Consider the following 72089-nt stretch of genomic DNA (forward strand, 5'->3'; position numbering starts at 1 on the left):
CATGGGGACAGAAAATCCCGAGCTATTTTTCGCATTTGGATTGTGGTGGTCCAAAAGCTCAGAATGCGTTTTATGTCCGGTAACAAAAGATGTGCTATTACCAAGACAGCTTTTGATAAAGAAGGGTACCAGTCATCGTCCAATTAAAAAAATATATATACAGCCATCGTGGCCAACCCAAAGTGACAAGAACGGAATATTTGCTATTTGCTGAATATTAGCGGCCACAAGTTGCCCTCACGCCCGTTGTGCTTTCAGGAGGACATGCTCCGCGCCTACCGGTGGGAAGCACTAGAACCGACCACGACATAATAAATCTGTTACAAATTATATGCCGTCGTGCTCCCTGGTAGTTTTTTCTATTTCGACAGCCAAACCACTGAAATTCCCCAACACAGTAACTAAAATAGTGGACATCCCATTAGAGGCCGTCCATATGAAGCTTACTGCATCCATGTTTAAGAAGCCGTAAATGAAAGCACAGTGTCGAATGACGGAAACACAATCTTTCGTGCACGTCCCTGAGTTTCGCACTTCTGTGAGACGGCGAGCCCATTTCTACAGGCTCAGGAGAAACAGGTTTACCGTAAAAATAACAACTTTAGTATGTTACAATAGACGAAGCAAAAAAAAAAAACGAAAAAGCAACAAGATCGTGATCAATGTAGAGCGAAGCCTTTCGTGGCCTCATTTATTTGCACGAAAGACAGTGGCTCAATTTCTACTATTGAGAAACTCTGTCTCGTGGTCCTTTTTCGCAGTTACCTTTAGTTGTGAAACTTTCTTCGTTGCATAGATACGAGGATCGCCTACACAATAAACCAGGGCCGAGTTCCCAAAGCTTTCGTCAGTGCTCCTCATTAACATTGGCCATTCTCCTTCATTCGCTAGTAATATTTCCAACGTCAATATTGGCTGAAATATTTGCTTATGAAAAATTCTACGTAACACCTTTTTATGAATGTGGGCCGGGAACGGCAGAGAAAGGAGTGAGAGGGAGGAAATATAATCGGAAAACGGGGGGGGAGCGTAGCATGCAGCCCACCAACTCGCCCGGACAAATGGCGTGCGCTCGCTTGCTTGCGTGTATTTGTTCAATCCGCGTCACATGATCGCGAGGTATCCGAAGGTAAGGAATGTAAAATTATGCAGGTCGCACGCACTGCGGCAATCGCTGTAAGCGAAGGTTTATGTGCTGGTTGCTTTGATTGACGACAATTAGCGGTGATGTTGACGGCGAGAGCTTTTCTTCAACATTTAGTCTAACACGAGAGTGATGAGTTGATGTTCAAGGTTACCACGCGTGCACCACTGCTGTTTGTCTGCGTAGTGCGCAGAACACACAGGGAGAGGTGTTTGCTTGAGGCGCTGTTGCGAGCCACATTTCACAACCTCTGAGAGGGTTGAGCATTGTCATTGCTTCACATGGCACATCGCATCGTCAGAAGTTTTACACTTGCTTTGGATTATAGAGCTGTACGTGCCAAAACCCCAATCAGATTATGAGGCACGCCATATTGGAGGACTCCGCATTATTTTTGACGCCGTGATGGTCTTTAACGTGTCGCAAAATCGGAGTGCACGTGCGTTTCCTATTTAGCCCTCGTCGAAATGAGGCTGCCGCGGTCGTGATCAAATCCGGTACATCCAGCAATGCCATAGCTGTAAAGGTACCGCGGCGGGCGCAGAAGTATTGATTTGACGTGCGACCGCTTCCGTAGTGCCGCCTGGACTCCGCGGTGTGATTTTATTAATGCGGCTCTGCTTCTGCAGCCCTCAGTAGTTTGTCCGCTCGAAACATTTGCATGGTGTTTATTTTTCAGATATAGCAGAAACGCACTGTACCGTACCTTGAACTTAGGCTTATGCAGTTTCCCCGCAACCGCTGTCGAATAGTAGTAGGGTTTCCTTGCCTTCTCACGTCACATTCCCCCCCCCCCCCCCTCTTGCCCTTTTATGGGAACTGCCTTTTCTCCTCCCTCCTCTCTACAGTTCTATCTACGTCCCCTCTGGACTCGCACGTTAGTAGAAAGGGAAGGGCTACAGTTTCTGCAATGCTCTTGAGGATGGTCACGGATAATTACAGCTGTTTACTATTTGTTTGTGGTTTTTATGTTGCCATGCCAAAAGTGTTCTGTTTTTTCTATTTTGTACTCCGGGGAACTGGGAACAAGGCAAGCTGATTTGTCAGCTTTTATTCCCGCACTCGCTCACTTCATGAGTGAAATAAAGATTATTATTATATAATTATTATATACGCCAAGAGGCTGTTGTGGCGATACCCAGGGAGCTCCAGATGGTATTGTGCACGTTCGACGCGGTGGGATCCAAACGAGTTCCTCGAGTCGCCTTTCCTCTCTGACTCGCTTCTGTCAGGTATGCACATACTGTGAACCAACCTCCGACGCGGTGTGCCAGACAGCAGCAGCAGCGGTACCACTGGGTCAGTCGAAGGAAGAGGCAAAGAAAGCTTCACTTTAATAATCTGTCACGACACGGAGTAGCAGAATGATATTGGCTGTGGCGCCATCGACGACAGCATGACGGCACAAACGTGAGCGTTCCCGAATGCGTGAATATTCTGGTTGGGAAGGAAAAAACAATCACAGAGGAGTTTTTCAACTCGTCTAGCTGTTCACCTTCCTAGAGCTTTCTCTGGGCCTGTTCTGGCGAGACAATGGGATGATTATGCCTGCTACAGACGCAACAAAAGTAATGTGCGTTGAAGGCATCGTTATCCTAAATGCAAAATGCCATACCCACGAAAGCCTACCGGCGTGTGCATGCGAGGTGCTCCGCAGTTAAGCTTGCCACTTGCGCTAACGTGCGGCCACACCGAAAAATTATGATGATGATGATGATGATGATGATATGTGGCGTTTAATGGCGCAAGGGCCAGGTATGGCCAAAGAGCGCCATGACAAACGGTAATTTTAACGATGTATTGTGAATGGCGTGGACACTCAATTCATCATGGTAGATGTGACACGGCTGTAAGAGGGCCTAAAGAGTGTCGCTGTAAATGGCGTAAAATTATAGGTACTAAAATAATACCATTGATTAGCTAGGGACGTGGGCAATGCTATTGTGGTTTAGTAAAAACATACGAGAACGAAACAACAGTGACACTAGAGCTTCGAGAGGGCCCTCGAATACAAGGCCTGTTAATTACGTGATAAAATTACCTGGGCAAAATATTTTGAGGGTGTCGGTTTCGGCGAAGAAATGTAAGATTATATGCAAATTAGAAAGCGGCTCATCGCTAAGAAAGAATGCAGGGTGAAGAGGAATATTTTCGCGATAGGCAAAAGGGAAATACTTTTTCCTCTCTGTTTCTATTGCAGGGCACTGAATAAGAACATGTAGAACAGTCAGACTATTGCCGCACATACTACAAGTCGGAGGATCGCCGCCAGTCGAGAGGTAAGTGTGCGTACCGCATGTGTGTCCTTTTCTTAATCGGCAAAGGAGTACTCCCTTGTACCGTGCTGTGTCCTCACTTATCCAGTTCCCTAGTTTTGATTTTATCATGTGTAGCTTATTCAACGTTTGTGTATCTCCTTGCCAATGACTCCTCAGTTTAGGACGCAGAAAAGACTTTAGGTCTGTGGCAGGGATGCGCATTACCATCTGTATCGCTAAAACTCACTGACGTAGCGTTTTCGTCGGAAGAAAAACAGAAGAGTGTGCGCTGTGCGCCGCGAACGACAGAATGCCAGCCTAAAAAAAAGAAGTGAACGCTATGAGTGGGGCGAATCGGTTTGGGTGCTCTTGCACCGCCCGTGCCGACCGGGAAGACCGATCAGGATCAGCCGACTAGCTCACGCGGTCAAATGTAGCTAGAAACAGCCGCCTCTTTTCTGCTTCGCTGACCACAGCAGCAGTGATTTCTGCGGAGAGCGAATTTGTCACCTTATTAGGCTGAGAAAAAGACTCCCTCAAGCTCGCAGGTGTGGCCCTGAGAGCTCTGGCGCGTTCTCCCACAAGCGGCCTTCCGCGATCGGTGTTGCGCTAGACTGGAAGAGAGCGGAAAGGACACGGCGCGGCCTTTCAGTTTTAGCACAGAACCGTGCCTGATCCGTGCAAAAGGGCAGGAAAGGTATCGACTTATTTGATGGAATGTTGTCATCGCGGATACGAAAGTTGATGAAAAAATTTGTAGACTATCAAACACGAACCACTTTATTTATAATGCAACCGACCAAGCTTCTGCATTGAAGCTAATTGCAATTAGCTTTCAATGGGCTTCCTCGGTCATTCTCTGCTCACGTTTTAGCCTGCTACATGAAGCAAAACTATCGAAGCAACACTTTTGCAGACAAAGTAGTGCCTCGCGCGCAAACCGTGAAATCTTCGTGCCCCTGACGCTTCAATAAACATCAGTTGCATTGATTACAGACCACCGTCAACGTCTCGCTCACTCGTCGTCGTGTCGTTGGCGCTCTGTGAGTCCTGGACGAAGTCTCTGAGGCGCGCTTCAATCGTCGTTCCTGTGTTCACCCGCGAACTGGCATGGCCGATCGTGTGGGTGATGGCTGTGGGAGGATGGCCGCCGTACACTCCGGCGGAAGTCGAGCGGAGGAGCGGTTGCGGCTGCCTACTCCTCCCGACCACGACGATAAACAGGAAAGAGAACAGCAAGAAGCATACTGCTACGACTATGACGACGACGTTTTGGTAGTTGGTGCCACGACCCCTTAATCCTTTGCCAGCAAACGCCTTGTCGGTTGACTCTGCCGTAGGCCCGAAAGCACAGCTGACACTCTTTGCAGTGTAGTAGATGGTTGACAACCACGTCTGCGGAGCCTGCGGCGGGCCACTGGCTGCTTTACTAGGAAGCAGTGGTTCTCCATTCGGCGTGACCATCACGGCGTTGTCTTCTTCTTTGTCTTCTCCTTGAACCCTGTCACATCTGAATTTCGTTGTCAAACTAACATCATTTTACTTGATACGTTTGAACTAGAAGCGAACCAAGAGGGAACTTCCATTTAGTTGATGAAAAAAAAGGTTATTATTATTATTATTATATTGTTATTATTATCATCATCATTATGATTATGATTATTATTATTATTATTATCATTATTATTATTGTTATAGTTTTCATAATATTTCGAACCCACACGTAACAAACTTGCTGAACGGAGTGTATGGTGCTTCAAACTTCTCAATTTCTATTCTAACTGCATCAAGAACAAGCACAGATTAGTCTAAGATAGTTTGTATGCTACCTGGGACATGTTACACGCCTTTGATGAATTGCTCTAGAGATAGAACGCGCCAGAGAGAAATACTGTGGCGCCAACTACAAACTCGCACTTTCTTACCCCGCGCAGTTTGCACTTATTCATTCCCGCCACATACCTGACACCCAAGTATCCCCAATAAATGTTGTAATAATCAAAAGAGTTTTTTATTAATCATTAGCACTGCCTACTGGACAAAGAAGGAATGCTGAGACACATATCATTTACGTGAATTTCACACGCCGTTGATAAAGACGGTGCAGAAGGTGTTACTGAAGTCTGCAGGTTTTCCAGATCAAAAAAGCACGCAAAACAATTTGAAGCGAGGTGAACATGCAGCAACATATTCATTCTCTCTCTATATATATGATATCCATACAATTAGAAATAATTGTTAGTTGGCTACCGTCTTGGCTACCGGTAGTTCGCTGCCTGTGTGTGTGTATATATAATATATATATGAATGTATATGTATATAAATATTTTGATTGCGCATGGTGTTCAGAGAGAAAATTTAAAAATCAATGTTGTAGTATAAAGTAAGGATAAGGTAGCCGCCCGCTGCTCTTGCTCCTTGCTCCTAATGCGCTTCTCCTCCTGTGGTCCGGATGCCGAAAATAAATTGTAAGTATGAATTAAAACCATGCACGTCGGCGCCAAAGGTGATGCAGTAAGCTTGTAGCTACAATAAAATATTAGGTGAAAAGTTATAGGAATCTAAAAAGAAACGTCAAATGATGTGGTTAGCAGAACTCCCGTAATCACATTTTATAGAGGGATGGGTGTAGGCTCCGCCATCATCTGCCGCCCCTCCCAGAGATCAACGGAAGGGACTCGGACCCCGATGCCCCCGTAGTCTGCGCCTATGGGAAGAGGTAAGGCAAGCACTGTTCTGGAAAATCAAAATAAGAAAGTCACTGCAGTATCAACACTCTAGGTTTCACTTTAGGACGTCTGCAGTGCCAAACAGCTTGGTTATGTGGCTTGATAATATTATTGTACAGTGAAAATAATTTGAATAGCGGTTCAGCAAGAAAAATAGCAAATCGTTTGAGCGGATTTCATATAACTCATGGTTTGGTTTGCGAATTTGGCGGTCCCAGAGCCCAGTCCATGCAAGATCGAGATAGGAAGGAGCTACTTTGTTTTTGTTCATATGCTGCCCGACGCAATTTTTACGTGCTCATTGGGCATTTTTGTAGTTCTTCGGCGTAATTATTTATTTGGGACTGCTATTTACATGAACTTATGACATAATCGACTAGAACATTCAGATCCTGTGCATCATTCATTGATGAAAAAACTGCAGCAGAAACGATTACACGTTAACTGCTTGCGGTATTGCGTTAGTATTGAATACACACACACACACACACACACACACATATATATATATATATATATATATATATATATATATATATATATATATATATATATATATATATATATATATATATAGCCATACAACGTTTTGCCACCGTCGAACCGAGTTATGTATGAGGCGTCTACTGAAGCGGCACTGATTTTTCGCACTTCCCTATGAATACTGCGCCATCTAGCGCCGCCGCTGCGAAGCCTGCTCGTGGCCCCCGAAATGCATGGCGCATCGGGTCTTGCGAACACTGCGAAACGCGTCGTGCGGCAAGCCAACTATTATTTCGCGCCTTTTTCTGGACGCGCTGCGCCACCTAGTGGCATTGTCCAGAAGTCCGGTGACTGCGAGCGCTGAAAATTGTTGCCGCACTTGCCGCACACTCAGTGCAACATGCTCTGTGACCCAAGTAGGCGAGAAATTGATTGAATAAAGGCACATACCCAGTACCTTCGCGCCGCACCTGGCTGAAGCGTTTGAATGAAAGTTCATTCAAAAGCGGCTAATGCCCAATGCATTTATGGTGCATCCTGCTAAAGCGTCTGCTTGCTGTCCTTCAAAAACCTTTGTGAATTGAGTTCAATTCCGCTCAGCATCACAGAAACATAAGCTTTTAAGCGTCGCACTATGAAGTAGCAGTAAAAAAACTGAAATTGTTGTTGATAATTTGCATTGGTCTTCTAAATTAACTATGATAAAAAATACAGCCGCATTCACAAAGACTTAGTAGGTTTTTTCGCATTGTCCATTTTTGGAACATTGGCGTTTCAGATATGAAAAGCACACATTCTGTCTGGAACAACTTTAATTGACTGGTAAATGGCGATTGCTTACTCATGTTAACAGAACAATAATTATTAGCGTCATACAAGGCCTTTGAAAAGTATAAATGTTTATCACAATGCTTTCGAAAATTTCTTTTTTCATCCTACTTGCTGTAGGTCAGTGAACACTTCACATGCCCTGGTATGCTGCAAATCATTTCGTGTGCAGGTGCTTTTTGCACTGCTGACCCTGGTTCGTCCCGTTTTTCTTGCACCCCGCACACCTCCCCTGAGTTGCTGAGATGATGTAGTGGCCATCAGTTTTCCTATCCTCCCGTCTCGTATGATCCCGAGGTCCAGGCCGTACAGTGATTCTCTGCTTGAGGTGCAGCAAGGCCATGAGGACGTCCCGCCGAAATGCTATGTGCTTCATGGCAGCATCAGTTCCTTTGTGAAGCACGCAGTGAAGGAGCCATCCTGCTACCACAGCCATGTTCAGACCATCGCTGAAAAGGTTTCACCACCATTTTTTGCATCGAAGTCTTGGGCGATAACTTCCGAGGAGGCGGTCGAGAACATCTACTCCCCGCATGCCTTCATTGTATTTTTTGATCAAATATGGTTGTGGAATGTCTAGCTTTTTGTTTGCGCGTCGGGAGAAGCGTTTTGCAGTTCCAAGAGGCTCATGGCCAAGGTGGTTTGAAGAAACTGTGACGACTGCTTTGTCGTTCCACCTGCATGTGTAGACCGCCCGTCACAGCTGTAGTGGAAAGAACCTCTTTCCTCTCTTCCGACGTCTTTCAAGCTCTTCAGTGGACAATAACCGGTTCTTGTATTTCGTACAGTCACCGTCGCTCGAATCCGCTGGTCAGCCAGTTTCGTCAGGAGACCTAGCGAAGTGAAAAAATTGTCAAAGTAGACTTCGTGCTGTTCAGGGGCGGGCAGGACAGATGCCATATTGCTAACAACCCTCAGCCCAAGAGGTGCATTCTCGTCCTTCTCTTTTCTCCCACAATATATGTCCATTGCATAGGGGTACCTATTCGAAGAGCACATCATCCATATCTTACACCAAATCGAATAGGTTTACCGCGAATGAACATTTTGCACGAGCTGTGGCCATAATAGGGCACCATTGACTCGTCGATGCTGAGGCTTTCGTGGAACACTCCAAGCTGGCGCAAACATTTGGAGATTTAGTCGTAAAACGGCTGAATCTTGCCCATCTTCTCGCCTGCTTTCAACTGAGTGTTCTCCACTACATGAAGAAACCTTTTCAGCTGCCGGAACCTATTGTGGGCCATCCCTGTCGCGACTAAAGGCACGCGAAGGTCTTCTGCGGAGCTCCAATACGAGTCCACAGATGGAACGGAGTGATATCCGCTCAAAAGTAAGAGACCGAAAAACTTACCTTTGTCCGCTCCTGTGACGTCTACCTTCTCCCCCTTTTGGAGTGCGTACCTTTCAGTCAGTTCTGCCAGTGAACGAAGATATTCTCGAGAAATAATTTTGCTGAACAGCATAACTGCGTTCATGTCCGCTAGCTAAGGAAACGCCTCTAGCAACAATGGAGGGTTGTCTCTAGGTAGTGTTGACAAACGTAGCACGGTCACCCCCTACTGCGCTAAGGGAGTGCTTTGTGATTTTTGTTATTCCAGCCTTGTTTGAAGACTTGCGACCTTTTCCAGCAGTCGACTGCCTCCGCGTTGGTTTCTTTCGTCGTTGCTCAGGACTCGAACATGCAGTAGGTGAATCAACGTCTTCATCGCAGCACCGCATAACTTCAACGTGCCCGCAAACATAATCGGTAAGAACTTCAGGAAAGTCACTTTCGTTCACCTGTTCCTCGTCAGTAATATTGCCATCTTCGTCAGGCGGCAATTGACATATAGACGCACCTTCACGTTCGTCATCGGGAAGGCCGAAGAAAAGGTCAATTGCAGCCTCCAGCGTGAGGAAGCGTTGTGCCATGGCCTACAACGAGAGTTATTGCGTTGAGAAGTATAGTACTACAATATAAAGCTAGCCGCGAAGTCGTTTTCTATTTATATTCACAAGGATTGATGCGGCTATTCACTGCGGTTGAATGCTGCTCCTTACACGTGCCACGCAAAAACGCAACGTCAAAATAATGCCCAGGAAAAATAGTGTGCAAGGTTGTGCCAAAGGACACCTAGAGGGTGCCAAACGCATGCATGTTGCTTTTGACACCGTAAAACGTCAATGTTCCAAAAAAGGAACATTCTCACAAAACACTAAAAAAGTGAAAACTAGAGTCTTTTTATTATTTATTTTTTCGCCCAGTAATACCTCACTATATGCCAATATTTTAGTTCTGCTTTGCTCATTGCAACATTACATTTTCCTGCGAAATAACTCAACAAACGTATGGCCCTGAAGGAACGCAAAATATGCCTGTTTACGAGCATTTATCCAAAGGTTCTAAATAGGTTGATTATAAAAATTAAGATTACTATGCTTTCTACAAGTATCAGTGAGTATGCGAAAAGAAAAAGAAGTTGCGATAGATGGGCAAGAAAATAAAAAGAAAATCAGGTTTCGTATGTACCACTTCTGGAACATTTGCAAGTAAAAGGATAAGGGATCTTTTTAGTCATTGTAAAGCGGCAACTTCCCAATTGCACCTAGCTAGTTGCCCAAGCTGGTGTCAAAAACGTTCGTTGAATAGCAGCACAGACCGAGGGGCGTGGCCACATACCCAGTGTTCCAAGCCGGCGTCAAAGGGTATTTTCGAACATAGTGCCGCATCTAGAGTGATCCATGTCAGCGTGAAAGAGGTTCCTTGAAGGGCGGCACGTATGTGCACAATGGCTCGTAATTGGTGATCCAAGTTGGCTCAATAATTGTCTTCAAACCCTGCTGCCTCATCACAGCAGCCCCATGAGTTGACCATTCGACCATGGACTACCCAGCGAGCAAGGTATGCGAGAAAATTGTTAGATAATAATAATATTTGGGGTTTTACGTGCCAAAACCACTTTCTGATTATGAGGCACGCCGTAGTGGAGGACTCCGGAAATTTTGACCACCTGGGGTTCTTTAACGTGCACCTAAATCTAAGCACACGGGTGTTTTCGCATTTCGCCCCCATCGAAATGCGGCCGCCGTGGCCGGGATTCGATCCCGCGACCTCGTGCTCAGCAGCCCAACACCATAGCCACTGAGCAACCACGGCGGGTAAAATTGTTAGATACAAACGTACATTGGTAAAAGCATAGCTGGATAGATGGCCAGATAGATAGAAAGATAGATAGCCCCCGCAAAGTGCGTGAATTACCGTAAGAATGCTAACGCAATTTGTTTTTAATTATGGGGTTTTACGTGCCAAAACCACTTTCTGATTAGGAGGCACGCCGTAGTGGAGGACTCCGGAAATTTCGACCACCTGGGGTTCTTTAACGAGCACCTAAATCTAAGCACGCGGGTGTTTTCGCATTTCGCCCCCATCGAAATGCGGCCGCCGTGGCCGGGATTCGATCCCGCGACCTCGTGCTCAGCAGCCCAAGACAATAGCCACTGAGCAACCACGGCGGGTACTAATGCAATAACAAAGAATACTTGGAATTTGGAACTCATGTTTACAACCTGTCTTCCGACTCTCCTGATGCCATCTTTGTCACGGCATTGTCGTAACACCGTTGTCATGCATTATTTGTCATACTGTCAATGTTACGACCTCTTAGTCATTTCGTCGTCGTCATTGAAGCATTGTCATCTGAATCTCGTCATGCAGTCGCTGTCACATTTTCTAAACCGTACCAGTGGCCCTATGTCATGAATCACGCCCATCATCCATACCGTACCTGCTTTGTCGTTGATACAGGTTCTTCACCCGAATGTCGCCTGGTGTCGTCCTCGCGTCATCGCGTCCTCGCGTCACCGCAGTCATACAGGCGACACGTATTCGTTGTTATCCCATTGGTGTGAAGCAGTCGTTTCATAATCGTCATTAAAGCTTCGCCTTCTGAATCTCGTCAAGCAGCCTTCGTCACGCTTTGTGCGCCGACCCTGTGACCTAAGTTGCCTAATATCGTTGACCACAAGGTCGTGATGCCGTCGTGGTCGTTACACCAACATGTGACAAATAAATGTATTTCACTTCGGTTTAAAATAATTACGCGTGATATGGACTGCGCTTGAGATGTGTAGCTGGCAGCATACGGTTGTCATTTATCTTTTTTCTAAAATAATAGTGTTTTGCGTGAAGACTGCTAGTACGTAAATTAAAAGTGCGCAAAGAAAAAATACACAGACAACACGGATTGCCGCATGTACTTGTGGTGTCCAGTTTCATCTCTGTACTTTCTCAGCGTTTTTAATTTTAATATGGGCAGTGAACCAACTCGCCCATCGGTAAGCCTTTTTAATCTACTATACTGACCCATTATTCGTGCTGCAGTAACCACGCTACATCAGCAGTTTATCGGGATAAGAATGTCCTGGTGGCATGTTATAGGCCATTGGAAAATGGTCTTGGTGCATTCTTATAGTTTAATCCCCTTATGAATGCTCCACCAGCGTAATCGGCCCCCAAACGTTGCCCGTCTATCGCCGACTTGCGGCTGGCCGACAGAATCGAAAACCAATGTTTTCCCGTCGTTTTGCCTAAGCTTCGGTCTTCGGCGAATGGTGCTTCAAGACACGAGCAATCAAGTACTACAAGTGCAATAGTTGCCTTCACCTGGCCAATCGAAGTCATTATACACGAGTGTACGTTCACCCGGTCACCGTCTTCAGTGCGCAGAATAGCACGCGCCCCATTCCCCGTCATGCTTGTCGAGTTCTATGTGTCCTAAAGGCCATCAGTCATAGTGTACGTTCACCCGGTCACCGTCTTCAGTGCGCAGAATAGCACGCGCCCCATTCCCCGTCATGCTTGTCGAGTGCCATGTCTCCTAAAGGCCATCAGTCATCCGCACTCCAGAAAATGCGCAAATCGCGCATGCTTGATAGGAGCCTGTCTGTGTGTATAATTCACTATTGCAGAGTGAGAGCCGACGGGGATTCTTATCACAAAAAAGGTAACGTTAACGTTCCAGATGTAGTCGTCGTGGATAAAATTATATAGTTTGTTTCTTTAATGAGCAGCAAGTGACCGGACCACTATGGAGCACGAGCGAGCGTGCGATTCACGCTATCAACATGGATGCTTTGCTCCGGAGGGTCTTCGCTCGCGCTAGTAATAGTACGGGGAAAGACGGAGCAGTGCGCCTGTTTCCTGTGCGAAATATTCAGAGATTTCTTTCTCTTGAAACTACTAAAATTCTTGACACTGATCGATGGCTCAGTATTGAAACTGTTATGGAGGTACGGTGCACAGGTGACGTAGTTTTTAAGTTACTTTACGTTGCTTCAGTTTCGAGTGAGTTTTGTGCGCCGAACGAGAGGAAATTGAATAAATAGGCGTATCTCTGTACTTTGAACTGGCCACACATATCAAGACACCGATCACTATGCCTTCATTGCGCAACTCTAGGTTGGACATCCCTTTTATGAACCGAGCGGCATATACATTTAATGGCACATGAGCGCTTTAGAATGTCTTTGGTATGTGATATAAGATACTGCCGTCTGGAAATTAAAGAAATAAATAAAAATAAAATTCGCTTGTGTTCGGTGATGTATCGTTTTGAGTGTTGCTAATGTGACTGAGATGACAAACACAATTATCCTACTGCTGAAGCAGCGTCAGCCGAGTAAATGGGAAACGCAGACACGCAACACCCAAACACGTAGACGTAGACATTCGACTGAGCCACACAACCGATCTGGACTGCGCATCGACGTTGGTCGACACCATGATAAGAAGAAAATGTCGCCATGTTCTATGATACGGAGCAATAGTCAACATTGCATGTGTCGAGTGGTTTCCCGTGGCTTAGACTTTATGTACGGCGTACTGGAGCGCAGAGGTCTTGGCAGCGACAGTTTTCGGGCAGGGTCCTTCAGTAAGGAAGTCCACATGGGGTAAGGTGGTTGGACGAGCGGCCACAGCGCGCCTCGATATTGAGCGCTGCTGCAGTCCACCTCACCGACAAAAAAGCTGCTGAACGCGTGTCTGAAGTTTCTGTTCTTTTGCTTGGGAACTACACAACGTTCCCCTTTTCTGGCAGTGGGAAAATATTGTCAAGTCCAGTTCCCGCACAGCAATATGTCCCTACGCTTGTTCCGGTGGTGCAGTTCTGTACATATTTCACGTATGTGATAAAAGCAGCTGGCAGGATACACGTGTATCAGTCGGACACAGCACATTCTAAGATGCGTGTTTTCGAGATGGCTGCGGCGTAGTTACCTACGTGGCTACATGGTTCGTCAACACAAGTTTCTCCACAAGAACGGCCTATTTCTGACCTACGTCTGCGTTTAAAGTTTCGTCACTTCCGTGCAGGACTCGGGCTGGGCTTCAAACGAGCCTATCTTCTTTCTCCGTTCGTGCATGGCAAGAGGTGCGTAAAGCATGACCACGACGAGATGCAACCCTGCCAGAGCACGGTATATACCATCATATGAGCCGAGGCTGTCGCGGAATAAGCCTGAAAGAAGGAGATGAAAGAAGTACGTTTTAGGCAAGTAAGATCATTGAAAGGTCATCAATCATTGGTAGTTATTAAAAAAGTTCTAGAGTACGGGTGCGCACTATAACCAGCTCTGATGGATAACCTTTGCATTCCCCTGACCACGTGCGAGTGAGCAGGTGAAGCATATTGGCGCTGTCTGGAGTACATGATAACATAATTTTAGCACCTGAAAAGATTCTACCCTCCAAATCGCACTTTAATGTCGTGCGCAAGTTTGTCTTTACACACAGATATGCAGTTCGAACATTTTTGGAAGCGTGCACAAAGCCTACTGGGCAGAGAAAGGAAACACCGCTTCCACTGGACATAAGACGATCGTAAGTTTCTTTAAGAATAACGCTCATGTGTATGTTAATTATTTGTTACTTTATGGCGGAAGCTCAGCCGGAAACACCTTTCCGCTTGTACAAAAATTTTATAGACTACCACGCTGTAGGCAACCTTAAATAGGGGGGCAATCGTTTAAATATAAAACCACTGTCTGATATCTGTTGCTTTGAGCGTCCCCCGAAGTTGCTAGTTTTGGCGATAGTAACGAGAAATATTGAGGAGGCGAGGGAGTAAGAACATTGAAAGGTCATCAATCATTGGTAGTTATTAAAAAAGTTCTAGAATACGGGTGCGCGCTATAACCAGCTCTGATGGACCTGATGGACCTGATGGACCTGATGGACAAGAGCTTCACTGGAGCGCGTTCTCAAAGTGAACAAGTACTTGCGCTGTGAGTTTACCTAACAAAGATTGGATGAGTTCAACTGTGCTTAATGAATTCTGTCTACATATCAGAACCTGCATGCTGTAAGGATTTCTTTCACTCGATTATATTCTTTTATTATCTATTCTTCATGCCCAGATGATCCAGCTGACAATGCGGGGCGAGCGCCTCTCGGACACTTGACAAAGCGCCAAAAGGAATAATATTCCCAGAGAATCGTTACATGCATTTACTGGCCAAGTATATTCATAGATACCTTTCTACACGACTGCTCTTGCGTTTAAGAAAAGTGAACCCTTCTCAGTCAGTTAGGTGTAATAATTCTAATAGGACAGTTTTGGACTACGGGTTTCTGACATCGCAACATCACAAAGACAAAAGAGCGTTGCTTCATTTTCTCAGGTTAACCCCAGTTCTGCGTAAGCATCTATCAGGTGGCGCTTGACGTTGTTCGTCTGCACCACCAGTGTGCCTCAGCTCTTTCCTATCTCCTTCTCTTAATTCTTTTGTCTCCTTCCTCCCTCGCTATGTAAGGCAGCCAACAGGCTCAACAATGGTTAACTACATCGCATTTCCTTTTCCATCTCTTCCCATCTCTGCACCCCTGTTGATTACTACCTGCAGTGATTGACCTGTTTTTCACTACTTGCAAATGGTTGACCTGCAATGCTAAAGAGTCAAAATGCCTTGTTGATGTATATTGTAGCCATTCTTGTATGTCTTGTATAGGGGGGCTTGCGCGCTTCTCAGGTTAATTGGTTTTTACTTTTTGCGCGAGCATTCCCGCATTGTGCTGATGCAGATAAATTTCAACTTCAACTTCAACTTCCGCTATCTAAGAATAATTTGCCAAACGGCTTACCTATGATCATGGGACTACTCAGTTGCAGAGGAATGAGTAGCAGCCCAACTGCCGTCATGCACAGCGGGACTTGGACGGCACCGAAGTACTGTGTCATGAGCGAACAGCGCAGCGAACTCACGGCAGCGACAAAAGTTATGAGGAGGGCGGTGTCGACGACGTACGTCATCGGCCACGACGTGTATGGCACGAGCGCATAGCAGAGCGTGAGCAGGGCGAAGCAGGTGGTCATCATCGTCTGTCGGCTCACGAAGTTCATGTCGGCGATCAAGGGCACGCCGACGTAGCCCGCAATTTCGGCAATGGTCGCGTACGTGATCGCCATGTCTGCCTGCGGTCGAGAAGCTCCCTTGTCCAGCGCGTAAGCGTCTATGGTTTCGAGGAACACGGTGTACCCGTAAATCTCCACTGTGGCACCCAGAACGATGACATAGAAGCTAGGAGCCTTCAGTATGGCAAGCCTGCGTAAAAACGAGGCAAACGATTGCTCGCAATCATTGCCACCACGCAAAGCTTTTGGCAACGTCTTGGGTGTCCTTTGTGACTTCGAAAGTGCAAAAACTCCGTCTTCTTTCGTAGTCCTCAGGACGGCCCTGGGGCCTTCAGAGCAGTCTTCTCGTTCACCGTCCCGAACTCGCAACCACAAGAAAAGCGCCACGACCGTGACGTTCATGGCGAGCGCACTGTAGACGAGCAGCGTGCCACGGAGGCCGTAGCGGCTGTTCAGGAAGGACAGCAGAGACGGAAACACAAAGGCGCACAGAGTGGTGCCAGCGTCGCGGAGCCCACTGGCAACGGCCAGATATTTGTCGAAGTGCAGGCCCAGGATGACCATCAAACTCACGAGCACGATACCTGCGCCCATGCCTGTCGATAAAGGAAGCGTGAGATGCGTAATCAGATGCAGAGAACAAAATCATAGATGCAAACGATTTATAGAGTTACGCATAAGTAGAACGATCCGGGTAATCATGTAAGGACGTACGGAATGAATCCTTTTTTCGCATAGCTTTGTCATCGCCTTCCACGCTATACGCGGTGCGTATAAGCGACAAGTGGACATCTGGATTAGATGGCTCACTTTCCTGTTTGCTGTACACGTTTAATATAAGCCGCTAGAGCTCTAGCGCACAAGAAAGTTTTCAGGTTGTATGACGCCAACACTGAATACTACAAATGAATCTTTTTTTCGCTTGCTCAAAGACTCTTTCTGAGCGAGAAACGTGGCAGTGGCTTGTAAAGGCTCCATTTGCGTCCTCCCTGATCAGAATGCAGGTGCTTCCCTGGAGAATATACAGGACCTAGCATCTATGCTCCTCAGTAGAAGCTCTCTGACGGCTTATTGAGTTCACCTCGCTGGTACTCAACATCGGAATGTCAAGGGCAGCTGTTGTCATAAGAGTTAGCGCTTTTGAACACTGTAACACTTTTGGTACTGTCGAGCTGCGCAAGCACATCCTTGTACAGGGCCGCTATAAGGTAAAGATGTTCCAAACTTTTTTATTCCAATTCCGCAATCAGTCCGCCGCGATTGATCAGAAACGTTTTTGGACCACCCTCACTTCGCCTGTCTGTCACGCGACGTCACGAAAACCGCGATAGTTCCCCATCTGATACGACGTGTGCACACTGAATATGCCTTAATAATCCGAACAAAATAAATAGTTATTTCTGCTGCGACGCCTTTTCATCATGAGCCCTCTGCTATTGGTCTAAAGTTTTTGGGCTGCACCCACTTTACCTTCCTGCCACGCGACGTCACAAAGCCTCGAAAACTCATCGCGTCAAGTTACGCTTTAAAGATGCATTACTATACCAAACAAAGCTGTTTTTTTTCTCCGTAATAGCCGCAGGCTGCCCCGTTCTGAAAGGGATAAAATATGGCTACCGCCAATCACTCAGACACTGGCTACTCGAACCTGCCGGAGAACATTGGTTTATTTCCGTATAATAAAGCTTTTTGCGTGGTCGTGTAACGTTTTCGAGCACTTTCGGCCCGTTTACGACCTCGCTCTGGGAACTCTCTTTTTCGGAGGATCCATTTTAGCGGGACTCTTAACCTTCCGTTGCACGCCGCCGCGATTTTCGACCAGCCACCGCAAGCTAACGAAGGCAAAGCGGACCAATCACATACGCTGGTATATATATTTTATTTAATTATGTTTTATTATATATTTTAATATATTTTTATTGATTATATTATAATAACCCTATCATTCCGATTATCTATTTTCAGCACGCTGGCTCGGCCCCATCGAAACCCTCTCCCCTTGCGCTTGCACCTCGCCTTCTGGTAGCCAATCACAAACGAGAAACTGCTCAATGTAGGCAGTGTTATTCATTCGTAAAGCAAAGAAAAGTGACCTCCTCTAATCTAGGAAAGCGCTTGATTATGCTGTTTAGGCAACGCTGCAGGTCACCACCCGATACTTGCGTCAGCGGTTACGCAAATTTGTCGTCAGGAGACTGGAATACAAACAGGTTTGAATAGTTTTACCTCATAGGGCCCCAGGTATGAACGTGTACTGAGACGCTTCTTAGTAATTTTCTCACGCATGTGTTAATGGGAGGTCATTGAAGGTGTGACATATGTAATAGGGGAGTCGTATAGCAGGCAACTCACGCATGGAAATAGCGGACTATGCGTATCAGGAAACCAGCACCGTCTACGATACGTTCTGAACAGAGTAATATTGATAACTTGCTAGCAGCATTCTTGGGCTTGAGGAAAAAAAAAAATGCTTTAGTGAGAGAGATGGCGCTGCGGGTACCTCTGGGCCAAAAGATGAATGGAACATAGGCTGTGATTGCAATGGAACATTCTCGCGCTCATGTTAAACCCAACTTTAGAAGATATCACTACCAACTTGGATATTTCGATTTTGTTCTTGATGGTGTACGAAAATACATGTCGTCTAAAACATTTGCTATGCTAACTTACAATGGCAAATGTTACTATGTGGTCCGGTCTTCTTGGCTGAACACTTTCTTTTTGCGTTTATGATAAAAAAATTTTGGTAATTAAAAATTGTAAGTGAACCGAGACGCGTGTTCGTCTCATTCAATGGTACCACGTGTTCCCACGCTGCTCGCAAAGGTGCGTCAGCACTATATCGCTCAACTCTATATCTCGCTACAGTTCACAAATAGCAGCCTTTAAGGTAACGTGACCGAGCACGACGAAAAGAATGATTGGCTAAAGTGTGTGCGTAAGAACTCGGTGCTTCTATTTTTTATGACTGGAGCATCCGCTGGTCTCGTTCACTGCCGCAGTTGGCCTGAAGTCGCTGACTCGCCGTTAATTGCAGCTGTTCTTCGCACCAATTTAACCAGTTAAAATGTAAATGTCTCCCGATGCGAGAGAAACTCAGATCTGGACGTGTATTCATTTCACTGCATAATATCCGCATGTCGTTATGATTATTAGTCACGTGTTTTAATGCCTAAAAGCACCACTCGAGATGTAGGGAACGGCTAATAGAGGGCAGCGAGATAAGTTTTACCACCTGTTGTTGTTTAACGGGTGCCTTAGTCTAAGAACACAAGCGTTTTTTCATTTGTCCTCTTTCGAATGAAGTGTTGCAGCCAGGTATCAAAGCAGTGACTTCGGGGTCTGCTGCAGATTGCAAAATCGAGTGAGACAGAGCGATCGGTGTCAGCACGTCGACATTCTAGTTATCGGTGCTCACATTTCCAATTCCAACTCATTTACCTGATGATACCCAACGCTCGTGCCCAATGTGGTACCCAACTGAAGGAGCTACAGTAGGAGAATAGAAGTCATGAAAAATTTGTTGATTTTTCATTGCACTGAATACTTTTCACTGCTCTCGCGTTCGCGACGCCAAAAAATTTGTCTTGGGGTAGAAAATGACGCGAATGTATTTTATAACGTTCTCTCCAAACACGCACTTATATGTGCAATTTAGGCGGCGGCCTTCACGTAAACATTGCAGTTCATTGAAGCCCAAAAGCTGTTAGTGCCCATCTAGAATACTAACTATATCGATAGCGGGAATACTGCCTGCTCTTTCTTCAGGACTCTACGTCGTGAATCATGCACGGTCTCATACGCGTGTTTCTCCACAGGAAGGGAAGTGTGGCAGCCTTACCATGGAGAGCACCCAGGACTAGGGTCATCACCGTGACGTTAGGGGCGAAGGCGGCCCCTATCAGCGGCATCCACAGCATCAAGCTACCGAGCAGTGTGATCTGGGACACCGTCAAGTGCTTCTGAAGCACAACTACAATCAGACCTGCAAAAATGGAAAATAGCTGCGTATGAATACTATGGCTTTGAATGATCTGAAACAGGAAGATTGGACTCCAGTGGCAGAGCCCAAACAAGACACGATAACGTTTAAAAAAAAAAAAAGAAGCCTCTGAATGTAGCTTTTACTACAAATAGCCTTCCTTGGCTTCATCGCCCGTTTTGTTGGGGGTCGGTTGTAGTTGTCGGAGGTGCACCGCCTATGCAAAAGTGCCGATGCAAAAGGTGCGTGCAGTCGAGTTGCCGGACACATTCACCTCGGAGCGCCAACTATTTTACATCTGAGACGCACGTGGCCTGCCACGAGTGCTTCTGGGCCTCTGGAGTACAAATGTTATGGTGGAGGGCTGGGGAAAGACAGCCCTCCAATCTATGCTCATTATAGAAATTTTGTATCAATCGCTCTGCTGTTTCCTTTTCATACGCGCAACTATCATACTTGTAAGGACTGCCTTTTAGCCTCTTGGAGCTTGACCCTGATATTGAGAAGAATATCCTACAGCAGGAAAGCACAAAAAGCCTTTAAAACAGGCAAAATTACACCCGGAAACATCTACAGCATCAGTTGCTTGCAACCATTGGTGGTGCCGCCCAAACTTAGGCCGCACCACTCTCATCGCCACCCTAAAGTTAGGCAAGGGTTCCTTTTCTAGTTTTCTTCCTTCAATGTTATTATTTGTCATATATGTGTAAGACAGGAGCATGTTTCACTTGATGGCATTTGGGTATCTGTTTTTTCGATCCTATAAGCTGATATCGTCTAAAGTATTTATGCTTTAGCCATTGAACAAGTTATATACTGTGGAGATGCGGGCGGTACGACAGCTGTCATTGTTCCCGATTTAATCCTAATATAAATTAATCAATCCGCTCTCACGAACAACTGAAAATATTTGGGGCATCGAAAGACCACTGTTAAGTCCCCCCCCCCCCCTGCTTTCTTTTTTTACAACGCTGTTTGTCCCCATTGTTTTCTTTTGTGCACTGTGTGGTTTTTGGATTTTAGAACAGTTATAGTGTTCCTTAGCTCGTATGATCTCACGAAAGCATGCGGACGGACATGGGCGGTAACAGTAAGTGAACCTTCACGTGAGGAAGGAAAGGAAACTGAAAAACAGGAAGATGATGAAGGGGAGATCAATGAGTCAAAAAGAACAATTAGAAAATGGTAACCGCGGAGAGGTTGAGCCGCTGCGACAGGACTCGCATGGATGCAGCTGGCGAACATGATTGTCGCGTGACGGCGCAGGGACGTGTGCCTTACGAAATAGGGCCTAAAACATTTGTGTGCAGTTGCCGGAAAGCTTATAGGCTTGCTATAGCTAAAGAGGTTCTGACTGAAAGCGGTTCTGCGTGCCCATCCGCATGGTGGAACAGCGCATTGTCGACGCACACGAGAGGACGTGTTCTGAAGCGAGACAAAGCTGTCGCCTATCATAGCACCAGGTGGCCGTGGAGGAACATGACGTTCTGTAGATTTGAGTGCGCAACACTTCCTCTGGCGTCGATGTTGGAGCGATGCCAACGCCTAGCGCTACGCTCAGACTACAATGGTAGCATTCTCGGAAGGCTAATATTTGCACTTCTGGGAGCGTTTGGCATCGTCAACGGAACTACGTTCGAAAACACTGCTGGCCGTTCAGGTTGGCAACTATGTGCCTTATGCATAGCAGGACTGTTTCAATGAAAATTCCGCGTCGGCAATTGAAGTCTACGCAGTGAATGAGGTCGCAGAAGTAGTGATTTCGGCTTCGACTTGCCCGCTTACCCGGTTAAGGCAATGGAGTCATGGATACATGCGTATCGCGGAAAAACCACGGCTCCGAAAAGCACAGGCAGTCTCTGTCGTCTATCCGTCGTGACTACGTTCACAGTTGGAGGCAAAGGGAGCGGAAACTGCAAAAGTTGCAAGTTATCTACTCGCTGCAAGGCTTAAACGGGCGGAAAACCACGTGGCGAGCGCGATTGGTATCGGAACGACTTTTTCACCTTGAAGAAAGCTGATAATTTTTCTTGTTTACGTGGAGCTGCACTTGCATGCATACATCCGGTCGTAAATTGAGGATGGTGGCCAAAGTATGGACGGTGATGTAGACTCACACGGTCAAAAACTACCCCATGCTGAAAACTGGCTAAAAGGATCGAAGCTGCTCCCTCTTCCTCTTCAATATTCATCGTTGAAATATGGCGATGAAGGAAAAGATAGAGGAGAGGTGATATCTTGCAAAGGAGGTTATAGAAAACCTGCTTTACTGAAATGCAACCACTGCCATTGCTGATAGGTGAATCAGTGAATGAAGGTTCTGTGTGAAATGGTGGGGTGATGGGCCGCACCACGCGGGCAAATAAATGTACGCACAGTAGTTACAGGTGGCGCAAGCGGCCACAGCAGCGGCGAAGCATATATTGAAAATCTTGGGATGCGTGGCAAAGAATTGCCACCCGCTTTAAATGTCTCACTTTATTACCGCTACCTAATAGCAAACGTACCAAATGCTGGGACGGCGGAAGTCTGAGGAGGAAAGAAAAACCGAAATATAAAGTGCTGATTGGCTAGGTTATGGCGTTCGCATCTGTTTCGGTTGTGGAGCTATTTACACTCAGTGCAATATGTATGAACGAAAGAGTTGCGCTCTGTGTGTTTACGCGCGAATTTCTTGCGGAAGACCTGCGCAGTGCGTACATAGTGGGAACACAGAATTAGTCGCTGTTTTCTCTATTGCCATCCAGCTGTCTTTTCGTGTGAAATCGTCATGTTCAAAGATACAGTTCACTGTAGAAATTTCGCTTAAATATAGGGTTGCAATAATGAAGTAGATCCCGAAATAGTACGACTAACGATATTATGTGCTCAAGGAGAGGACAGAGTGTCTCTAGCCTCGTGAAAAAAGGCCCAACAGCTATTCTACCGACAGACGAAACACACAAGAAATGCTAGTGATCAACTGTTCTTCTGACTACTGTCAGTATCTGTCATGAAAGAAGAAGGTCAACTCGGATTACTTGTACTTGCAGCGGAGTCATTGTAGAAAGGAAATTTACCAGGATGTCGCGCACAGGTGCACGACAAGCATTTCAATTATAGAGCACATGTTGTTGCAATGACAAACTTTTTCCGCGTTTTCTGTGTTGTATCATGGTGTCCTCTAGAGATAATGGTTCGTGCTGACCAAGGACATAATTTTCGATTATTATTTTTATTTAGTGACACTGCTTTCGCACAATTCATTACCGACCCTCCGTAATGCGTCTGGTAGAAACAAATAAATCACAAGTGATAGAGTACACACGAGTGTGCAGTTCATACTATGCTGTAATCAGAGCGGAAGAACGTAAACAGCTTGCACTAAGCCATTTTTCAGCATGGGAAAAAAAAAACAGCACATAGGAGAAGCATCCCTTCCACTATGCGCACAAATAACATGTTTGTACTTGGCGGTTATATGAGGGAAGCTATATTGTGGCTTATGCTCTTTTTCAATGCACATACGGACTTCGGGTGATGATGCACTAATCGTGTTGCATATTACGTTTTGAATCCTTAGCGAATCGATTTTGAATTGCTTATTACTGAGAGATCCAAATGAAGAAAAGGGCCGACAGATGGAGGAGCACACCATAGTACAGAAGTTAAATAAACCTGGATAAAGTGCCAAGGAAAGGCTGGCCGACATTTTGATAGGTGGGCCTATCTTTATCAAAGGCGGCCTTGTCATCCACGGCGGGTTAGCTTTAACGGGTTGGTAGTGTAAGTCACTTGTAAAAGAAGATACTGAAAATAAATTAGTCGCTGCATGTAGTCTTGCTAGGCATTGTGGTGGTAAGGATAGGGTTTCAATTCGAGGGGGACATAGCGGGGCGGGGTGTAGGAGGCAGGGAAAGAAACGAAATAAAAGGAGAGAGTGGCGGAGCGGCGGGAGGGGGGGAGGCGTTGTTACGGCAGTGAGAGGGTAGAAAGCCTCCAGAGAACTTGGCAGGAACCCTTGGTGTCGTAGACGGCGTGCTTTTGTGGTTAGGCCGGTCAGCCGCTCAACGCGGGCGCATGAGTTCAGTGCGTCAGGAAATTTGCGATCGTTAAGATGGCGACATGGAGTGTGCGGGAACGAACGCCAGGTGTTGAAAAGAAGAGGTGGGTGGGAGCGGGTTGCTTCGTAAAGGGCCGTTTAGCGCAGTAGGTTGGCGTAGGCGTCGTCGCGACGGTGTACAGAAGTGGGTTAAGCCTGTGGCGTGTAGGCGTCGAAAAAGCTATGCTGACGTTTGGGGCTTTCGGGCGTGTCGATGTCGGATTTTTACATGAAAGAAGAATAGAAAGGGAATCTGCAGAACAAGCGCGGGGGGGGGGAGGTGCGGGGGAGATGTACAGAGAAAGTAGGCTCGCATGATTTTTTTATTAATTATGGGGTTTCACGTGCCAAAACTACTTTCTGATTATGAGGTGCGCCGTAGTGGAAGACTCCGGAAATTTGCGCCACCTGGGGTTCTTTAACGTGCACCTAAATCTAAGTACACGGGCGTTTTCGCATTTCGCCCCCATCGAAATGTGACCGCCGTGGCCGGGATTCGGTCCCGCGACGTCGTGCTCAGCATCCCAAAACCATAGCCACTGAGAAACCACGGCGGATTTGCATGGTTTTTTGAAAAGTGAAATTCGGCTTCCGACAGCGATAATTATCATCTCGCTTTGTGTCCCTATGGCCACATAACTTATTTGCACAGGTGGTCTTCGCGTGCCTCCGCGTGCAACTTGTGCGTTGCACCCATTGTATTCAGCCACCTCCGTCCTACCGGCCTTTGTAATGGTTTCACGTTCAGCCATAACTATGTCACAATTGAAAGAAAACAATAGTGGTTAAATGAACACTTGGAATCGAATAACTGCAAGTGACGAGCGCAAGTGGCATGCTGGAGTCTAAAAGAAACTTGTCTTCTCGAGGACTCTTGTCCAAATATTGTGTTTCGGCTCATCCTTCCCCTGTTGACCTGTTCTGAGTGCTTGGTGCGTAGTCACACTATGGAAATCAGCGTGCAAGTTAAAAGCAAGAGGACTGAGGACAGCCGCTGATCGGATTTTGGTACTGTTTGCTCGCGCTGTCCTCGATTTGAGTTGCTTCGTTCCTTAACTTCGTGCCGCTACTTTTGCTTACTGCCAGAGTACGTCATGATGGTGAAAACGCTCTCTGGCCATGAGGCGTTTGAGTGGTCTACGGCGAACGTGTCCATAATGGCGACGAAGAAGAAGCCAGAGTTTATCTGGGTGGCTAGGTTGAAGAACGAAGCTATGGCAGCGGCCACGGCGATGCCCCAGTTCCGGTCCATGTTCTTCAGTCCTCCGAATTCGGATTTGCGCCTGGCAGTTGCGGGTTTTCCGTTCAGGCTCGGGTACGACACCGTGAAGACGCTGTGCGACCGACTGTAAATAAATGCGGAGGAGAAAATGTTGAATTATATCCTATATTTGTAACTTGACTTGCAAGCCTACCAAAAATGAGTATATTAACATGTTTAGTTGAGCGTAAGGCCGATTTACGCTGGAAGGTGAAGGCCTGAAGTGATCAAAAGTGGCCGTCGTTTGAACAAGGCGGCTATTCTTCGTCAGCTTATATGCATTGTTGCCCTGACGAAGACCAATGCCTTTGTCAAAACGTTCGAGCTCGCCCACAGTTGATAATTAATTTTTTATGCATCTGATACCACTTGCACAGAGAGCCTGGTAAAATTACACATAGTGCTTATCGTTTCAGCTCGAATAAAAATTTCAAAAATAGGTAGGTCGAAGTCTGCTCAGCAGTGTGCTCTTCCTGGTAGATTTCGTCATTTGGACGCAGCGAAGTAGGGAATCATCCACATATTTATTTTATATTCATGGTCTGCGAAAAACAAGAAGTTCGAATGCGATTAAGCCTCCAGTGGAAGTCGGTGAAAAACATTGTCGGGTTGAGCAAGTTCGGTGTGAGATAGGGGCAGAGTCACTGCGCATGGCATTCTTCCGCGCCACCGCTCTCGTGAAGGGGACTGAAGGAACGTGGGACTCTTACATTTTTTGTTTACTGCAGGACTACTTTCTGGATGGGCACACATATACGTACTGCATTATGAACAGGATCGGATTAAGTTTGATCGCGCACTATTCGGGAATGGCAGACATTGTGACATATGATAATTTTTTTGAAATATATTAAATTATTGATGGGGTTTTACGTGGAGAAAGTACAATCTCATAATTACGCACGGCATTGTGGGGAAAAGCTTGCTTTGCGTAATGGTTACAGTATCGGGCTTCTGTACTAGATAGAGGTTCTCAGTTTGAATTCCGCCGTCGGACAATATTACTTACTTGAAAAACTGGCACTTTCGGACGAAAGGTGAACCACTGACAGGGATCGCAAGGTTTGGAGTTTTTCGCTCCGAGGCGCACCAGGGAGCGAAAAAGATGAAGGCACGAGTAAGAGACGTGATGTACTGGCCAAACAAGTCACGTGAGATAGAGCAGTTTGGAAAAGATGCTCTGTCTGCCAGGAATATAAACCGGAACGCAATAAAACCTCTTCACTGTCATAACACCCCAAAGCTGCCCTGGGAATTCGTTGGCATGCACCGGTTATTCTATGAGCGCCGGGAATTTGTCGTAATTGTGGATCTTTTTCCTTTGGGAGATCCCTGATCTTTCTTAGAGCACGGGTAACGCTCTTAGTTCATAGCGCACAGAACTGCGCACATAGCGCACATGGCGCACAGAACAGCTTTAAATTCTACACATGGTTTGTCGGTTAAACTCTGCAGTGATAACGGCCCACCATTCGGCACCTCGTTTTCGGAGATTTCCTGCGGCAGCTAGGCGTTGTCCATGTTGCGTCGTCTATATCATCTCCGCTTAATGATATAACAGAAAAGCAGTACAAGAGGCCGAAATGCTTATAAAGAAATGTTTACATAACCGAGTTGACTTTCATATGGTATTCCTGGAATGGTTAAACACGTCAACAGATGATGTTCTAGAGTCCCCTGTGCAGAGACTCATGGGCCGCCACAAAAGGACTATAATGCCCAGGCCCACCAGCCACCTAGTACCAGAGGAGGCACCAAGCAAAAGCATTCACAGCAGGCTTCAGATCTGTCAACGCGAGGCGGTTTACTGTAATCGTGGAACGACGCACTACTGCCACTCTCTCCGGGTCACCCAGTAACTACATATGGAACTTTCCAGCTAACCTTTTCGCCTGCTATTTTTCTGAAGCCAGGCGATACGCCCCGTTCCGCGGTCGTGAGAGAGTGAGATGGTCGAGAAATGAGGCGCACAAGAGAATACCTGCGGGACTTAAAGACCCATCACGAAGGCAGTCCCGCAAAGTCATCCGAAGAGGGCTCCAGAGAAGACAACCCCTGTCAAGATCTACACAGAAGCACGAGGATTCGCCACAAGCCCTAACTATACCCGCAATCTGGGTTGGTAATAAATTTATTGATTTGCCCTGTAGGTTTTGGCGACCCAGGCTCAGGTCTCCCACGGTGGCACATCGAGATCTTTTCTCAGCGCCATTTCACCAGAGTTGGTCGCCGAGGTCGGAGCTGGGCAGAGCGGCTGCCCACCTCAGCGATAGAGTATCGGAGTTTAACTCGTTCTTTCGTTGGGCGTTACATTCCCATAGCATGTGTTTTAGTGTTGCTGTGTCCTGTTTGCATATCTTACATGTGTCTTCTTGTGTCTTCCGTGGTACATCACCTATGTCGCCTTGAAGAAGACAAGTCCACTTGTCGAAACGCTGGCTGCTGCTTTCACCTTGTCCTCATTTTGTTCATGTGTCTTCTTTGTGGACTTGAGGGAATATCCGTTGCAGGGGAAATGGGTTCGGGAAAGTAATTGTTTGTTGTTGACGCCGGGCCGCTGCTTGTGCCCTGTTTAAGTATTTGTGTGGTGGTGGGATAATTCTTCTGGCTTGATGTTTCCTTTCTGTGATGTCGTTGTATCGGGTCGGTCTGTCTCGCTAGGCTCGGGGGACTTCACGAGAGGCCAGCCGGGCGCAGTCCGTCAGCTCTCGCGCTCTGCGGTGTGTTTCCTCGTTGAAGTTTGCGGATGCGAGGTCACCCGTGTTCAGGTAGGCGGGCATACGGTTGGCGGGCATACGGTAGGCGGATACGATTAGACTCGGGTGCTCACTGGGGGTGCGTCTCCTCTTAAGGATGTTGTTGGCTTTGGGTGAAATGCGTCCTTTGGCAAAGTTTCTCACCGCCACCTGGGGGTCGCTCAGGGCGGTGTTGCAGTCCGGATTCGAGAGGGCCAGGGTGCAACCCGCCACCTAAAAAGCATATTTGTTTTCCAATAACGGGAATATGTAGCCCGGCTGAATCTGCATTCGTCACCAAGCACCCGTAATCACGTGATCTATTACGTCACGTTGCTTCTTGTATATGTAACTTGCACAACTGAAATGAACTCATTGTTCGCCCAACAGCTGGCCTGGCTGCAGTAAATGTATATTTTCAAGCTGGCAATGCACGAAATGGGTGTACTATGCTGAGCTCGCCGGCCTCGCCGGCCGCTGCCATGTTGGCAGCGTGTTTATGTTTAGGCCGCGGCCAACTATCCAACACTTTGATTTTGCAAACTTTGGGCAGCTTCGGTTTGCTTGGGATCCAAGCCCAGGTAACTTCATATCGCGACTGGAACTAGTTGGCTGCCGTCTGGCTGCTATCGGGCTGCCAGAAGTCCTAAAACCTAAGAGGCTCAGTCATTGGCTGAGAGCTGCATGCTGTGATTTCATGCCTCCTGCCGCTGTTGTCGTCGTCGTCGTCAGAATTTCATCGGCGCACTCGGGCTACCGCTTCAACGTGTCGTCGTCACCTTCGTATGACTGACCCACTCCGATCACGGCACTGGCGCACTTGACACATCACATGTCCCAGTAAAAAAATTTCTTTTCGAAAGGGACTAAACGCTCGTATCGGTCAACTTCTGCGAAGTTATCTTGCCTCTTCAACGGTTACAGTGTTCATATAGTGTTCTTGTGTTTGTGGCTGCTAGCAAAACCTTCTTGCTTTCTCTACAAGAAAAAAATAAAAGGGCCGCGCTTGATGAGGCTAGCTTGCACCCGCTGTGATCAGTGCAGTTCTAGTTCAGTGAGTCACAAAAACTGCTCTCGTGAAGTTTACGTAGGCTTCACTTATACTGCACCAATAATAGAAAAGCGGAACATCGGAGACAGTCTAACGAACATACAAAACAGTAGCGAGCGCTTCTTTCGTGTTGGGAACTAAAATGCTTGCAGTTTAATATGCAACATATTGAACGGGATTCTTAACATCAATAGGGGATGAGTACAGAACACAAATATTTTTTCACACCCTTAGGATGAAGCCAGTGTTTGAGACTTGTAAAAGTGCTCCTGGGACTTTCAAATGCATTCCGCGGTACTTTACTGATTGCTTAGAGACAAAGACAGAGGAAAGGGGAAAGGCAGGGAGGTTAACCAGAGGGGAAGATCCGGTTTGCTACCCTATGCTGGGGAGAGAAGGGAGGAGGAGGTCAAGTGATAACAAAGTAGAGATAAAGAAAAAATGGAGCATAGACATAGAGTCACAGTTGGTCACTGTCGCCGCATACTGTCACAGCGCAGCACAGTAGCACTTGCAGCGCTATAAACATCTGTTCAGGCTGCAGCCGCTTGTCCAGTTCTGTTGCCTTTAAAAACTGCAACAGTACCCTCGTCGTGCTCTGTTGCGATGGCTTGTGATGGCGGCATGTTAAAATAAGTTTCTCTGTTACAGGTATTCGGTCAAAGCGCGCTATCGCGATTGCGCGATCGCTCTCAATCGCAAAAATATAGCTCGCTCGCAAAAATATTTATGTGAGATTTAGAGACAGTGCCGAAATGACTTGCATTATTATTGTTTAGTTTCGTGTTATCTCTAACATTTGGAATTTTCTATTGAAAATTCGTGATCTGTGGGAATACTATTTACTGTTTTTTTTTTGGAGAGCACAATTATTCGCACAATTGTATTTTTTTTTTCATTTGATGCCATGTGTGAGCGTAAATGTGAGATCTATTTGAAAATTTTCATTTAAAAATAAAAATTAAATTCTAGAACCATACGTAGGGAAATCACCATCTGGTTCTGAGATATGCCGTAGTGAGGGGCTGCAGACTAATTTGCACCACATGCGGTACTTTAACGCGCACCCAGAACGCGGTACAAGGCGTTCGTTAATGCATTTTAAGTCATCGAACTGCGCCCTGCGCGGCCGGGACTTTATCCCACGACAGGGTGCCTGACACCATAAGTTTAGAGCCACAAAGCAACCATGGCGGTTGTAAATTGGACCTCTTCGCGCGTGCAGTTGCTAACGCTGAAGCTTAGAATATAAAATGACGTAGACATTGCTAATAAGATTGCTAATCTATAAAATTCGCAACCATGGCAGAAGCCCGTAGCAATGCAACTACTTTGACGGCACACCTACTCCCCAGATTCTTAGACTTAACTTTGGCCGTTGAATGCTTTCACAGAACATGCATTGTTACATCACTTATATCCTCAAAAACGCGCTTGCGCTATCGGAAGATTTGTGAGCCTTTTTCTGACTTAGATGGTGAGCTGGTAGTGTAGCAATAAGATCGTAATATGTGGCCAACGCAATACTGCGATTTCAAACCGGCGCAATCACCACCGGCTGTATAATTGAATGATAGCACCAATGTCTTCATTTCTAATAACTAGAGAAATGTGATAGCTGGTAGTATTATGTACTGTCTCTTTAGAAAAATAAACAGTTGGGAGTAACCGCTCGTCTGTCCACCTCCTCCGCGTCTGTGTCTATTGTGCGTGCTACAATTTTCACCATGAATACTTACCAATGCGCCCAACTGTCATATCTGCTGTAGAGAAATGTGACTTTGCAGTGCGCTCATCGCAGGAGATAAATTTTGTGGCGCAGTGGACTTCACTTAAGTGACAGCAGTTTATGCGATGCCGCCAATATAAGAGAGAGAGATATAACACATCTTTAATAAAAAGTCTCTGCTGGGTTCGAAAGGGGAAGACAGGCGGGAAGCTTAAAGCGTCCCCTTCCGTCAGTCGCAGGCTAGGCCTTGGACCGTAGCGCCGTTCTCCGCCAGCCGGACAGCCCAGAGCTGGTCTCCTGGGTATTCGCTGAGCAGCGTGGTGTCCCACTGCTCAGGGGTTTTTATGTTAGCATTGTGGTTTATGCTGCGTCAGATATTGTTTGGAGCTGATGTACATGCCCATATAATGCGATGGAAGTCTGGACGTGGTGTATGGCATGCCCTAAAGTGTGACGAGTATAATTCTGGGTGTATTCGGTGCATTAGTAGTGGCTTGTTTGTAGAAGTCTCCATGTAGTTGACTGGTGTTTGATTTACGATTTGTCAGGCGTGTTGTGTCGGCTGGCGCTCATCTTGATAAGAGCTCATCTGGACCTGGTTTTGGTTCTGGAGGCCGTAGTTCTGTTTGGATTCCTTCGGGTATTTTTTGTCCAGAAAGAGATGGGCGATGCAATTGACTCTCCCGGTTTATACTTGCTCGGGCACCGTTGTGCGTAGCGTTGTTCCCAACTACATCTGCATGGCATGGCGTCCAGGCGAGTCAAACAGTTCTTCCGCAGCCCTTCTCGAGGTTCAAATGAGAATTCGGTATGCTTGAGGTGATATAAGTCCCTTGATGTAAATAATTACGGCTTCTTGACGGCCGCGTTGCGCAGCTCAAACCTCGAAAATCAACTATGGGCCATCCAGCAAGCCCGTGAGGCGGCGAGGAGACAGGATCTCCGGACCTCCTCGGAGGCGGCCTAGGCCCAGGCCACGAATTTGCCGGATTGTTCATAAAGTTGTCACCACCACCACTCTTTGCAGTCGGTGACAATGCATGATGCAGTGCTTGATGCGTATGTTAAGGCTCTATTGCAGCCTCTTCCCCTTCTTCTGCGTGTTTAGTACGTATGAAGCTGGTTGTTGCGCTATCCATTTTTCCACCCGTAGCAACTGCCAGAGTAAAAGCGAATTACATCGGCATGGTTCGCTACACCTAGGTTATAGATTACTGTCAAACGGAAATAAGCCTTGTGAAGTTGGTTTAAAGAAACTGTGCAATAAACCATGTACCTGTAGCATTTTACATTCCTTTTAAGAAGCTGCAGTTCGACAAACGTGCCAGGAGGTAATGGGAAACGGCCAAATATGGTTATCCGATCAGGCTGTTACCTGGTGGAGGGGAGAGGGGGGGCTCATGATGGGAATGAAAAGTATAGTGAGCGTAAATAGTAAATGAACCTAGACACAGCAGTAAATGTCGTCAAGCTGATTAGCGGAACTTAAGAGACAAAAAGTTGCGTCCGTGAAGACAAAAAGCATACCGAAGATGACCAACAAGAAATGATCTGTAATTTGCTCGCAGAATGATTATGGCGCATTACATATAAAGTTGACATTTAGTAGTATTCTAAGACGGATCGGCAACGTGATCGGGATTTTTTTAATTCGGACATGGACCTCATCCAAAATAATATTCAAAAATTTAACGATTACACACCAATAGCCCAGCTCTACATCCCACTTTCCTTAACACTCGGCGCTTTATATATAAAGGACTATATATTAAAATCTTTGTGGAGCTTCTTCGAAAGAAACTGCACTTCTGACAGTGAAAAAATACATTTATTTCTTTCCTTTAAATTTCAGTTTAAGCGCAGTTTTCCTGAATGAAACACACAATTTTTGAACAAAGGGATAGTCTAAAATCCAGAATGCATAGCAACGGCATTCCTATCCAAATATTTTGTGGGGATACACAGCCTAAGCGCGATTAGTTCGTACCGGACGAGCTGCAGGCATTGTAGATATCGTTTGGCTCATACATAATGGCTGTTTGTCATTGAGCCAGCATAACCAGCCAGTTTCCCGTCACATCTGTGGATATGGCTGGCTCCCGGCTGTGCATAATTCGGAAGGCTGCCGGCAGAATAAATTCCAGCTACGTGATCCCTACAGGTGCTGGCCATCCTGTTCCAAAGGTCTATGATATGAATGAAAACGCTCCGTGTCCGCGTTAAAATTCAGCAGGTGTCGCATAAACATCACGGCAGCTTGTGTGTACCTTGCGCCTTAAGGTATGCGCGTTCTATTGCACCAAACCTATTTCCTTTGCTCTGCAAGTGCAGCACAATGACCACATTTAAATCATGGCTTCGGTTCCTTGCTTTTGGCTCTCGATTGCGACTGTATGATATTTTTAGAGGACTAAATGAGGAGTCACTACCGGCTACTAAGAATCACATGACGCAAGTAGAAATATAAGACCAATCACGAGACTGCAAGCACAAGAGGAGCACCATACGAAGGTAACATAAACGCAACAACTAGTCAGCGGTGAGGGTACCGCATGATAAGAAGAAACATCGTAAAAATACCTTTTAAACATAATGGCAATTGCTTACAAATACAAAGAATGCCACGAGAGACAAGAAAAGACGCGCACCAGTAATTCCAAACAAAATGAGATAAAGCATAGCATCTCAATCTCCCCGTACGAAGCGTTACATTGGCTTACCGTACTAGTACAGGTCGACAGTATGAATGTCATCGAAGAATTATCTTACTGCAGCAAGTGTGGATTTTTTACCAGTGTGCACGCCAATGACACGGCAGCGGCTGTCACATTATACCGGAGGAATACTACAACGATAGCGTTTCGCGAGTCCGGTATTCGGCAAAACGCAGCGCAAGGGGACTGGGCCTGGCCCTCTGACCGTGCCGTTTCACGGATGAGCAGAATCACAAACGTGAATGGTCTGCACGGCGTAGCAGCCTGGTGGCACAGTGCTCAACCAAACACAGTAGCAGTAAGACAGTGTATTCTTCTTTATTGCAGGTGTAAAGTTTTCGCAGTAGCGTAATCGTTAATACGTTGTTTTTTGAAATGTTTAAAACGTATTACACTTGGTTAGAGCAACATTAGCTCTTTGTTTGGCTGGTTAAGCTTTGCCATCAGGTGGCTGGACCGTGCCCACCGATCAGGCCACTCCCGTAAGTCTGCGCTAAAGTTCCTTCATCAGCTTCAGTTTCTGCCTTCACTCATCCGTCGAAACGCCCAGCTCACCCGTGGTTACCGGTGTACCAAACACGTTCGGCTCTGCGACAGAACGCTCGCCACGCACGCTGGTTCGATGGCTCTCACTTGGGTTCAACTGCCAAGCAGTTGGCAGAGAGGTTGGAGAGGCTTCGCGCACTCTCTCCTACACAACCGGAAGTAGGCGACAAGAGCTGCCATCAGGAAATAGAGCTAGTGAAGGTGAAGCTTAGGCCCGATCACTCGGCGAAAGAATTGAGGAGGAAATCCATGCCTATGGAGGAGGGTGCCTTGTAATCGTCCGTAGCACTCTTAATATGAGACGCTTCACAGAAATTGTGGTGCGTGCGATTAACTTTATCTGTACCCAACGCATCTACAAAATTTGTCCGAACCGTTTCAGATATCCTTTAACATGTTCTCGAGCCTCTTTGACAACCTTCAAGTTTCTGCTCCATATGTTAGCACCGATGGAATGAATTGATCGTACACATTTCTTTTCAATGATAATGGTAAGCTTCCAGTCCGGATCTGGCAGTGTTTGCCGGCAGAGACACCTAAGACTTACGTGTGTAAATGCGAAAGCCCTATACCATTTGCAGACCTCGGAACGTAATGAAATTCACCATTTTATTCACACATGGCGTGGCGCCATCCCCGCCCTATTGGCTGCGCCGTCACGTGCCCAGTGACGAACGCACTAGTCTTCGCACGCGCTAGTCTTCCAGATGGCTGCGACATGACGTGTGTAATCACGCACGCGCTAGGCATACCTTTAATAAACCGGAACCATGGAACCGGCATGCCGTCGGGGAAGCGTGCTCAGACTCAGATTGTCATGCACGGACTTACGTTTTCAAAGCCGTTAACCTACTTTGTTTACAAGATCCTCCTGGAGAAATTCGACGTCAATTCGAGAGCTTTCGACGTGTTTATACTCTTGGGGCCGTCGGCCATTTTTGGTACTATCTCTCCTTCACGCTGCCGACGGTGTAGCTGTATTTTTGCGTAACGGGGAATAAAATGCTTTCACATTAAAAAACGCGCGCGCAACATGTAAAACAGGAACCACATGGCGCGATTTATGGCACGAAGACTCGGCCCGGGCGTCGTTTCGACGAACGCTCCAAGGAAAATCGCGCAGCCGCGCGAAAAGGACGCGTCGCATGGCGCTGCCGCAACCGCGTCCAGCAATGACACTGCAGCGCGAGGTCACGTCACGCTTACGTCAAGCATTCGTTCCTTTAGCGCCACTAAATGGTGTTGCCTTCCGCGCGTCTTGGCGGAGCAACTGAGCGAAACACCCGGCAAACGAGGCGTGGCTGACGCGCCCGCCGTGCTCACGTGGGTACCGATACGTCAGCGTTGGCGCGTGCGTTGGTGAAGTGTCGCGTTTTCGCTAGCGAAAAACGCGCCATGCGGTTCCAGTTTAACGTGAAATGACGCGAAGAAGACAAGCTATGCGTTATGACAGTCAACACGCCATAAAATCAGTAAGCGGCTTGCGTTCAGCGAGAACTATTGCTTCTACATCCAGGGGTATTGCATCTTTTCCTTTTCGTTTCATCTCAAGTATGTTACCGTCTCGTAAAAGCGAATCAGCAACGGAAAATGAGGCGCCGTTTCTGTTAAAAACCAGTGTGGTCATCGCGCAAGTATAAGCAGATCAAATGCTGCAACATGCTGCAACAGTTTAAAGCCGCATACTCGCAACCGCTGCACAAGATTTCGCTGTATAAATTAGCAGACAAACAGCCAAAAGAGGATTTTAGTTGCACAGCGTCACAAAGAAGTATATGCCATAATATTACGAAGGACTTACACGCGATTGTCAACAGTGACAACTAAGCTTGACATTATTTTAGGCACTAAATGGTGACGTCACATCCCGCCGACGTCTTATGACATACTCCAGGAGCATGCGTTATATGTTTGCTTTAGTAACAGCATCACAAAGCAAAAATTCGAATTTAGAGTTCACAGAAAGCCTACGTGCGTTTCTTTTTTGAATTGTGTGGGTTTTCATTATAGAGGGTATGTAATTATGCGTTAAAGAGGTAAAGAAAACTGAAATAGTTTGTACGTGTAAATGTTTAGGAACACGCCGCAAGAAAACGACACACACAAAGAAAGGGCAGGACGTGTACGCTGAACTCACAACCAATAATTCACTCGCGCGCATGCCCGCAGACACGAACAAACTTACAAGCAAAAAAATACCCAATCAATTAGTCATTGATAGCGTTACATTCGCGAATAGTCTGATGCCACAGCAAAGTCACTAGCCTTAAGTAATGGTCTCACAGGTCTCGAAAAGCAGCATGCGTATACAATGCAAAACTTTACCGGTTGTAAATATATATCCCTCTTAGTGATACTGACAGCTGGCTTGGGCACATGCTGCCTTTACTTTCGATGAAAACTGCTTCCATGACTTCACTGGCAATTAGCTCCTTGTAGGCACTACTACTTCTATTTCTTTAAAATGAGGGGTACACCCGCAGACACGACGGTGAGTCATATAAGTTTGAATAATGAACCTTCTTTATAAAAAGCGAGTGATCCCTTAACTAAATAAGAACCTTCATTCAACATAACATGTCTGATCTTCCTATTGGTTTTTTTGGGTGTTGTTTTCATGTGGTATGTATCTTGAGATGGATATATTGTTACGTGTAGCTGACGTACGAGTCGCTGACGTACGAGGAAGACGACGTGGCGGTGGCCACGTCGTCTTCCTTCTCCTCAGTGCAGCCACACTGTGGCGGCTGTTGCGTAGCATCACCCCCGGCAGTAGAAGCGCCGTCCCGGTGCTTAATCTACACATCCGCGGCGAAAGGTGTGTGATATGGTTTCAGTCTCGCCACGTGAACGATGTCACTTGCAGCCGACGATGACGCTGAGAGGCTGGCGGGGATGACTTCATACGTGACATCGGTCACTTGTCGCACCACACGGTATGGGCCAGTGTAGTGCGACAGCAGCTTTTCGGAAAGGCCCACACGTCGAATGGGGGACCAGAGAAGTACCAGAGAACCCCGAGTAAATTGTACGTCGCGATGGCGGCAATCATAGAGGCGTCTCTGATGCTCCTGCGAGGCCTCGAGACGGGTGCGGGCGAGCTGGCGCGCGTGGTCGGCGTGTGCTATCGCGTGGCGGGCGTATTCAGTGGTTGAACGTGTGGCCGAGGGCAACAACGTGTCCAAGGGCAACGCGGGTTCTCGGCCATATAGGAGATAGAATGGTGAATAGCCGGCGGTGTCGTGACACGATGAATTATACGCGAACGTCACATATGGTAAGTGAAGATCCCAGTCGTGGTGGTCGTTCGCGACGTACTTGGATAGCATGTCGGTGATGGTCCGGTTGAGGCGCTCCGTGAGGCCGTTAGTCTGTGGGTGGTAGGACGTGCTGAACTTGTGCTTAGTCGAGCAGGAGCGGAGGATGTCCTCGACGACTGCCGACAGAAAGCTGCGGCCACGGTCAGTGAGTAATTGGCGCGGGGCACCGTGCACTAAAATGATGTCATAGAGCAGAAAGTCAGCAACGTCAGTAGCACAACTTGTCGGGAGGGCTCTGGCGATTGCGTACCGCGTAGCAATATCTTCACAGTTCAGTTCACCGAACAAAGTGCGCTCTTTCGCAGTACTTATACTTGAGGTCGATGGACCACAATACAGCAAAGAGAACGAATTTCCTAATCGTTGAACAGTAGTATAGCCAGAATGAAATGTGCTTAACTATAGAAAGTTACCTGCCAGCCTATAGACACTCTGAAGACGCTCTAAAGTAAATTTATAAATGACGAAAGGAACAGAGACTTGCCAGGTCTGTTCTACAACTTGTGAAACCGGAACCGCCATATAGACTGCACCATTCTTGATAATCGCCATTGCGAGTCCATGACCTCTTCTCACTCTATGAACTTGAGCTAGAAGCCCATTTCAGGAAGAGTTCTACTTTGGCAAATAATTACACAATGAACGAACATGAGTCATTACGGCTTAGCCACGCGTTCGGCTGAGTCGACGAGTCAATGCAGACGAGCAAAACTCTATGAATCCGACTAAGCCCACGACTCTCTGAATAGTCAGCGGCAAGTTATTACTCAAAATTAAAAACATAATTGTTACAACAGAGAGCGGTAAGTCCACGTTGTGTTTCCCCGAAATAAACTGCATGAACTGCCTGTTTTACTTACTTATTTAGTTTTTGAAACAGGTCTGCTTACTCACTACGAACTGTGAGCGTAGTAGAAGTACATTTGCAACCACGCGATGACCGCATAATAACCATCAGGCACCATTTCCTTCCCTGTTCAGTGTAACAGTTTCGATTAGCAATATCGAGAGCCATTGCTTTACTGGTGTGCAGTGTGAACAGGCTCTAGCTACAGTTGCCGACCTTTAGCGCTGGAAGCTGTGTTGGCTGTGATCATCGGTCACTAAAGTTGCATCATGGCAGTGCGCTCCTGCACTTTTTTGCTATTTCACACCGACATATGTAAAACGCGATAACTTTAGCGCATTCATTCTAAAGGCTTTAAGCACTTGTTCTAGACAAGAGCGAACAATAGCAAAAGGGGATATCCCATACTATGGCAATCGTAAACGCACATTTGCGAGGTAAAAGGTGTTTAGGTAGGTAATGAGAGTGCATACAATTCTACCTAGTGATAGTTTCACACATCTACAATTAAGTAAGGAAGCACGATCCAAGTGCTTCTATAAAGCACACAAGCTCGAAAAATGTTTTGGATGTGACTGCAAGCTTCGTAGGTATTTCACTTGCAGATCATCCTCGTGGCTATATTTATTTGACCATTCCATGAGTTTGCTTTTCTTTCACGTGTAAATATATATATTTAGATTCTCCAAAGAAAGCGTAATTCCACGCACACTGGCATACGTATTGAGCAGAACGCTTATGGCGAGTAACATAGCTAATGTGAAATTAATTTACTCACATTTTACCGCTGGTTTCCATTAGTAATGGTGGCTTCTGTCTTCGGCACAAACTGCTAGCACAACACGAGGGGAATAACTCAGGTTCTACAAAATCCAAGAACCTCCACGTGTTTGTCGCAGGTGCATCTGGTTACCTTTTCCTCACTCATAGCGGCCTCGCAGCATGCTGTGTGGGACGCTTCGTACGCATTGCGACGGCTGCGGTGATGAAACTGAAGCTGTGTCTGTTTTTTTTTTTTTGCCTCGTCCATTTTTTTTCTTTGTGATGCTGCGCTTTAGCTAAACCGTCTGCCTTTTCCATCCGAGTCACTGACGAGCGGCGCAGTGCTCGTCGCGACAAATGTTCCCACTCGAAAACAAACGCGTCCCTAGCTGATTATAGTCCCAGGACAGCTGTGTAAATGTTTCCAACAGGAAAATCTCTGGTTTTTGGTCGAAACAATGAGAACGTCCCTCGCTATCAAGTAAATCACTCTGAGAAACCAGGAAAGACAATGAGAATGATGTCACCTTTCCTCGCTTCTAAACGTCTAAGAGAAACTATTGGTCCAAGCTATAAGGCCGCGACACTGGCAAGGGGCAACCTCGACTTGGAACCTTACGACAAGAAGCATTACGAAAAACTACGTAACCAAGCGTATTTCGGGGTCATACATGTCTCAGCGATCCCACAGCACCGTGAACAGCAACTGTGGTGTGGTTTCCGATGATGATTTGATGGAGCTGAGTGGGGCTGAACATTTGGAAGAATGGAAAGAACAAAATTTTATCAATATAAAACGAATCACAATTAGGCGTGATGGGAAATAAATCGACACTAAGCACATAATTCTCACATTGGGATCCCGTGTGCTGCCAGAAGCCATCGAGGCTTGTTACATTAAAATCCATGTAAAGCCGTACGTCCACAACGCTCCCCGCTGCTTCAAATGCGAATACGTCAGCCACAGTTGCCAGAACTGCGGAGTCCGAATGTCCTGTGCTAATTGCAGTGCACACGAACACCCAGCGGAATCCTACAAATGCACTCTACACTGCGTAAACTGTGACGGGGAGCACGCCGCACACTCGCGGTCCTGCTCATCGTGGGAAAGAGAGAAAGAAATGGTGACAAAGTAAAAGAGAATATATCATTCAACAAAGCATGGAAGTGGGTGTCTTGCTGCCAAAGAACAGCTTTGCTGAAGTGGCGCGACAGAGGGAAGCGTGACAACGGCTTCCGGCAGCTGTCCGGCCGAAACGCTGCAGCCAGCGCTGTGCCGCCGTCCCAGAAGGGGTTATCGACATCAAGGCTGGCGGCCTCCAGGGCTTTGTCTCCTGAGACATCTGCTTCAATGCAAACAAAAAACTCGCGAGAACGCGCGGCGCCATGGAACAGGCGATGGACCAAATTTCGAGCAAAGTGGCGTCCTCAGCGTCGAAGGGACGGCCAGATTCTCTGAATGGCTCAAAAAAAAAAAAAAAATATTGTGTCACGGAGCGTCGCATGCATCGCCATTGTGAGCTAATCTTCGTTTCTTAAACATGCAGTACAAACACTTGACATCACGGAGACACAAATACTATGCGTTAAAGGGGTAAAGAAAACTGAAATAGTTTGTACGTGTAAATGTTTAGGAGCACGCCGCAAGAAAACGGCACACACAAAGCAAGAGCAGGACGTGTACGCTGAACTCACAACCAATAATTCACTCGCGCGCATGCCCTCAGACACGAACACACTCACAAGCAAAAAATACCCAATCAATTAGTCATTGATAGCGTTACATTCGCGAATAGCCTGATGCCACAGCAAAGGCGCCATGCGGCGCCATTTGCAGCCTTAAGTAATGGTCTCACAGGTCTCGAAAAACAGCATGTGTATACAATGCAAAACTTTACCGGTTGTAAATATATATCCCTCTTAGTGATACCGACAGCTGGCTTCGGCACATGCTGCCTTTACTTTCGATGAAAACTGCTTCCATGACTTCACTGGCAATTAGCTCCTTGTAGGCACTACTACTTCTATTTCCTTAAAATGAGTGGTACAGCCGCAGATACGACGGTGAGTCATACAAGTTTGAATAATCAACCTTCTTTATAAAAAGCGAGTGATCCCTTAACTATGTATCGCCGTTATGAGCTAATCTTCGTTTCTTAAACATGCAGTACAAACACTTGACATCACGGAGACACAAATATCATGCGTTAAAGGGGTAAAGAAAACTGAAATAGTTTGTACGTGTAAATGTTTAGGAACACGCCGCAAGAAAACGACACACACAAAGCAAGGGCAGGACGTGTACGCTGAACTCACAACCAATAATTCACTCGCGCGCATGCCCGCAGACACGAACAAACTCACAAAATTTCGAGCAAGGTGGCGTCCTCAGCGTCGAAGGGACGGCCAGATTCTCTGAACCGCTAAAGAAAAAAAAAAGTATTGTGTCACGGAGCGTCGCATGTGTCGCCGTTGTGAGCTAATCTTCGTTTCTTAAACATGCAGTACAAACACTTGACATCATGGAGACAAAAATACTACAATAGAATGTTAGAGTACTTCTTCATAACATTGACGGCATTACAGAACTCGTACACAAACATGATCCAAAGTTGCTGTGTCTTCAAGGGACACATCAAAAATCTACACATACTTTCTATGGCAATACGTCATTTTCCGTAAATACCGAGGCGACGCTGTTCCGTCGTCCGGTGGTGTAACAATAGTTGCTGACACGTCTACAGCTTGTAAACATGTGGCCCTTCAGATGACCCTTGAAGCAGTGTCATTTCGGAAAATTCTTTTCAGTAAATTGGTAACTGTGTGTTCCCTTTGTATACCCCGGAATCACCATTTCCCCAAAAATGGAGTTCTATGACCCCATTTATCAGCTTCCCGAGTCTTACATACTCGTAGGAGATTTTAACACTCACAACACGATGTAGGGAGACTCACGATACGACGCGAGAGGTCGATTCATAGAGAAGTTCGTAGTAAACATCGGTGCATGGCTATTCAATAAAAACGAACCAAGTTATTACAATATGTTGCACAATTCTTATTCTTCTATAGACCTATCGATTGGCTCATCAGCTCTTTTACCTTACTTAGAGTGGGGCGTTAATAAATATCTTTAGCAAGTAGCCACTGCCCTGTAATCTTAAGCTTAATCCAATAATATGAATTTACTCCACATGCGCTTCAGTGGAAGCTAGCGTCCACCGAGATCCCGAGATTTTACTATTGCCTGCACGCTACATTGCGCCAATGAAGCAAAAACGCGTGCCTGGTGTTTGAATCCGGAGGAAAAGTGGGCCATCGCATGTTTTATGTGACACTTCGTAGCTTTACTATGGATATATTTATGGTGTTGTCGATTTCATAGGAGTTGCGATAGCGTTCTGTCGAGAATTCAACTCAGCAGAGAGTCACCTGTGGCGCTAGGCTATGCAGGCCGTTGCAAAACGGACCAGTGTTTATGGAATGTTCGGATCCAATTTATTGCCGGAAATCTCGTATAGTGAACTCCACTGCTGCTACGTTCCGACACACGCGAGAGGAAACGGCACAACTGCTGTTGGTTCATTGACATCTTCAATGGAGGTCGCGACGAAAAGAAGTGCAACATTAAATTTTTCATACAATTAGGTAAGAAGTGTCATTTTTTTGTACTTCGATAGATCACTAGCATCGCCCACAATAGCATCGAGAAAACTTCAGTATGTTGCAGCGGACAGTAAGATAATACTGAAAAATTTTACTCGGAATAAACTTGTGTATCGCGACGGGGGCCACAAAATTAACAAGAATTTAGGTTTAATGAGACCGACGTTGAATTAATATCGACGAGTGCCGTAAGTGGACGTTGTAAAGTTTGGTCTGTTCAGTGCATTGCTTTGTTTTGAGCTACTCTTAACGCTGCATCAGTTTTGCGATGGCGTATGGGAAAGAACAATGTTTATCTACCCTATTTTCTTCAATCTTAGCAAACTTCTGTTTACATCTAAGGACTTGTTCTACCTAAATTTGAACCCCCCCATCAGACAGGCCAAAACCATTTCCCCTTGAGGTGGACAGGGGTTTGCGTGATGCAATTAAAACAAAACGACCCAATCTGGGAAACTTAAGTGACTAGCTCGTGCACCACAACAATGCTCCTGCCCACACAACATGCACTAAGCGTGCATCCATAGCGTTCCTTAGAATACGACCTAGGCGGAAATGTGGCACAGCTGCGCTGTTTTATGCATTTAAATGCGAGCATAAGGGGGCTGCTAATGAAACTCGGTGGCTTCTTAATGGTTCTGCGGATTGGATTTTGTTGTGCCGTTTCTTTTTTCTCATTGCTATTTTGGTGCACGCTCCCGGTGCTTGTGTTATCTAGCTGTTTACTGTAATCCCGTTTCTGCGAATGTGCTAAAGTCTGCGTAGTATACTCGACAGAGGACTACGTGTAAGTGAAATGGTCGAAAGGAAGACACCGCGACGGCCGGAAACCGACCGGCACAATCGCGTTGTGCCGGCTGGCTTTGTCGTTTGGATTCAGGAGCTTACGGGCCTTGCATCGCTGCTGTAAATGTGTTTGCAGAGTCATTATTTTAACTAGGCTGCAGTGTTCACGGCACGTAAACAGCAGAATTGGTGATTTTTTTTTCGAGCTATTAAAAAAAAAAAAAACTGACTCGCCATTCCGGCTCTGCGAAAGTGGATGTCCTGTGAAGCTGTTGCAAAGCTGTAACTACGATTGCTGAGGGCGGTATGCAATGCTTTATTGATAGTTCGGATAGTTATATTGAGCTTGTTTTTTTATTGCAACGTATGCTTTTCCGTGTGTTGTATCAGTGATTTCAATGAACGTGTGTACTGTTCGTTTTACATAGCTGAGTGCTTGTAGCAGCTGCCGTGCGGGTGTATGAGCCCTTGCATTCTTAACGCGACAGCGTTATGGGCCCTATGTCGCAGAAAGTTTGTTGACGGTGTCGTTGGCGTTGCCAGTCATCGAAAATGTCCGCATGTTTAGAAAAAATCATTTGTTTCAGCAAGAGACAATACGAAAACGGAGTCACAACCACGGTACACTTCCAGGAGGACGATAACATTTACAAAGTCCGAAGCATTGTATACACGGCGCGTTTTCAAAGAAGCGACCAAGTCCTCACTCACTAACATATAACCACATAGATCCACGGAAACGCGAAGTTACATATAAACTAATGTTCGCATTATACAAAATAATATTCAATATGCAGAGCGTGCACAATGGTTATGTTCAATGATGATGTGCCAGAGGCACTTTACATAATTTTATAGTGATACTATGAGATGTGTATATGAAAAATGATCATGTATACGAGAGCACGCACACACAGAAATCACGGTCACCTACATTCTATACAGATTCAACGAATGCTTTGATGGCCTCTCTACAAGAACCAGGCTGGTCGAAAATTAAGCCATAGGCGTTCATCAGCCACCGACAGGAAACGGCATGACCACTGTCGACGCTGCTCCTGTTCCCCAAAGAACAACTCTCACAGAAACGACAGCAGCTCAAAATAGAGCATTTCCAGAAGTGCAAAGAGAGCGCGGCGACAACGTCCCGCGGCAACTTCCACGCACCAATTACGCGATAGACAAAAAGCTGCTGCAACAATTCAACATAGTGCTAAGCGGCCACGTGAGCAGTGACCAGTTGTAATAAAGCGGTTAACTCCAATCCTACGGAAACCAGCATGCAAGGCCCTGCGAAATACCCTCGCAACGACGCATTGCAGCAGCGCATGCTTAGTGGATTCTTGAAGGGGGCAAGCGGGACAGAGCGAAGATGGGACCATGCACTAACGCTGTAGTCTGTCACACGTTGGGAGCACTTGCCCCGCTAGACCCCACATGAAGTCGCATGGGTGGCCAGGCAGAAATGACGCCATTATCGCACCCCACGACACATTATCGGAGCGTGCGCTACGCGTTGGCGGAACTAGAGGAGGCAGTAAGGCTGACATTGCATCCACAACACGGTTTTTAAGAACGTCTACATCACAACAATGGTGATCAGGACATACCTATTGTGCGCAGCGAAAAAAAAAAACGCGTCGGCCGTAGAATAAAATGAAGGTGCGTTTAACACTTGTGGTCCGCGACTTCAGTGCACGCCCGGTAAAATGCAACAAATTTTTTCGCCATGAAAATAGCAGGCGAGTTCGCCCGCGGGACACTGATCACTCTGTAATAGGCGGAGCAGAAATCGTAGAGGAAGCAGCTGGCAGTGGACAGACGGATGGGCACGCGAAACCTCCGTGAGAGCGAAGTTGTCCAAGCGCCGCGCGACAAACCAGTTCTGTACTGCCAACCAAGAAGGGACCGCAAGGACTTAGTAACCCGTAATTGTGGCTGTACAACGTGACAAACGTACCCCATGCGGCCGCGAAATACAGACTGTACTGAGTACCTTTTTATAATACAGGCAAATCATACCCTTGATCATCCTGAATATTTTACCTTACATCGTCAAGAATTGAGAGCCACACAAAGTCTGATATGCCATCATAGGTGTTATCAAGATAGATAGAATAAACTTTATTCTCCAACGGATAAAGTGATCTACCCACCCCCGACACGCAGGTCAGGGGGCGAGTGCCACCTTCTCAGATGCAGGCTGCGAGGTCTGCAGTCCCAGCAGCCTCTTCAGCCAGATGGACGAGCCGGAGCTGGAGCTCAGAGTCCGAGCTGTGTAGCAGGGTCTCCCAGGTGTCTCTACTACCTATATTGTGCATTCCCCCAGGAGAGTACGGGCATTCCCATATTATGTGGTCGAGGGTCCCTCTCGCCCCACAAAATTATACCTATCGCTCCTGGCCTCGGGGAACATGTGGTTCGCCATAACCGGGTGTGGATACGTATCAACGCCTAATATACGGATAGAATTGCTCTTTTCAAGACTGAAAAAGGGACTTAGGCGTGTCTGTGGTGAACTAATGAACACATAACGCCATTTCGAAAATTTAGTGCCGTACCTGAAATATTTTCTTACTCAGTGAAAATGTGATGTCGTCGCAAAGGCTGTCGCCTTCACAACACCGCTACCAGGCAGTGGGAGACCGTACAACTAAGGGTATCTCAGTACGGAGCGCAGAAATGAGTCAAGGCTGAGCACAAAGAGTATTGGCGATAGAGGGCACCCTTGACGAACACCACGAGTAACGGGATATGGTACGCCTTCATGACCATCAAGAAACAATGTACTTCGGATATTTGTATAGGCACTCCGATTAAGGCCAACAAAATTAGACGAGAAGCCAATCGAGGTCAGTACATTCAAATGTAGTTATTTTCAAGGCGATCAAGTGTCTTTTCTTGATCTAGTGAAACTAAAAGGCCACATGCTGACCTGGTCAGTGTTTACGTCATTATACCACACGTAACGATGCACAGACTACGTACCTCTCTGCCAGGGACCGAGCATGCCTGATAATATCCTGTTAAATAAGGCATCAGGCTTCCCAAGCTCCGAGTCACAGCAGCCGTGAAGGTTTTTTAGTGAATTTTGAGAAGCGTGATTAGCTTCCATACCTCTGGACGAACTGATGATGGATCGCGCTTAGGTATCAGCACAATACGACCGTCGCGAACACTAGCCGGAAATTCAAAATTCTCAAAGCAGCGGCTGATAACAGGCACAAAATTGGCACCATTATCTTATCGGAATATTAGATAAAAATCACCGGGTAACTCGTCCGGCCCTGGGGCCAAGCCACGATTCATGGAAGATAATGCTGTCTTCACCTCTTCAGCTATCGGTCGTGCGCAAAGACGGTCAGCGACGTATAGCGGAAGCTGAGGCAGTCCACTAAGCCTTTTTACGCTGTCAGATTTGCTTAGTCATACGCGCCATGTTTTCAAAATGCGATACAAAGAGCAAATAATCACGCGCAGGAGGCGAGAAAACAGGAAATGCTCTTGAGGTCGTGGAACCAAATCTATTCGGCTGTCTAAAAAGCGAGCTTCTTTCAATACGCAGAAGTTAAAGGTGTGTAGACTGATTAAATCTGAATTGACAAGCAGCAGCTGAAAAAGACGATGCTGCAATGACGCGTTGGAAACGCCTCCGTAGTTCGCGCTGCCACGACCGCATCAGCGGAGTCGGTCGATTGACCCGTAGGGCAATGCGGAGCTTCGCGGCAGTATCCGCCAGTTCTTCTGATATACGTCATCTGAGTAGACGTCCTTCAACTGAACAATGCAGATGCTACTGCACCTTGAGTGCGTCCCATGAGTCTGGGTCAGATCTAGAAAAAGAGGCGCGCGAGACACTTGACAAACAAGAGCACGAGCGCGCGATATGTAGAACGCGTACGCCGAGGCGCCAAGGTTTTACTGAAGAGGAAGCAGGGAAACAAACTTCAAGCATAACTGGTCTGTGTTCAGAAATATAAACAGCATATGAAGGTAAAGTTATCACATCAGATTATGAGATATACTGAGCTAAACTGCTTGGCACATAGGCACGGTCTAACCTGCTTGCCGACGCGCCGCGTCGCCATGTCCAGACAGTTCGAAAACCATGAAAAAGTCGGTATGTATCCAGGAACGAACAGTGTTGGCCAGGCGACGCAACTCCCGTGCATTCCAATCCGGGCAACCCCAGTGCGGGCCTTGCACATTTGCTCGCGAGTCTAAAACTTAAATAATATCCCCATCAAAGACCACATAACGATCGTCCCGGAAATACACGCCAGGTCACGAAAAAAGTTATTGGACTTAGTGGTCTACGAGGCTCCATAGATGCACAATATCCGCCCTGCCACGTCATTAGATATATGATAATCTTGCAAGAAAGATGTGTTGAAAATAATAATACCGATTCTACTAGAGCGTGATCTCGCGAAAGAGCAAAAAATAAATGTAGGTCAGAAGTGCGTTTGAAAGCAGGAACATGTCTAATGATGAGTGAGTGAGTGAAAACGTTTGAGTCTTTCAAGAGTTTCGCGGTTACGAGGTCTCCGTCGTCTTCATCTTCTTGGCGCTGGCGACTTGAGACTCCTCTTCAGCAAGGGTGGGCCCCTATTCCAAGGCTCCACTGAGTCGTGCTGCATCGCTCGCGTGCTGCACTAGGGCCCTTTGGGCCGTGAGCTCGCTGCTGGTGAGCCGACTCTCCCATTGCTCCGCACTCGGGTGTTCGTGTTTGTGGAATGCTTTGTTGCGTTCGCACTCCCAGGTGATGTGGTAGAGTGTAGGTTTGGCACCGCACCAAGGGCAGGTGGCCCTGTATTGTGTCGGAAACATCTCATTGAGCACGTGTAAGTTGGGGAAGGAGTTTGTTTGTAGTCTGCGCCAGCTGGTCGCTTCCTCCTTTGTGAGGTCTTTGTGTGGTGGCGGATATCTAATTCTAGTTCCTCTATGTAAGTTCAGGGTCTCTGCGTATCCCCCCTCGCAAGCCTGTAGGTGGGTCTCCGGGGCATCCGACCGCCCAGCTCGGAACGCTTCGCCTCGAGCTAGGCTGTCTGCCCTTTCGTTCCCCCCTATGCCTACGTGACCCGGGATCCAGATTAGTTTGTGCCTGGGCTTTTCCTTCTCGGCGGAGGTGGCTCCGCTGAGTATTCTGAGGGCAGTTTTGCTGATTCTGCCTCTCGTATAGTTCCTGCACACCTCTTTTGAGTCCGTCAGTATGTTGAGAGATCGGCCTGTTCTATAACCTTCTGCTGCCGCCAGCGCTACGGCAATCTCCTCGGCCTCCGCTGTGCCAGCGACCAATGCCGTGGCATACGTGATCGGGTTTCCTTCCTTGTTAACCACTACCGTCGCGGCCACGCGTTCTCTTCCGTGTAGATATACGGCGGCGTCCGTGTATACTGTATTGTCTAGCTGGGCTAGCGTTCTCTCAACGTATTCGGCCCTAGCTTTTCGCCTGTTTTCGTGTAGGTTGGGATCCATATTTCTCGGCAGTGGTCCCACATTAATGGTTTTCCTGAGGTGGTCCGGTACGTCCGCATATCTGTGTGTCAGTCCGCTCGTATCCCGACCCAACCTCCTCAGGAGCGCTCGTCCCGTAGGGTTGCCTCTGAGTCTCGCGGTTTGCGTACCCAGCAGAGCCTCGGCGAGCTCGCTGAAGGTGTTGCTGATGCCCAGCTGGAGCAACTTCTCGTTCGACGTGTTTCTCGGTAGACGCAGAGCCGTCTTGTACGCCTTCCTGAGGACGGTGTCTGCTTGCTCTCTTTCTGCCTTGGTCGTCACGTGGTACGGCAGGGAGTACGTGACTCGGCTGACAATTAGGCTGTTGACTAGCTTGAGAGTGTCTTCTTCTTTCATTCCGTATCTCTTTTGGGATACCCTATTGATCATGCGGCCCACCTGTTCCGCCGCCTTGCTCAGCAGGCTAATGGTGTGGCTGCACTTCCGGCTGCCTTGTAGCCACATGCCCAGGATCCTAATCATGTTCTTCTCCGGGATGTTGTGTCCCTCGAGGGTCACCTCCAGTGTCGCTTGCGTTGGGTGCTTGCCGACCCTGAGGAGCTCCGACTTCTGCGTGGAGCATCGCAGTCCCCTTTCTCTGGTGTAGTTCTCCACGCAGGTCGCCGCTTCCTGCAGTTTTTCTTGCTTCTCTCCGAGGGATCCTTGCGTGACCCAGATCGTGACGTCGTCGGCGTATATCGCGTGCTGGATCCCTCGGATCTCCTTAAGTTTTCTTGCCAGGCCAGTCATTGCCACGTTGAAGAGGACGGGCGATATGACGGATCCTTGGGGTGTGCCCTTGCACGGCGTGGGGAAGACGTTGCTTCTCAGCTCGCCCAGTCCCACCGTTGCCGTTCTGTTGCTCAGGAAGTCCCTGACGTAATCGTGCACTCTCTTCCCGCAGTTGGTGTTGTTGATGCCCTCCATGATGGCCGCGTGGCTCACGTTGTCGAAGGGCCCCTTGATGTCGAGGGCTACGACGACGTTTTCGCCCGTTTTCGGCATCGTCTCGAGCACTTCCTCATTGAGTTGGAGCAGCACGTCTTGCGTTGAGAGGTTGGCTCTGAAACCGTACATGCTATCCGGTACCATCGCTCGTTTTCCAAGTGCGACTGGATTCTCTTCGTGATCACTTTCTCGTACAGCTTGCCCAGGCACGACGTTAGGGATATCGGCCTGAGATTTTCTATTTGGAGTTTCTTCCCTGGCTTCTGAATCATTACGACGACGGCGTGTTTCCACTCCGCTGGAACTCTTCCTTCTTGCCAGAGCTTGTTGAGGTAGGCCGTAAGTTGGTCGATGGCCTCGTCGCCGACATTTCTGATTAGCGAGTTCCGGATTTTGTCCGCCCCCGCCGCCGTGTTCTTGGTGCCCGATCTTATCGCCTCGACGACCTCTTCTCTCATGATGGGTCGGTCCGTGGTAGGGTTTTCTTCGCCGCGGTATTCTTCCTTGTAGCTCTCGACCTGGTCTTTGCCGTAGCATTTGACCCGGACTTCCTCAAGGAGTTGTTCGTCCGTGCCTTCGTACTGGTGGACTAGCCTCTGTATCGACTTGCTGCCTTCGGATTTGTTTTTGCTCGGGTCCATGAGGGCCTTGAGGATCTGCCACGTTCTGGCCGTACTGAGGGTGCCGTTTAGCGAATTGCTAAATTGCTGCCACCCCTGTCTGGCCAGCTGCGCCGCGTACTCCTCCGTTTTCTTGGTGATGTCCGCAATTTTCTTTTTTAGCTCAACGCTCAGGGGCTACACATGTCAAGAGAGCGGCCGCACCGCGTCCCTCATAAGCAAACAAATAGTAGCCATAGCACACAAAGAGATAGAGGATACCCAAATAGAGCACGTAATCACGGAGATAATTCCCAAAAAGAAAAAAAAAGCCAAGAGCACCTACATCGTAAATCTATATAGCCCACCCAGACAAACAAAGGGGAACTTTATTAGGCTCTTTGCGGAGGCGAAAAAGTTAGCGGGGCAGTATACTCTAATCATTGCGGGCGACTTTAACGCCAAGAGTCCGAGATGGGGCTATACTAACGAGGACAAAAAGGGGCGCGGCATCTGCACGGCGGCAGAGGACGTGGGGTGCGAGCTGCTAACCGACGAGAACCAACCGACCAGGCAGGGGAATAGCGTCAGTCCAGACACGAGTTCCGATCTAACCTTTATCAGGGGCGCCAAACAAGCGGAGTGGGAAAACCTGCTCGAGAACCTTGGGAGCGACCATCACATAATAAGGATCAGCACGGTGGCGGACAACGTCCGGAGGAAGATTGGCACGGCTCGGCTGATGGACTGGGACGCCTTTAGAGCGCACTGCAAGCAGCTCGAAGGCAGCATCGTTTCGGCGGAAGAGTGGAGCCAACAACTCAGGCGAATCCAAGACCTATACACGAAGGAAGAACAGACGCCGGAGGTGGACAAGTGGCTCCTCAGGCTATGTCTAACGATGAAAAAATTTGTTTCTTCCAAACATAGAATGTCACTATTTTAGCACGGCCAAGCTGATAATTTTGGCTTGTTTTATCGGACTTCGGAACCCCTGTGCGTTGAATAAAATAATCTTCAAGGTGTCAGCCATATATAGTCAAAAAAGTGCTACCGATCTGACCTGTTCGTGTTAAAGTCGGTTTCCCGGGAACAAGTCCAGGGGACATGAACTATACGCGTTGTGGGCGGTGAGATGCCACACGAGGCCAGCAAGGACCTGCTTTTCGCAAAAAGATGACGAGAGCCTCTTTCTGCGACACAGGAATGCTTCCCGTTTGCCAGGCGTTGTTGATGCGGAGGAGGTGCTCCTGGTGATTGTCGGGGAGGTTCCGAATAATCGCATATCCAATGCCATCAGGGCCAGGTGAGGTGTTGCGGCGAAGTTGTAGAAGCGCAAAGTGGAATTTGGACAATGTCAAGGGGGAGCTGGTTCCATCGTCTTCATCCGTTTGGGCAGTTGATGGAGCAAGTGAGTGGTGGTGGAAATCCGGATAGAAGGCGTCTTTTGCTTTACGGAGAAACTCAGCAGTGGTGAAGCTGCGTTGCAACTGGTACCTTTCTAGCGTCGGACAGTGCTTAGGTTGACCGACGAGAGGTCGAAATAGTTGCCAGACTCGTGCCGCGTGAAGCTCACTATGTCGTATGGGAACTATTGAATTCGCCCAGTACGATTAGAGAACGGTCGGCTGCTGAATGTTAGCAAAAAGGAAAAAAATGTGGCATGGTCAAATCTTTATGATCTGAAATCCAACTACCGCTGAGCAGTCTTAGCGTATGAACTCCAAGATCCGTGTGGGTAGCTACATGCTCAACAGTTGGTATATTTATGAGCAATGTATTGACTTGGATGGCAGGTAACCGTCGTAGTAGGCGTGAAGCAATCTGGAGCACACCGTTGTTTCCACGTTACACTGGGTGCTACAAAATGGTTGTCACCGCGCAAGGCGAAGACACCACGGGTTCTTTGCAGAGCTACTATGTCTGGCATCCTATTTATGAAGTTCATGCACTTCAGTAAATGTTTCCTGTGGTCCAAACCATCACAGTTCCACTGACAAATACCAATAGTGGGAGAATGGGTTGGCGTACAACGCTTGGCGCTTTTAGATGCCACGATATTGATTATAGGTGGGTGCTGTTGGCCAGTAGAGTAAAAATGAGCCGAGAGTTGGTTGAGGACTGCAAGAGTTGATTGAGGTCGCAAGGGTCGAACTGATGGCCTGGCGATTTTTCTCGCTAATCGTGCGAGCTAAGCCATGATCCACTGTTAGACTATGAAGTGAATTCGGGCTTCACTTTCCCCTGACTCGATGACGCTGTGCACAACAGAGGTCGGCAGGGCAGTCGGGCGAGTGGAAGTTCCCGACTGGGTAGTAGTAGTGTCCCTTGGGGTCGCGGTGGTGTTTATTCAGTCTGCAACAAGGAAAATTGAAGGTCTTGGTTCGAAGCGCTGCTGCTGGAAGCTGGTGGTACTTGTGTGGGCAATTATTGTTTTATGCTGACATTGCGTGCAGGAAAGTTCATTTTCGGTTTGTGCTGTGCTTTGTTCGGATTCGGCTGTCAGATACAGCTGGCTGTGTGCCTGTTACGGTCGCGACTGCGACTTGCGTACGGTGAAGAGAGTGATGTGAACCGACTGCGTATTGGAAGGGCCATCAAATGTTTCAAAGAAGATGCTTTGCCGGCTTTTGGTCTGGTGGTGATTGTGGTTTAGGACGCTTGCGACGCCGCGCCGCTTCGTCCACCGCCTGTCCTTCCGGGCACGTTGAGTCAGTTGTCGGGTGTGCTTCTCCGCAGTGACTTCACTTTTCATAACTAGACAGGTAGATTCCTGGTGGGAGACGTTGATCGCACGAAGTGCAGCGAGAATGCACGGCAGTGTTGTCCTATTATTCGGGCTGAAACAGTCCCTGCACTCCTCGCTCCGTCTTCCTTGCAGCTATAGTAGATAAATGGCAGAAACAATGATCGTGTGTCGCGGGACCTGCGGCCCGCCGACAATGGTTGGGAGAGTATGCGACTGGTCAAGCCGGCGAAATGAAAGAGTGAGGCATCACTGAACCACGAGTTCCTCGGGGATGACATTCCTTGCGAGTGAGAGCGGCACGCCGTGCAGCACAACCATTGCGCGTTTCGGGAAACGTTGGATTTTAGGCACGCGCGGTGTGGATTTGCCTTGCATAGACGGGTACGTTGTCGACGCTCAGGAGCCTCGATTGTCGCTAAGGATTCCTGTTACGTGCCGACCGCGACAATATGCTAAGGCGCTGGAACATTATGTATCTGCGTCTCAAGCCTTGTTCTTTGTGCTGTTCGGCGGAGCTGGAGTCTGAAGCAGCGGAGGCGATTGATTACAGACCGAAGTCATCCGTTAGTTTAACGATAATTCTTGGGGCGTCGAATTCTCGAGGCACCAAGGGCACATTTGTCCAGGGGATTGAGTCGTCGTAAGCACCTATGCATTGTGCACGGTTCTCACTTATCATAGGCCCGTTGGAGGCTGGCGTAGCAGCTGGTGGGTTGGTGAGTGCATGAAGGGCGACGGTAGCTTACGGCATGGACACACAGGTCCAGGCAACGACTCGCGTGGCTGCTCACGCGGCGAGGCGGAGGTGCTCTGAGCCCCTGGATGTGGCCGTGAGGCCTAGAGTGGTGACGCCAGCGTGGCGGGATTTCCGACGTCCGTTGGCCTGGTTCTAGACCGTGGAGGAGCTTGTAAGTGGTCGGGTTGCGCGCCGGTTGGCGAATCGCACACCTGGCGCAATCCGAGACTGACAAACTGTTTACTGTTTACATTCCATCTCCTTCTTCTTCTTCTGATCGGGACAATACATCATCCGGGTCTCTTATCGCAATCCTTCCGCGGAAGGACGGCAATAAGGATGGACAGTTGTAGCTTTTATTTTGCCTGTTGGTCCTTCAAAGTGCAGCGACTTCAGTATACCTTGCTGCTTCATCGTCTTGAGGACAATATAAGGGCCCGTGAAAGCATTTTTCGAACCATTAAGATATTTCATACTAGCCCCATGTCTCCAGGTTGTATGTGGGGCGTGTGAGTTGCATGGCGCGAGTAGTAGTATTTGTGCATTGTACGTTTACACCTAGAGTATTCCTCTGACGTCTTCCTGCTTTTCTGAATATAGCTCTTTCCTGCTATGCCAAGTTCGTGATCTGCTGGTAACCACGTCTTCTTCTGAAAGGCAGCAAACTGAGGGCTACAGCCAGTCCAGCTGTGTGAAATTGATTCTGATGCCTAACCGCTGCTTCAAGAGTACACTTCTATCCTCCACGAAATTCTGAGTATACAGAAATGATGGTCTTCCAGTCACGTATTAGGCGCTCCGCTGGGGCATTTCCTTCCGAGTGATATGGTGCTGAAAATCTCAAAGTGATACTATTTTCTACTGCCCACCGACGGAGCATCTTGCTGTGGAATGCAGGTCCATTATCAGACAGTCACCTTGGTGTGTCTGAATCCCTCTTTCCATCATTGCAATCACACTGTTTGCATCTTCTCCTCCGGGTTCGTCTGCCGCCATTTGTGTGCACTAGTCCACAGCCACTATAAAAGAGTGAGCCTGGCGCACCCCTCCCCTTTATTTTTGATTTCAGCGAAATCTAGATGAACGACTTCGAAGGAGACATCTGAATACACAGGAAGGACCATCTGATTTTCTTTTGGGTGGAACTTGGCTTTGATAGTCTGAAATTGAGGACATGTCTTGACCTACTCCTCTACATCGGCTTTCATGTTATTCCAGGTAAAACGTTTCCGAATCTTCCAGTAGGGACGCAAAAGCCATCATGCCCTCCTGAGTGGGAACCACCGTGATAGAGCCGCAATATTCTAGATATGCAGCTTTGAGGGACAACAAGCTTTCCGTCGATTATTTTAGCTCTTCAGTGTCTTCCCCTACGCGTGCGACGTGTACCCCTTGATACTTGTTTATTGGCGGCATGCGTAACCTTGACAACGCGTCTGCGTCAGGTAGCTTTTCACCAGGTATATGGCGGAGATCAAAAGTGAACTGCTGAATTTCGCTAATCCATCTTGCCAGTCTTCCCTTCGGTTGTGTAAGGCTCAGAAGGTACGCCAAAGCCTGACTGTCCGTGAAATAACTCCTGAAGTACCGTAACGCCAGCACTACTGCTAGGGCCTCCTTTTCGGTGGTCATCTAATTTACTTTCGCTTTTGAAAATGTTTAGGAGTAATAGCCAATGACATTTAACTGGTGGCTTCGGTCTTGGTTTCAATCTCTTTGGTACAACACTGCTCGCGTGCCATAATTGGACGCGTCAGTGCAGAGCTCGAAGGGTTTGGTGAAATCGTGTAATATCAGGATTGGCTCTGAAGACACTGCGCTCCCCAGTTGTTTATATGCATTGGCGCACTCGTCGCTCCACACAAATGGAACTTCCGTTTGAGTGAGCCTTGTAAGACAACTGGATATCGCCGCAGTCTTTATTGAACGCCCTAAGAGGTCCTGCCAGTCCTAAGAACGCACTCAGTGAGTGAAGATCGTAGGGCTTACGCAGTTCCTTGATTCGTTGAACGGGCTGTTCCATTGTCGCCTTCGTGAAGCCGTCCATGACTGTCAAAAGACAGCCCACTTCTCTGAAAGAATTAACTTTTCGTCTTGTTTAAGTGTAATTTTCTCAATGCTTCTAGTACATGAGAGACGTGGGAAAAGTGCCCTTCCTCGGTACGAGAGTAAATCATAATGTCATCGATATAAACATCGCAAAAATCTCCTATAAAACCTTTAAGCACACATTTCATCATGAGCAGAAGCCAAGCGCCCAAGTACTTCCAACCGAATGGCAGACGTTTGTATTCATATATTTGAAATGGCGGTATAAATGCCGAGTACTTTGTTTTTTATTTCTTGAGGGGCACTTGCCAGTAACCTTCGCACAAGTCGATTCGTGAGAACCATTGGCAATCTCCAGTATCATTAATGATGTCGTCAATCAAAGGCCCAGGGAATGGATACAGCTCTATTTGGGTGTTGATTTGCCGATAAGCAGTACACAGTCGCAGCGAACCATCTTCTTTAGGGCAATAGTTATGGGAGATGCATGCAAAACGTGGTGTTGATGGCCTTATTATCCCAGCGTTCAGCGTTTGTTGCAGCTCTTGTTTCAGCCATTTTTTTCTTTTCATGAGAAATCCTGTAGGATGTCTTCCGTACAATAGTCGTGTCACGAAGTTCAAAATGTACTTCAGGTACAGAAGCTGCAGGTGGATATGTATCGAGGCATATTAGTTCAGGAAGAAATGCCCATATATCGTCAGCGCATTTAGCAGTCCTCATCTGTGTCGCTGTCTCGACACTTGAAACCAAGGAGTCTAGGTTCACTTCATCTTTCCAAGGAATATCCATTCTTAGCTTCTACATGTCGGGTCTTGATAGCATAAACGAGAATTCGGCATCATACACAACCAGCGCTTCTACTGTGAAGTCCTCTCGATATATATTAACTTTCGTCCAGGTATACATACTTCGAGATGATTCATCATACCTCTTAACCGTTACCACTTTACCATGTCGCATTTCATGCGCCTTCACCATGGTTTGATTAATCAGACTCACTGAAGTTCCTGTGTCAACTAGAGCACTTACTTCTTTTCCGTTAATAAGCAGAGCAGTTTGGAAAACGTTTGCTCGAATCAAGTAGACAGCCTCGTTCTGGTTACACGGGTGGGGCTGTACACTCACATTTATTCGTATTTTGTCTCCTTGACGTCTGTGCTGCTAAGGCAATAGTCAGAATCTGGGCTGCTGGTGGATGCTGCCATCACTGTGGCGGTATTTTCCGGATGAACTCTGCCAGAATGGGCCCAATTATGCTGTGTATCGGGCCCAGGGGCTTCATGGCACACGGCCTTAAGGCACCCCAGTAGGTCTTTAATTGTCTTGGGCGAGCTTATTTGCACGTGCCATTGGCATTCTTTTGTCACAGCTTGAATTACTAACGGCACAATGAACGACTCAGGCATAGTAGAATCCGCAAATAGTAACAGCCGTCTGTTATCGTAGAAATAGTGAAATAGTGAACTTGAGCGTTGTTTGAAAAATATAGCTTGGTTCCATCGTTCAACCGGGTTTTGGTCAAAAGCTGATTTCAAACATGCTCTTCAGTGATCCCAGGCGTTATCCTGATGGTCTGTAACGCGGAGCTCATACCATTGTTTGGCATTGCGTACAAGAAACAACCTCATATTTTGCATGTTATCCTCTGACGTCACCCAGCAGTTCTTTTCACAAGCGCATTAAAGAACTTCATCCAAGTGGTTGCTGACGCCATCGAACATGTCCGGTTTTACTAATTCAGCTTTGGGACCAATGTTAGCGCGTAGAGTTTCAGTTAACACAGCAAGCCATTGCCCTTGTTGCTCAATTTGTGGCGCCTGCCCTTTCAACTTCGGCTCCATAAGCAGAGCAATGTCCTGTCTATTGTCGTTTCGAAAGGGCTAACTGTCTGAAGTGCTCTTCATAGTCGGACATTTTGATATTGATCTTCCACAAACCTCACCTAATGAGATCCGCTTCGGTGACTTTAGCCTTACTTGTCATGAACTGGAGCAGACTCGGTGACGTCGCTCTCTCCTGGACTTCGACTTATTCTTCATCTTCGGCTTGATATGACGTGACATACGGTTGTCCCGCTGTAGTAGTACCAACTCGTACTTCTATCCGCATCCTGTCGGGCTGTGCCAAATGTAAAATACAGAATCCGAGACTGACAAACTGTTTACTGCTTACACTTGATCTTCTTCTTCTTCTTCTTTTTCTGACCGCGACATTACAAAGCTGGACACGAAGAATACTTTTTCAGTAGAACGACGGTGCCTTCACTTCCAAGAAACGAGAGAACTGCGTCTACAACAGCACAGCTTCTGAAGAGGACGTGTTACAACGAAGGTGAGCATATCGATGGGCAAGCTATGAGGAAAAAAGTCAGTAAAATACTTCTTTCGCCGAGCAAACGCGAGATTTGTGGTAAAAGTTAGTTTACTGGAGATATTGCCATAGCGTGCGTTGTATTATACGGCAGCCTTTCGTTTCAAGAGTAGAGTATAAGCTTCATCAGAATGATTCCAAATAATTCCAAGCAGTATATGACAATTTTCCAGTGGGAAGTTCCTGCCCGAACTTTTTGCCTCTGCCTGCACACACACGTAGCAGTGTAAAAACATCCCTATGCTAAAACTGTGGGGAATATTGTGTTTCTGGAAACTTGAAATTCCCATTTCTCGGCGCCAAAATTTACATATTTTGTCTACGGTACGTAACTCTTTGATTGGAATGGTTCGAAGCATGCACATCACGTTTCCGCAGAAAGAGACTACAATAGTAAGGCGGTAGAGCTTATTCGCAAGTACATGTACGAAAAGTTACTATGTAAAAGCTTTACTGTGCTCTTTTTGCGCAATGCAGTTATTCCACCTTCACGTTTTATACCGAGGCAACCTGGCGTCGAAACTTTTTTATTTTAGAAAACCTGTTGCGTTTCAACTTCACATGTGGCAGAGAACATACATAGCACTATATTATGACAATTCAGGTATTATATTTTTGTTTCTTAGAGAGCAAAACAAGAAAAGGGAGATACGTTATACAGATAAAAACGCTGCTAGCTGCACTTTATTTAGTATATTTCCCCGAAGGGGAGGGGGCGCTGCTCTTGCGATGTACCTTATCCGGCATTAAACTTCTTCTACATGCATGCATTATTAAGGCTTCTAAGTGCCTTGATGTAGCGTCTTCCAGAATAATTCCTTATTTAACTTGTGTTTCCTTGTTTATCCCTTCGTTCAGCTGTTGACCTAACGGTTGACACTTCAGACCTTACATATGGATGAGAACGCTTGGAACATGGCCGGGATCTATATCTCCCCAAACAGTCTTCGAAGCCTGCTTTAAAGTAGGTGAAAACTTACAGTTTTGAGGCCAATTTAGCATGCCTTCTGACACCACTCATCCCAGCAATGTTTTCTTCCTTCTATAAGACAAAACAACTCTTTGCAAGCGCACATAAAGCATTTATGATTGTTCATTTCCATTCGCTCCAGGAGAACTTACGAAGGTAGTTGTAGGGCTGAATTCGAGCTGCGTAACAAGAATTTACGCGCTGACATTGCAATAAACAGGATGTTTGAAGCGCAGCTCTAAGGCGCCCGTTCCTGCGGTGACCATTGGCGTCATGCCTCGTAACCGAGCGTACGAGAGCAGCGAATGATAAAAGGGAACGTGGAGCGCAGCGGGAGATGAAATACGGGGATAGCGAAAATAGCGCGAGGAGGAAAGCGGAGGAGGTGGGCGTAGCGAAACCATGAGGCGGAAAGCGTAAGAGGCTATGGCGAAAGCGTGAGAAGGAAAGCGTAGTGCCGCGCAGGACTGACTGTGCGGCGGAGGTCGCTACGAGGTGGCGCCCGAGTAGCGCGTTTCGTACGGAAACAAAGCGCTGCGTGAGCGCAAGTCTGTCCGCGGCGGCTTCTGTGAATTGCGCCCACGTGTCACCCGCGCGCTGCCTCTCGCGTTCGCACGAGATGGATTGTTCGCGCCAGCCTATATATCGCGAAATGAAAACACGTTTAGGGCTACGCTCAAATTTCGCATTAGGGAGTATCGTAATCGTCCGTGAAATATTTAACGCACTGTGTTTGTTCGTAGAGCGTAGTTGCTATCTTAAAGTGTCACTTTTATGCTGGTGGGGCGGAAACGCTATTTTTGCGACAAAGATGGTGACTCTGACTTGACTGCGTGCATAGAGGGGTGCACAAGTGCAAGCGGCAGTTAGTTGTAAACGTTGGGAAAGGTAATCATAATTATAATATTATAGACAAATTCGTGGGAGAAGACTACTGAAAGCACCAAGTAAAATACGGCAGTTCGCTAGAAAATTTATCTACATTTTAGGAGTGCATGAAAAGTTTCAGAACAGCAGCTTGCTAGAGAACAGCGCAGGCTCTCGAAACAGCCTGTTTTCTGTAACAAGAAAAAGATGAAGATATAAACGGCACTTCGGCACAGCGAACGAAACGCGCAACTCGACATTTTTTCTGCACCGTACGTATGTGACAAACAGAAGCGTGTAGCACTGAGCAGTGCTTCGTAGTGTCCTGAGGTCGACGTCGGCGGCAAACGTGACTACCGTGTGAACTGTTCCACCTAACGCAGTGCCCGACAAATGTAGATATCCTATTTCAACATAATTTGCGGCCAATTTCATGAACTATATTCTTGAAGGACCCGAACTACCTAGGAAATGGCCAAGCACAAGACGTAAAGTTGAACCTGAGAAACGCTTAGAATCAATGCCCTGTTATGTCCTTCAAAGCCTTGCCTTTCATTTCGCCTAACAGGATCTGAAAGCCGGGATTTAATAATTATGTGTCCAGTATGGAAATGTCATCAGCAGCATTTTCAAACTCAGCCATATTGTCATATTTGCAATCATGCCCGTTATTATCGGCTCACTGGGCCTCTACAGCCTTTCTGTTTGCCTGAAAACATCAGAATGCCAGAATCTAGAATTACATTATCTGCCAGTGCCCAGAATAGCCTCCCAGCTGCGAAAGAAGATTCACAAGACGGTCGAGGTGAGCGGACGACAGAACCGGAAAAGTGTTACTCATACTTATCCCGCATTGTCCGCGAACGCTAGCGGTAGTCTGCTTTGAGAGCAGCGTCAAGACGGAATTAAGTCGTGAAAAAATGGAAGGTTCGTCGCCATGGCTTTTTGTCATAATCGGACGATATTGGGTATATGTTGCATCGGCAGTTGTCGTGTTGGCGAAAGGAAAGTACTCGTTGCCGGACTTACAAGGCACTTTAGGCTAAATACGAGCTCCTGGACAGCCGGAATTCTGGTCTGAGAAATACCTCAGAATTTAGCTTGCGCGCTCATCGCGCACCACGAGACGCCGCCACTAGCAGTGCATGACATGTTGCGCTGCTTGTGAGTCACGTGATATGCCGTTCGGCCCGGAAAACAAGGTATGTTTCGACTTGAGGACGCCATTAATTGGTGGCTGCAGCCTTGGTGTGGTCTGCACACGCCAGTGAAAACATCTCCCAGTCACAACATGAATCTACCGTGGTGGCCTAGTGGCCATGGCGTTGCGCTTCTGAGCACGAGATCGCGGGATAACATCCCCCTCCACTGGGGTCCCATTTCGATGGGGCCGAAATGAAGAACCTGCTGTGTGCCATGCATTGGGTGCGCGGTAAAGAATCCCAGGTGCTCAAAATTAAGCCGGCGTCCCTCACTGCGGCGTGCCTCATAATCAGATGGTCGTTTTCCCAAGTAACACCCCATAATTTGTTAGCCTTTTACAATCACAACTGAAAGGGGACACTAAAGAGAGAAACACTGTCAGTTTAGACTGATAAAGCAACCTTTCCCAACTCCACATTCAGTAATATTGCGTTAATACGTTGATTATTAAAAAAGATGAAGCACAAAGTTTCATTGTCATTTTCATTCTGCGCGATAACCCCAGCGCCGCTAAGTACGTCATGATTTGCAAAGTTATTTTTCTTTCTCATATTTGAGCCGTTGCGACTTAGTGAAAATTCTCGAAACTTGCTAAGTTCAGCCTTTGGCGCATTTAAACTAGAACGTAGCCAAACTTTACACATTTGAAATTAACTGCGCCTCAGCGAACGCCATCATAACACACCGTTTCGGCAAGCAAGCGCGGGAACATGAAGGCGCCGATGCCATCGTTTTACGTCTCTTTCTTTTCTTTTTATTGCTACTTTCTGGCTTTCCTAGCATTTCCTCGTGTCGGGAGTGGCTTTCTTGTATCGTGAAAGGGCAGTTTAATAATACGACTTAGATCACTTTTGTTTGTAGCGCCCCTTCGGCACGACGCCTTATAAGGGACAAGATACAGCTTGGTCGACGCCTATCCCACCTGTAGTGAAGACGAGGACGAAACGAGGCAATAACCGAGGCAAAGCAGCACTGTGATTGCCACTGCTTCGGAAGACAACTCAGAGAGAATGCTTTGCGCTTTGGGCACTCGTGCCGTATAATTAGTTCTAGTATACGCCTTAAAAAGTTACAATGTTCCCTGCCGGAGAATCTGTTGTCGCACCCATAAACAAGTGAGCAAGTGGACAAGGTTGTTTATTTGTTTAACATTATTTGCCTCCGTGCGCTGACAGTAGTACTGTGCGGGGCACTGTTCGAAATTTGTGGCGTCCGCTGCCACGAGAAATATATTTCAACTGCCATCCACATAAGTTGTGCGGTCCTAGCGTACTACGCAGTTTAGTCGCGTTGGCAGGAAACAGCTGTTGTGAGGTAAGCAGCTGTCGCATGCTATTCGAAGAAAAAAAGGCTCTTGACAACAGTTGTAATATATTGCGTCATCGAGAGCGAGGGCTTGACGACAGTCAGAAAACCTGCCAACTGATTGCGGAAGTATACGGCGATCTATAGTGCTTACGTCATCGTCCACCGGACGGTGTATTTCTGTGTGCTGCCGAGCGTCTCCATCCGTCCCAGGGACTGCAATGCACTGTCTACTGTACCACCGAAACACAAACCGGCGAACGGAACGTGGGGCTGTGGCACACGCAAGGGCGTACGATGCATTTCACTCACTTTAAAAGAGTGGCATGTGAGAACAGATTGCATTTTTGTTATGTTTCTTTTAGCATCCTACCTGCTTTTGAAGTACTAATAATGGTCGCGGCAGAAGGAACAATGGAAATTTATGCGACGGTTGTAGTGTTAATATTCAGTGACAATAGGAACGTGACATGGGTCAGACCTTATACAATGGTTGATAATATTCTAGCTCACATTAGGAGGGAAGAGCGGAGTTAAGCAGCTGATCTTAAAGGGTACGCTTACTTCAATAAAAGAAGCTGGCGATGTTCGTCTCACTGGCGCATCTTATGAGAAATATGATACCTGAATGATTCCGCGAATGCATAAAGGCTTGTAAAACCACGGACACGAATATACGTTGAAACTGTTCAAGTTTCGTTAGATCCTACATTGGTTTAATAAATCGGACGCACTTTTGTTGAGCGAAGCTCAGCTACATCCAAAACAGCCTGGCTGCCGCATGAAAGCTGGACAAAGTAAGCGTAAATATGGCATAGGCACTAGGAATATCAGGGGAGAGTTATTAGTAGAGTTTGCGGAACAGAATAATATGCGGATAATGAATACCTTCTTCCGCAAGCGAAAGAGCAGAAAGTGGACGTGGAGGAGCCCGAACGGCGAGACTAGAAATGAAATAGACCTCATACTCTGCGCTAACCCTGGCATCATACAAGATATGGACGTGCTCAGCAAGGTGCGCGGCAGTGACCATAGGATTGTAAGAACTCGAATTAGCTTAGACCTGAGGAGGGAACGGAAGCAACTGGTACATAAGAAGTCGATCAATGAGTTGGCGGTAAGAGGGAAAATAGAGGAATTCCAGATCAAGCTACAGAACAGCTTTGACTCAGGATGAGGACCTTAGTATTGAAGCAATGAACGACAATCTTGTGGGAATCAATAAGGAGTGTACAATAGAAGTCGGTGGTAACTCCGTTAGACAAGATACCAGTAAGCTATCGCAGGAGACGAAAGATCTGATCAAGAAACGCCAATGTATGAGAGCCTCTAACCTTACAGCTAGAATAGAACTAGCAGAACTTTCGAAGTTAATCAACAAGCGTAAGGCAGCTGACATAAGGAAGTATAATATGGATAGAATTGAACATGCTCTCAGGAACGGAGTAAGCCTAAAAGCAGTGAAGAAGAAACTAGGAATTGCCAAGAATCAGATGTATGCGTTAAGAGACAAAGCCGGCAATATCATTACTAATATAGATGAGATAGTTCAAGTGGCTGAGGAGTTCTATAGAGATTTATACAGCACCAGTGGCACCCACGACGATAATGGAAGAGAGAATAGTCTAGAGGAATTCGAAATCCCACAGGTAACACCGGAAGAAGCAAAGAAAGCCTTGGGAGCTATGCAAAGGGGGAAGGCAGCTGGGGAGGATCAGGTAACAGCAGATTTGTTGAAGGACGGTGGGCAGATTGTTCTAGAGAAACTGGCCACCCTGTATGCGCAATGCCTCAGGACTTCGAGCGTACCGGAATCTTGGCAAAACGCTAACATAATCCCGATCCATAAGAAAGGGGACGCCAAAGACTTGAAAAATTATAGACCGATCAGTTTACTGTCCGTTGCCTACAAAGTATTTACTAAGGTAAATGCAAATAGAATCAGGAACACCTTAGACTTCCGTCAACCAAAGGACCAGGCAGGATTCCGTCAAGGCTACTCAACAATAGACCATACTCACACTATCAATCAGGTGATAGAAAAATGTGCGGAATATAACCAACCTTTATATATAGCTTTTCATTGATTACGAGAAACCGTTCGATTCTGTCGAAACCTCAGCAGTCATGGAGGCATTGCGTAATCAGGGTGTAGACGAGCCGTGTGTAAAAATACTGGAAGATATCTATAGCGGCTCCACAGCCACCGTAGTCCTCCATAAAGAAAGCAACAATATCCCAATAAAGAAAGGCGTCAGGCAGGGAGACACGATCTCTCCGATGCTATTCACAGCGTGTTTACAGGAGGTATTCAGAGACCTGGATTGGGAAGAATTGGGGATAAGAGTTCATGGAGAATACCTTAGTAACTTGCGATTCGCTGATGATATTGCCTTGATTAGTAACTCAGGGGACCAACTGCAATGCATGCTCACTGACCTGGAGAGGCAAAGCCGAAGGGTGGGTCTAAAAATTAATCTGCAGAAAACTAAAGTAATGTTTAACGGTCTCGGAAGGGAACAGCAGTTTACAATAGGTAGTGAGGCACTGGAAGTGGTAAGGGAATACATCTACTTAGGACAGGTAGTGACTGCGGATCCGGATCATGAGACTGAAATAATCAGAAGAATAAGAATGGGCTGGGGTGCGTTTGGCAGGCATTCTCAGATCATGAACAGCAGGTTGCCATTATCCCTCAAGAGAAATGTTTATAACAGCTGTGTCTGACAGTACTCACATACGGGGCAGAAACCTGGAGGCTTACGAAAAGGGTTCTACTTAAATTGAGGACGACGCAACGAGCTATGGAAAGAAGACTGATTGGTATAACGTTAAGGGATAAGAAAAGAGCAGATTGGGTGAGGGAACAAACGCGAGTTAATGATATCTTAGTTGAAATCAAGAAAAAGAAATGGGCATGGGCAGGACACGTAATGCGGAGGGAAGATAACCGATGGTCATTAAGGGTTACGGTCTCGATTCCGGGAAGGGAAGCGTAGGAGAGGGCGGCAGAAAGTTAGGTGGGCGGATGAGATTAAGAAGTTTGCAGGGGCAACATGGCCACAATTAGTACATGACCGGGGTAGTTGGAGAAGTATGGGAGAGGCCTTTGCCCTGCAGTGGGCATAACCAGGCTGATGATGATGATGATGAAGAAGGACAGAATAATTATTAGACCTCTTAGAGTGGTCTTCGCCTTGCATAGCAATAAACTAGCCTGATGTTGATGAAGCTTAAAGAAACCTGCGCGCTTCGTACTTTGCTCAGCCAATTACCTCTGTAGCGTAGAAATATTAAAATATTTTAACTTCCTATACTCTATGATTCGTTTATTTCTTCTCCAATAAATTATCAAATTGAATCTACTGAACGACAAGTTCGCAATATAATAATAATAATAATAATAATAATAATAATAATAATAATAATAATAATAATAATAATAATAATAATAATATTAATAATAATAATAACAACAATAATAATAATAATAATAATAAAGTTGGAGGACACTTAAGCATCACCTTTAAGGGCCCCTCACCAGGCCCTATAGCCAATTTTGGTTATACGGTAGAAGTTGTTACGTGTACCATGGAGCTTTCTGCCGCAAAAATTTTTCAAATCCGTTCATTAATAGCCGAGATGGAAATGTTTCAGTTGAAGAACCCCAGGTGGTCGAAATTTCCGGAGTCCTCCACTACGGCGTGCCTCATAATCAGAAAGTGGTTTTGGCATGTAAAACCCCATAATAATAAAAAAAAAAACTATTTCAGTGCTGCGAACCCTTGGCTCGACTGCCAAGCAAGGCGCTCTCTCCACTCGCCCCGTCTAGCCTTCGCAAGGCAAATTCCAAGCCCTGCGTTCTCCCATACCTCGAGGATCGCGTGACACATACGCCAGCCTCATTTCTTTTCTTGTAGATTTTTTTTTTTTGGCGCTACGCAGTTCCGTTGACGGCGCCGCGCGCGAGCGGTTTTCTCGTTTACGCAGCGCATGATTTTGCGCATTGCGCACAAGGAGACATGACTAGCGGTATAATTCAGTGCTGCACGAATACTGAGGCAGAACAAGCGGATCACAGAGCATGATCACGCACTGGAGCAGAGTATAGTTTGGGTACCTGTGCACGTGACAGCACGACCGTGGGAACAAGCAGACGAAGCGGAAGTACATCTCTCTTGCTTTGGTGTGAAGTAAAACAAGACAACGCACGCAGACATTACGTTTGTGTGTTTCATTATTTCTCTAAACTTCAATTCATCAATTCAAGCAACAGATCGCACAGGTAAGAGATGTTCTTTTGAATAATTCTCGAAGTCACGTGTCACCGCGAGTGACGTCACACGGGGGACTCGAGTACGTAGACGCAGGGACGCGACTACGTCATCCTCCAGCTTGGAGCGCAGCGGCCGCGAGGAGAAGGAAAAACGGCCTTCGGATTTAAATTTCACGCCTTTCTTCGGCGCGTAGCGATGCAATGCTTTGCAAACGCGATCATTGGTGCGCATTGTGTGCTCTTCGCTTGACCTGAAAATGGCCAGACCTGATGAGAGTGGAACGCGATAGCATTCAAAGATCCCTGACTGGTTCTCACGTTGCCGGGCAACTGCAGTGCATGTATTCATTATGTCTACCGGGAAACGCTGGAGTTGAACGCTGAGCACGAAGGCGAGCTTTCTGGTGGGAAAGCGGCTTACGATGTGGTGGATGCGAGCACCATCTGGAAGTTTTGCAAGTAACCGGGCTCGCCGCTCCGTGGACTCTGAGCTATTTGCGCGCCGGCGTGAGCAAATGGCGGACGCCGTCTGCGGTCTGTGCATTACAGATACGCTAGAAATGGGGATTTCTTTGAGTTTTCGCGTAACAGAATTGTGCTTTCTCGTATATTCACATTGCAATCCGAGAGCTATGATGTCTTTAGGTTGTGTGTAAGTCATAGTTTACGATATTTTTCACGTATTTTAGCTTGAGAAATTTGGCTAGTTCCGTGAATTCCTTGCGTCATATGAACCGCCTGGGTATGTGTAGTCCGAAAATCTTTTTGCCGATGCGATGTCCGACCAGGCCCCGCACGCTCTTAAGTTCCAGCGATCGCCACATAGGGTGTCAAATCAACCGCGGCGTGTTCCAGCATGGAGCGCGCAAGTGGAGTTATTGTAATTTGGTTGCATACTTTATTTTTTTTCTGCTAGGGGAGCTCAACGCGACTAAATATTTCTTCTATCGATGCACATATAATTACTGACAAACATAGTTAACCTAAGTTGGCGGGCTAGTTGGTTAGAGTTCAGGATAGAGTATAAGCGCGACTGAACGAAGACGTAGAAAAAAACAGATACACAGAGACAGCGCTTCTCTGTGTATCTGTTTCTTTCTGCGTCCTCGTTCAGTAGCGCTTATACACTGTGTCATAGTTAACATGTCATTTTGCTACAAAATAAGTAGACAGTTGTCTTTAGTGGATTTCTGTTATTAAAGTCTGTGTTTTATTACTTGTATAAAGGTTTTAAGACCTCACTGACGTCCGATATGCATCAGCCCACTGGTATTAATTGCAGTACGTGCAGTTTATATATCCAAATTGTACGGCGGTAATGTTTGCGAACGGGGTGGTCGTTTTCTTTGAGCAGCATCACGCAGGTTCGTTTTAATTGGATACCAATAATATCTCAGGCAGTTTATGCGTCCAATATTATATAGCCGCCACCAAGCGAACGCTTTTAAAGACGGTGAATTTTATCAGCTGCGGCGTTTCACTGCCATAACGGCTACATGCACGGTTTCTGTCGTTAGTAACCTGCTACGTCTGGCCGCGTAATGACGTGTTGCTTTTAAAAACATTTGCTAGCTGGCGTGAAAATTCCCCGCTGGAGCCGAGTACAGTCCGTTTAGAAACTACCCACGAAAATGGATTAACCTTGCAGCCTCTGGGTGTGTGCGCCGGTGAAAAAAAAGCACTGCTACGTATTTTCAACTCTGAATTTCTTAGCGTGCCAGGCGGTTAAAAGAGAATCCGGTGGTCATTTCTTAAAAGTGGAAAGTAATTGTGATAAAGTTATTGCTTTTCAAAGGCAATTCAAACAAATTTCTTATTTTGTCACGTTGCTAAAATTCTGAAAACCGAGTACAGCATAAATGATACGCTGCGATTAATTCACTGTAGATTAGTGCAAATGTACTTCTGGTGATAGTTGGATTATTTGCGTTTGGTACAAAGCAAAATTACTATGCTTATTACCTATTACCTGGCCAGAACTTCATCTAATCGAGGCTTCACTAAGCACAGACCACACAATGACACTACTGAAATAAATGCAGACTCAAATAGTGTTGTGCATGTGTGTGCTTTTCTGTCATAGAGCGTTTTGTGCACTGTTCTTATTCATACATGAATCACAAGCTCCCCACATTTCCGCCATAGTCATTGAGGCTCTTTTTTTTTTCTACTACAGCCTCCAAGGCGCTGCTCATATATGTTCGCCCCTTTGGACTCTAGTGTGGCTGGACGTACAAGGCAAGAGTGAATGTGTCACCACTGGGCCAGAATCCTCGCACGGCTTCACCTAGACCAGTGATTTGTTCACTTATTTCACTATTGTTTCACCATTTTTTTTTCTTGCATGTTTGTCACGGCTTCATTATTTCTCTTTTCAGGAAGACGGACCAAAGAGAGATCGCTGGTCTGTAAGCTGCCTACGCCAAGCCATAAGAAGCTCAACAATCACCATAATGACAACAGGTGCTCTTCAACTATATTATATAGCTCACCATAAAACATTTGCAAGTTCGCCAGATGTGAAGGTGTGAGCTTCAGGAAAGCAGCAGTCTACAGTTTTTTATCATACGGAGCGGTAGTGCTAAAATTTTGCATAAGAGCTTACTTGAATTTAAGGGCGTTTTATGACAACCGGAGAAGTAATATGTTGAGTGCCAACTTGTTGCTTTTCAAGTCGTTATAGCCATGACAACCACAAGAGAAACAATGTAGCAAGCTCCTACTTGCTAATTCACGCCCCTACATTCTAATCGACAAACTTGTCATCAGCTCTTTACAAATCAGTTTGACGGGCATTACCACCAAGTATTACATGATCCTTCACAACGTTAATATGTTACATGAAAAAGTTTATAAGTTGAAAACCTTCAAAAACGTTCAATGCAATTTTTAAGATATTATACTTCATGTTGACTGAAACCTTGGAAGCCACTGTTCAGTTTATTATTCTATCTTTTATTTACGGTACCCTCAGGGCCATATGGAATTAAAACTGGAAGTGGTTACAAAGCAGTAGTGTAAAGCAAACACACATACAAGTGCAGCAAGTTCTAGTAACGTAACGATTCTCCTGAGTATACAATGTTAGCTCATGTTTTGCAAAAAGTTTGCTATTGGTGATGGCTGCCATACTTGAGGCAACGTGGTTCCTTCCCTGAGGTGTACGGATGATGAAAGATTAAATGAAAGACTTCATGTAACATGAATAAATTTCTGCTTTACTGCGATGATCAACCCAGTTTGAAATGTACCGAGGTCGCAGTATGAAGTCGTCGTGAAGTGTGGTGTGATGGAAACCTTTATGAAATAGCGAAGGGCTGGCGACTTTGCGGGGGTTAGGTAGTGGAATAAGTGCTAGGCTAGTTTTCATTGACGTACTCATGGTACGGTTATAATGTGAAAGAATGAAACGAGTAGAGTGAATCAACTTTACTAGGATCCCATATTGCAGGTGCATATTCCAGTTTCGGGCGTATTAAAGACTTGTAAAGTTGTAGTTTTGAAGTAGGCGGTGCTTTGTAAAAGTTGCGCCATAAGTACCCGAGAATCTGATTAGCATGGTTAATTACGCATTTCATATTAACGTCCAATTTAAGTTATTTGTATTGTGTACAGCCAAATATTTATTTGACATGATGAAATCTAACAGAACGTTGTTCAGATGGTAAATAAAGGCTGGGATTACGAATAGATTTGGATACGCTCATTACTGTACATTTGTTACCTAAAAAAAGCTAATGTACAGTTTGCATGAAATGAGCAACTAGGCTAGCCCTGCACTACAAGAAATAGCTAGAAAAGGCAAATGCACACAGCCGGCCTACTCCACACTTCTCAAACTTGACAAATCACTAAAAACTATTTTTCTTTCTCTTCAAACAGCAGATTACAAACATGAGCAGTGTTTTCCCAAAAACGTTTTGATATATACTCGGGAGTAAATTTGGCTTAAGATTCAGCCAATCTACAGTGGACGAGCAAGGGAAGCCTCAGAGTGGGAACTTTTCTTCGTCACTGCCCTCACAAATATGTTTGCTTGTGGAAACGTTGGCTCCAGGCTGAGGCTTTCCTTGCTTACCTCTGTTATGTGCTTACCTCCTTGCAGCATCTTTGACTTGTTTGAATGCAGAAACCGATGTGTTTTTTCGACATTAAACCGGAAATTGCATTTTGGAAGAAGCCCTGAGCTATAATTAGCCTATTATGTTTATTTAGTGTCCTTGCTTATTCACACAATATTTTCAGAGGTCCTTGTAAGCATTGTTGTCTCCACAACGTTTCTCGCTTTCCTAGAAGTACTCTACTTGTTTCAAAGCCTTTCTTGCCGCACATTAACACTGAAAGTGCAGCAGAAGTATAAAGAGCAGACAATGCGTGACGTAAAATTACGTAAAATTTAGCACACCATTTTTTAGCTCCTACACTTCGTTCCTCTCGCCATTGTGTTATAAAAACAATGGGACATTGCAGCTCGTGCTTATCTTGCGGAAAGTACATCTTTGCCGAGCACTTTTAATGTTTCTTTCTTTAATATAGCTGAAATTGTTTAACGGAGACAATATACTATGAAACATGTCAAGCAGCACTGTACGCAATACAAGTACGAGGGTAGCCCAGTATAAATATCGTTTTCTGAAACTCCGTCCTCCCTGCTTTGACCGTACGCGATGAGAAAACTCTGTATGTTGTAGACTCAGTGACTGATAGCACTGACTCCACCTGACCTGTAGGACAATTGTGGCATGTACTGCTTCATTCACCATGACAATACACGCGGTAAGCTTACTTCTTTGAAGTGCTTTTTTTTGCCACTTGAGGCCTCTCAGTCACCTGGCGACATAATAGAGATATCTGTAGTCATGGTAGAGTACAGCATATACGAATACCAACCCGAAAGCGGTGACAAAGCACCTAAAACCATCGAGCGAGCAGCTCGACGAGCACCACCAACCGCTACCGCAGCGGCCATATGGCTCCCAACGTAGTAATGATTACAATAGTTTTGATTTTGCGAGCGCCATTTTTTCGTGGCATACTTTAGTTCACAACGCCACCGCTACTTTTATTGCCGTTGCACTGCGGAAGGTACAGTTTCTCTTATCTAAGTTTATATAGGTGTTCCGTGGTCCGATGCTGGACGTCGACGCGGTACGCCGGATTTTCTGCGACACGAGCTCCTTAACGCTATCACGTTAAAATTTAAGTT

The 72089-nt window shown here is 46.6% G+C and overlaps 1 protein-coding gene across 1 annotated transcript; it reads right to left on the reverse strand.

Annotated features, from left to right (window-relative positions):
- Positions 1-12845: 12845 nt before the first annotated feature.
- LOC126538422 (monocarboxylate transporter 2-like) lies at positions 12846-50397 on the reverse strand. Its single transcript, XM_055073709.1, has 5 exons — positions 50075-50397; positions 24976-25241; positions 19674-19817; positions 15562-16428; positions 12846-13939 (listed from the first exon to the last, which is right to left on the reverse strand). The coding sequence occupies exons 1-5, from the start codon at positions 50395-50397 to the stop codon at positions 13770-13772; spliced, it is 1770 nt and encodes a 589-aa protein (XP_054929684.1). The 3' UTR covers positions 12846-13769.
- Between the last annotated feature and the right edge of the window lie 21692 nt (positions 50398-72089).

The sequence above is a fragment of the Dermacentor andersoni genome, chromosome 3 (genome assembly GCF_023375885.2).
Source record: "Dermacentor andersoni chromosome 3, qqDerAnde1_hic_scaffold, whole genome shotgun sequence".
NCBI classification, from domain to species: Eukaryota; Metazoa; Arthropoda; class Arachnida; order Ixodida; family Ixodidae; genus Dermacentor; species Dermacentor andersoni.

Bases quoted from the DNA above. Each gene is read 5' to 3' on its own strand.
- LOC126538422 (XM_055073709.1), bottom strand. From the start codon at position 50,397: ATGGACCCGAGCAAAAACAAATCCGAAGGCAGCAAGTCGATACAGAGG. The intron at 19,818-24,975 runs GTAAGCAAAAGT...CCATTTTTGCAG, and splicing joins CATCATGACGTACTCTGGCA to GTCTGATTGTAGTTGTGCTT. The intron at 16,429-19,673 runs GTAAGGCTGCCA...CTTTATCGACAG, and splicing joins AGTCCTGGGTGCTCTCCATG to GCATGGGCGCAGGTATCGTG.